Source organism: Pavona decussata, unplaced genomic scaffold (assembly GCF_977016875.1).
Source record: "Pavona decussata unplaced genomic scaffold, jaPavDecu1.1 SCAFFOLD_58, whole genome shotgun sequence".
NCBI lineage: Eukaryota > Metazoa > Cnidaria > Anthozoa > Scleractinia > Agariciidae > Pavona > Pavona decussata.
In genome coordinates this window covers 5,642,584-5,714,672 of record NW_028145480.1, presented here as the reverse complement: position 1 = coordinate 5,714,672, position 72,089 = coordinate 5,642,584, and the positions used below count along the sequence as shown (strand labels likewise).

At 39.1% G+C, this 72,089-nt stretch overlaps 3 protein-coding genes, 1 long non-coding RNA gene and 1 pseudogene across 11 annotated transcripts in view; 1 reads left to right on the top strand and 4 right to left on the bottom strand.

Moving 5' to 3' along the window:
* LOC146479886 (uncharacterized) overlaps nt 1-37,032 on the bottom strand; it is a 134,881-nt gene extending 97,849 nt beyond the window's left edge. For 2 of the 7 annotated variants that reach the window (XM_085110758.1, XM_085110761.1), the window contains exons 1-18: nt 36,870-37,032; nt 36,366-36,549; nt 34,277-34,328; nt 33,473-33,538; nt 31,331-31,450; nt 30,966-31,048; nt 30,301-30,357; nt 27,858-27,957; nt 26,767-26,832; nt 26,407-26,526; nt 25,755-25,837; nt 24,463-24,519; nt 20,786-20,885; nt 19,825-19,863; nt 16,865-16,987; nt 16,194-16,276; nt 13,571-13,627; nt 12,823-12,922 (exon numbers count right to left, since the gene is read on the bottom strand). In XM_085110758.1, the coding sequence (XP_084966884.1) occupies nt 12,823-12,922; nt 13,571-13,627; nt 16,194-16,276; nt 16,865-16,987; nt 19,825-19,863; nt 20,786-20,885; nt 24,463-24,519; nt 25,755-25,837; nt 26,407-26,526; nt 26,767-26,832; nt 27,858-27,957; nt 30,301-30,357; nt 30,966-31,048; nt 31,331-31,450; nt 33,473-33,538; nt 34,277-34,328; nt 36,366-36,503 (1,444 nt within the window). In that variant the 5' untranslated portion in view covers nt 36,504-36,549; nt 36,870-37,032. The remainder of the gene's footprint in view (nt 1-12,822; nt 12,923-13,570; nt 13,628-16,193; nt 16,277-16,864; nt 16,988-19,824; nt 19,864-20,785; nt 20,886-24,462; nt 24,520-25,754; nt 25,838-26,406; nt 26,527-26,766; nt 26,833-27,857; nt 27,958-30,300; nt 30,358-30,965; nt 31,049-31,330; nt 31,451-33,472; nt 33,539-34,276; nt 34,329-36,365; nt 36,550-36,869) is intronic. The other 5 variants (XM_085110756.1, XM_085110755.1, XM_085110759.1 and 2 more) reach the window with 4 other exon arrangements.
* On the top strand, nt 19,872-27,904 carry LOC146479887 (uncharacterized). Its single transcript, XR_014864920.1, has 2 exons — nt 19,872-20,371; nt 27,359-27,904. It is a non-coding gene; the product is annotated as an uncharacterized LOC146479887 (long non-coding RNA).
* Nucleotides 37,033-39,361: 2,329 nt separating the features above from the next.
* Nucleotides 39,362-42,184, bottom strand: LOC146479885 (uncharacterized; annotated as a pseudogene).
* Nucleotides 42,185-44,328: 2,144 nt separating this feature from the next.
* On the bottom strand, nt 44,329-61,474 carry LOC146479884 (uncharacterized). Of its 2 annotated transcripts, none has more exons than XM_085110751.1 (13): nt 61,166-61,474; nt 56,553-56,604; nt 56,014-56,109; nt 54,829-54,945; nt 53,309-53,391; nt 51,686-51,763; nt 50,938-50,980; nt 49,895-49,939; nt 48,965-49,081; nt 48,363-48,419; nt 47,376-47,441; nt 45,808-46,067; nt 44,329-45,288 (listed from the first exon to the last, which is right to left on the bottom strand). In XM_085110751.1, the coding sequence occupies exons 1-13, from the start codon at nt 61,343-61,345 to the stop codon at nt 45,073-45,075; spliced, it is 1,410 nt and encodes a 469-aa protein (XP_084966877.1). In that variant the 5' UTR covers nt 61,346-61,474; the 3' UTR covers nt 44,329-45,072. The 2 variants fall into 2 exon arrangements, with proteins under 2 accessions (XP_084966877.1, XP_084966878.1); XM_085110752.1 differs by having other exon boundaries at nt 44,928-45,288; nt 56,014-56,106.
* Nucleotides 61,475-67,622: 6,148 nt separating this feature from the next.
* On the bottom strand, nt 67,623-69,689 carry LOC146479883 (uncharacterized). Its single transcript, XM_085110256.1, has one exon. It carries the CDS (start codon nt 69,679-69,681, stop codon nt 68,071-68,073), a length of 1,611 nt encoding a protein of 536 aa, XP_084966382.1. The 5' UTR covers nt 69,682-69,689; the 3' UTR covers nt 67,623-68,070.
* Nucleotides 69,690-72,089: the final 2,400 nt, after the last annotated feature.

Here is a 72,089-nt window from a genome sequence, read left to right as displayed (position 1 = left end):
ACACTTCGAGGTTTTTGAAACGCAGACTATCACGTTACTTGAGATACCCATGTACGTGGGCAATTTCATAACAAAGTAAAATAAGCATTTCGTCCATTTGTAGCGGGTGTATTGTTCATTACAGTACGCTAACACACTACCAACCGACTCAGTTGGATTAACAATAGTAACTCGATCGTTGGTTTCTTTAATTGTATCAAAGGAGAGAAAAGTTTATCAAGGTCGTGGTCCGCGGTGTCTACTCCATGCTTGGTTTTGTAACTTATTACTCGGGCCGTAAGGCGGACCGAGTTAAGGTTTCGGTAGCATTATCAAATTCTTTTTTCTCTTTGGGGTCGCGATGGGCCGAGAGATAAGACTTCGGGCCACGAGTTATTGTTCTCGGTCTCGTTTTTTGTACTCGGCTGGTACGAGATACGTTTTCTGTCGTGTTATCAAATTCTTTAAATTCTCGATCGCGTTCTTTGTTTTCGAGCCGTGAGGAATGTTTACAATATGCGAGCCAGACGTGCGAGGCATGCGAGGCATGAACAACCCCAACATAAACTGCTAAACGTTAAGCTAACCGGGGAGCTATTAAAGCTAACCTAAGTGCTATTTAGGCTAACTGGAACTGAAAGAGGATCCACCCCCAAGAGAACTTGCTCGCAGGCTATCTATTTGGGGAAATTGGCGATGCTGAGGTTATCACTGTTAAAAGATTGTAGGCTTTACGCACCACACAGTCAAATATGGCCCGAGTATAAGCTGGAAACAGCTTCTTGTACTATAGTAGCTTTCGAACCTTGCTTAACTTGCTTGTCTTTTTAGGTCAAATAGCCCAGTTTTCCTTACTTACAGTGTTATGCGCGCATCATACGCAAGATCGAAGGGCAACATATAAAGCGGTTCAAAAGAAAAGGATTAATGCTAAAGTATTATACTGACACTTGATCTCTTGTACGACTCAAGTTCAAAGTTTGATGTTTTGCGCTTTTTTGGTTTGGTTCTGTTCAGCCGGTATCGCAGGAGAAATGTTACAAATCCCTATCTCAAACTGAACTGGCTTAAGTTAAAGCCTGAACAAACCGCTTCAGTTCAAAACCTACGACTTTTCTTTGCCGTTCACACTGCGTTCGTAACCGGCAAAACCATTTCACATTTCATCCGTCGCTGATCATTTTCGATTAATTTTCCCAAAAATGGGTCAAATTCGTGGAAATTCATACAGAATTGCCACGATAGTGTCATTGTGAGTGCCCTCGGGAGTACATTTAGTTTATCAGCCGGACAAAATAATTAATGCTATTTAGTATGATGAGCGCTACAATTGGGAAAAGCATGGAAAAGCGACGCAAGCATCGAAAGAACAATTTCAGAATTTGGCCATCGGAGTCAGCGCTGCAATCGGGATAAGCCCCAGTGAAGCAACGATCGAGCTAAAGATCCTTTTGTATTGCTTTCTGTGTCGTACTCATTCTTTAGTATCGTGACAAGAATACAAAGGTTGGAGAAACCGAGTTGCATCAACACATAATTGTTCAAATATTTGGCTTTGACCCACTCAAGTGGTCAGAGTAAAATGCAGACTGCAGACTGCAGACTGCAGACTGGGGGTAAAATGGAGACTCGGGGTAAAATGCAGACTGAACACTGCAGACCAGGGGTAAAATGCAGACTAAATTAAATTAAATTTTGTTCTGTTGGGCAAGTTGTGTTCCGAAAAGTAATCATTCATTTTAAACATTTTAAGTCAATTCACCTGCAGATTCCACAGATTCACTGGACAAGGAAGAGCCGGCCACATCGGTGGAACAAATAAAAGAAGCCTCTGAGAAAAGACAGGGTCCAGAAGAGTTCAATTCGAGTTCAATTCGATCGTAGACCCGCTGAGTTTAAATTGCGTTAAAATTGCGTTACACAAAATATAAATTACTGTGGGCCCGGAAGTTGCGCCCGGGAGCTGGTGATTGCGGTTTGTGAAGTAAAAAAAAATCACGGCGAACGAATGTGGGGGCCGATCGAAAGGATATTTATGACAGTTTTATGGCAAAAAGGAAAGCAAAAAACGGTAAAATTAGATTCAGGAGTTCATTGTACAAAGCCATGATTGAATTGAACATGAGTACATGAGTCGTCGAGTGTTTTAACTTTAAAAAGATAGTCTTTATAATTTTATAGTCTGCATTTTACCCCTGCTCTGCAGTGTTCCGTCTGCATTTTACCCCGAGTCTGCATTTTACCCCCAGTCTGCAGTCTGCAGTCTGCATTTTACACTGACCGCCCACTCAAGACCCAAAGGAGGAAAAAAAGTCTCAAATGTCATTACTTCTCAATTTGCAAAATTGTCAGCGTAAGAAGCGTTCAGAAACCGCCACTATTTGTAGTTTCCTTCGTATCATGGACTGAAAACTAAACTACATCACTAGATTGAAGGACTCAGCGTAGTATTTACTTGTAAACATAAATATTTATGGCTGTACATGCAGCTCTCACCTTATCATTCGTGAACTGGATTCGAAGCGCACGATCGCCGCACAGACACAAACGATTCCTTGTTGTTAAGGGTTTCGATCGATGTGCATCTGGTATCAGCTGCATTAACAAAAACAGAAAAGGAACTCGAAAGGCCATTTCACGGAGGTGTTACACCATACTGTGTAGAACTAGAGAAGGAGATCTGAAAATCAAAACAAAGATGCCGTTTATATGATGTCATCTTCCGACGGATCACATCCTCACGCTGCAAAGCAATACAGTACTGACGTCTGTTAGCACTGAGCTGTTTCCCGCACTGTAGTAAATCGAAATGGTCAGAAAATCGTTCTAAAAAACAAACAAACAAACAAAACTGTGGATCAAACCGTCTGCACAGGTTTCGATTACTGTCATCTTAATTTCCTCAGGTGTTGTCCGAAATTGAAAGTACACAGTATTGTAACCCCGACAAAACAGACAAAGGGCGATCCAATGCCAGCATCTCTCTCACCTGATTGCCACTTAATTAAACCCTTTCTCTGGCACCTTCCGTTCCACGAAAGACATCTCCTTTTTAATCGAATTTCTTCTTCGTTAGCCGATAGCGTTCACTGCATGCAATAAACCAAAGCTATCTCTGAGCGTTACGAACGAGTGGCTTTGCCAGTGGTTATCACGTTACATCCTTTGCTATGCGGAAGTCGTATGAGGATCAGGCCTGATCTGATTGATTGATTGATTGATTGATTGACTGTAGTTTTTCATTTTGATGGTGTCTTTGCATCGTTAGGTTGTTGGATTTAGTCCATTTCCCTTGTTATGTGACCCTTCATGTTACTATATTTTTTAAATAGCTAGGACAGGTGATGTTTCACGTTTCCCTCCAAGACGTTTATCGGGTCTGAAATAAAAGCTTCTGTACTAGTATTTTCACCCTAGAATTGTTTCTTTGTGATACTGGTTACTAAATTAATAAAAGGATAAATAAATAAAGAAATAAATAAATAAATAAATAAATCTGAGTAATAATAATTAAAATAATTATAACAGTAGTCGGTAGAATAATGTATAATACTGAATAATAATAATAATAATAATAATAATAATAATAATAATAATAATAATAATAATAATAACAATAACACTCTTCTTAAATTGCACTTATCTACAATTGCTCCAAGCCCTTTAATACTTAACATGAAATAGACAGCAAGGACTATTCATACTAAATAAATCAGCCATATTTTCACTGTAATGATCTATATGCAGCTTTCCAATTGTTGTTCGGCATAAAACAACAGTCCATTCAGTTTGTCTTGCAGTTTTGTTTTATTTGTTTCCTATTCTGTTCACCCGTGGGAGGAGGGGTACGACCCCCCACTCTTTCACGTAGAAACTCATTATGCAAACCTATCACAAACATAAACCAAAAAAATTGCAATGTAAATTCAGTTTGTTTTGCTAGGCATTTTTGCTCAGTTTCCTCTACCCTTTCTGATGGCTCAAATAAAAGCTGTCGACTCAGGATAACATCAATAGCACAACTCGCCTTAGGCCTAGTTTTGAAGTGTGGGCACTTTTAAATTTCTAGCAGCGAGTTCCGAAATGAATTCCCACACTATATTTCCACCTCGCTCCCTCGAGAGAGTACCCTTGGCGGCCTTGATTTGCGGCTTGCACACGACAAACTCGCGACTTACACACTCGCTATATTATTTTGTTCGCAATAGCCGAAGAGAGATTTTCAGGCAGGTACGAAAGCAAGAGAAATGAGAAAGATTTGGCGCGGTTTCATGCGGGCTGCAAAAATCGTGTATTAAGTAGATCTAGTGAATTTCAAACGGTCACAGAAGCAGAGGTTGATAATTAATTCTACAACTTGAATCAGAGTACGGATTTGTCCGAAGTTTCCAAAACTTCTACCAGAGAACGAGAAGTCACTTATTGAGCTCACGCCGCGGTAATAAGTACATCTTTTGCTCTATAAAATGAAGTTTAGTTCGTACATTATTCTTTCATGAGATCAGTAACTGCATTACAATTCATCACTTACAGGAAAATACAAATACATTCGTCTTGTCAACAATATGCTGTTTATTTAATTTGCGAAGCACAATAATGAATATTTATTTCGTCACCGATTTCCTGTAAGAAAAGACAGTGCTTTCGCTCACAATCAGCGCTCTGAGCTCAATTCTTTTTCATTTTTTACACCACTACTTATAAACTTAAAGTCACGCACGTTGGGAATAAATGATACAAAAAATACCTTTGAATAGATTGGCCTAGATTCACATGCGGCTTGTTTTAGTCCGTTGGCATTTCTAAACAATTAAGTCCTTACAATTTTATAGTCTACTTACATTTACTGCTGCTAAAAAATTCTTGGTGTTCCATTCGGTAATACTAAAATTGATCTTCTTTCCCATTTCCGTGCATTTAGAGCTCCGTTAAAAGGCGTCAAGCTAGCGATACTAACCGTCGTGCATCAGTGCATGTTTAGGTCTTGACGGAAGCCGTCTGCCAACGTCCGTCGATCGGCTTCCCTCCCCAATGACAGTTTTTAAAATAATTCTTATAAATAAACAACAATCTACCTGAGTTGAAGAAATGTCAACCTCCTCCAGGTCCCAAGTGCGTGTGTGTTGTGGAAATGCTGGTTATAAACCGCTTGTTGTCACAAACTTCGCTGATGCCTTCCCGGGACATCACGTACTGACTCCTTTCTCGAGGAAGGAAAAGAGAGGACCCTGGGAACGAGGTTGACCAAACTCGTTCCCAGAGCCCTCTTTACAAAAGAAAACTTTTGAATGCAGAGGTCCACACAACGCAGGAATTAAACTTGCTGGTAATTTTGCCGGATCTCTCTTGTGAGAGACCTCGTGTCAGGCGTCACTTGAACGTGAAAATGATGATGACCACGTGATGGCCACTAATGAATCTGCCCTTTGCCGTAGTGCCAGCCTTGCATTCAGTTTTGTATTTTCGCCCTCTTTACCCCTGTACTGATTTCGTTTACTCAAGGAAATGTTAAATTAAAAAAATTATAATTTGAAAGCAGCAAGTCAGCTAACTTATACAAGATTGAGAAACACATTGAGCTAGTTTGTATCGAACACAACGGAAATCTGTGAAAAAAGATAAAAAAAAATAATATACTCTCCGGGCACGAAACCTGGTATGGGGGGGGGCTACTCCGCTATATGGGCTATACGGGGAAGCGCCGCTGGATAGGGTGTGATTTTTGGCCCCTCTGCCCTGAACAGGGTATATAATTTTAAGCGAGTCTGTCCTGGACCCATCCTAGACAGCAGTATGGTTGCAAGTCATCGAGCATTTGGAAATCCGAAATCAGAGATGTTTGTCTGTATTTATTTTAATAAACAATCTTTCAAACCCCTAGCGGTATACCCCTATACCTCAAAACGGGTCAAGTAGCCCCCGCCCCCCGGCACGAAAGCTCATGTGACGGGAGGTTTTGCGGGATTGGCACGTCTGTCTCCTCATAAGCTCTTAATTTGACACATAATTATTTTTTGGTTGCTTACTCAATTGAACGCTTCTTACTGTCCAACAACATCCGTTGGGTTGTCTTGGTTCAGCAATATTGTTGGGATGCTTAGCTTAGCACCCCGGGCCGTGTTGAGGTTTGACCAACATTTTTTGTTATAGATCGGATGTTAAATGACGTTTAACCACATATCTAACAGTCTTATACAACAGACTGGACTTGTTGTACAACAATATATGTCGGAACGTTTGGCCGAGGAAATTCATTTATTTACATATCAAAAAGTACAAGTTAACATCATATAAATGCAATAATATTGGTAAAAAACAGAAATGTCTTTTTTGTAAGATTCAGCACATGAAGTCAGGTTTGTCTAAACGAAACAGTTAACATGGTATGAAAACATGGATTGCTGCAATAGCAATAACAAAAATCAGACCAATTATCACCAAACAATGTTTTTTACCCTGCAAATACCGTATCCAAATTATTTTTGTTTTGTTTTCATTTTCGTGCTGTGGATAATCGCGATCGATGCCATTGTCAGTAGTGCTGTTGGTTCTGGACACTTCTGGAAAATTGAACAACTTAAGAAGTCTTTGTTTCCAAAAAGGCCTTAACTGAATATCATAATAATCAACAAAGGTTCTTTTCTGCAACTCTGAAGGAAGCAGTCCAGAGTCCACTTTGTCGATTCTGATAACGATAAGACTCTGATCCCGTTTCTGTACAAACCGACCTATGGCGAGGTCCAGTTCGTAGCGAAAGTAATTACTGTTCACAGAATTGGTTGACAATAGTGCTATGACTTTGTAGCTGTTGTTCACACTGGCGGCAATAGTGAGTGGGATATGCTTCTCGAGGACAAAATCTCGGTAATCTACACATGTTAAATGGTGCTTTTCTTCAAGGAAAGGAAGAAGCTTGTCTTTCAACCACGGTATGTTTTTACAGTTGTATATTATGAACGCGTGGTATTTAAAATCTGCAAAACGAAAGCGAAATATTACTGAAACTCAATATCTGATCAAACGTAACTCAGGACAAATTCAAGAAATGTGATTTTATGTTTAAAGCTTGGTGAATGAATGATAGAGGTAATTAAAAGTGTGGCTGAAAAGCCCTAGAAAGGGAGCTTCAATAAATGTATGTAAATGTATGTAGGTATTTTGTTTATCAGTGACACGGGAATTCTCGGGAAAAAGTCAGCTTCCACGAAACTCCCATTAAACTCAGTGGTACAGCATCCGAACTAGTAACTAGAAGGTTCTACTTCTGTTGGAACTTTATATTCGCTTTTCTTCTTGTTCTTGTTTTCCCCTCTTACTATATATGCGTATATATGTGTATGTATAATTATGTACAGTATAGTGCATGTGTATTTTATCAATTGTTTCATTGCTAAACTATATCGGGAGACACTTCCGGTAGCTCCGACTGTGAGATTTATGGCGTCCGCTGTAATGATGTGGCCAATATGTTACAGCGACACATTTTTTCAATTTCCGCCCGTGAGAGATACAGCAGCTTGTGTGCAGGATGTTGTCGCCTACGGGAGTTTAAAAACAATTGAAAATTTTAAACAATCATCCCTAAAAGTGGTGGCTTACGAGAAGTGGTCGTTTACAAGAGTTGGTCGCCTACGAGAGGTTCCATCTATTGTGATTCGACTTGAAAACGTTTCGGTATTTTGGAAAAGTAGTCGCTGATGAAAGGTGGTCGCTTACTTGCCTAGTTCCTAGGCCTCTCTCTGTTTTCATCTCGGTCAATCCGCTTCCGTCCTTAGACTAAAATTTGGATCGTCTCTCATTAAAGGAAGAAGGTCCTTTGATTTTCCCTCGACAGCATTGATAGCATAGTCTAAATAAGTAAATTCAAATCAGAGGAAGAATTGTCACAAACACCAGCTTAAATACGAACTCGATCGTACAAAATTAATCAGAAAATAAACACACTCGCATAAACAAGCAATAACACAATCTTGTACATCCAACAAAAAAAAACAAACAAACAAACAACAACAACACTGCACGGAGACAATATGACTATGAAACCTCTTGAGTGGCATTTTCCTGCTGTGCTGTTTATCATGCTACGCTGGTGGCCCTAACTGTGGCCTATGAAGCAGTACTTTCCTGTGGGTACAGTTGTTATACTGTACAAGGTGGTTCTTCTTTTGAGTTTGTGGGTGAAAACCTAAATTGTGACTACTCAAATGAAAGCTACTAAACAGTGAATGAAAACCAAAACTACAGCCAGTCAACTGCAAATGTTTAGATACTGCAGTGAAGTTCTTTTCTGTGATGTTGTGTGTCTAACTGGTCAACGTGCCTAAAAAGCTTCACATGTCATGAAAATGTAAAAGATGGTTTAAGGTTCCTTTCTTTAGGGAATTAAAATACTGATCTTAAGTGTAAGTAATACAAACCTGAAGGTAAAGGAATGTTTTTAGGATTCCACGGTCCGCAAAAGTACACCAGGAAGCTAAAAACCAGAGCAAGCCCAGCCAGGATTCCAAGCGAAATGGACAAATAAGCAGTTGTGTTCCTGGATTCTGGGGAGAGAGAAATGATTAATTTGATTACAAATCAGTATTCATTTGAACATAACATGGTTAAAAATCCCAACTGGTAGGAGGTAGACCAGCTGGTTCCTTACAAGCGCGGCAAAGGATAGGAACTCGGGGCTACCGAGAAAAAACTCCGGCTAGCAGCCGGAGCGGGACTTGAACCTGGGACCTCCGGATTACAAGGCCGCACCCTAGCCGCTCTAACCCCTTGGTACAGCAGAACAACGGAAAAAGTCGAAGACTCTGTGGGCATATAATAACAAGATCATAAAGTGCTGTTGGAGCATTTCATTGCATTTCACTTATGATTTATTATTAACACAGCCTCTTTTCCAGGCCTAGTCTTGTGCTTATCAAGTGAGCCGTGCTGCCTGTCTGAGGCTTGGCACCGAACTCGAGGCGTCAATGGGTGACTTCACACTCGACCGCGCGACCAGGATGTTTAGGGACGAGGCTGATTATAACAGTGTTTTGTACGTCTGAGTCAATTTCAAGTTTATAAAACCGTTCTTATTTGCAAGCCTCGTAATCAATCAACCAAACAAATACAGAGCAACAAAATTCAACATGGTCTTCATATTTTTGAGCGTTTTCATTTCATTTTTTATCAGTTCAAAAAGCCCCAAATTTCAGTTGATTGATTATATTAAGGCAAGAGAAGATCCTGTCTTGATTAAGGCTAATCCAACGGAGTCATTTACTGCGTGCACCACATGCTACAGGCATACAGGATGGTAAGCCTGAGGATTGGGAAAAGGGTGCTATTGAAACAGACTCCAAACAGGTTTGCGATATTTTAATTTTAACATCAGAAAAGAAAACAGAAAACTTTAAGATTTCACTGTTTCAAAATGTCTCCATATAATCAGGAGATGCCTTCTTATTTTAGGGGAATGTCTTCATAACTCAACGTCGGTGGAAGTTCAGATTCGGAAAGACGCAGACAAAAATTTATAGGTCGCAGATTTTGATAGATAGATATTTTCGTGTCGAAGACTGAATTTACTTGAGCATACTGTAGTTAATTTAGGGACTGGTTATGAAACCTTGCCATGAAAATAATGGTGCTGTAATTTACGTTGGAAGCGCCGCGACCCGTGCACAATCCTTTGTTTTAATGTTCACATTTCAAACTCTATTGTGGTTTGTGCACAGTCAAGGCCAAAACCGTAAGAAAAACACATAACGAGCAAGTTTGTCAGGCTTCATAACCATTGCCTTTTATTACCTTTGACGAGCTATACCCTCATTTCGTCTGTTGGACCAATCACCTTATAAAATATTAGGTGCAGTACTTGTTGTTTTTGTGGTTTCTGCAATGATGTACTTGGTTTTTGGACATTTTTTAGGGGTTTAATAATTAAATTCGACGTACAGTTACAGGAGGATCCTCGTTTTAACCATTTAAGCCTCAATGGTGACCAGCTAACTTTTAGAAAATTGACTTTTGTTATTAAATTAAGCAGAAAAACTAACGCGGAGAGATTTCGACGTTTCGATGACATCCTGTCATCATTATCAACAAAATGAAGAAAATTTACATAGGTAAGTAGACAAAACTAAACTGAAAACAATAGTCTATTGCCGTTCTAAGCGAGTGAATCATCAAGTGACCTCACACAAAGGAAAACCAAAGTCAAGTGAATAATGTGGCACGCATTGAGTCTGATTGGATGTTAAGACTTGGTCTGTACTTCTTAATCAGGAGCATCTCGTATACCAGACAGTCCATCTTTCCTTGGCATTTCCTCAGAACTGCGAAATTCTTGGCTAAGTCAAGAGATCTAGGGCTGGTATCATGATCTTGTTGAAGATGTCTGCAAATGGATGAAGAACTGCGACAGTGTTCTTCAATTCTCTGAAAAAGGTGTCGAGTTGTGAGGCCTATGTATTCGGCATCGCACAGAGGACAGGAAAATTTGTAGACCCACTGTGTTGATTGATCAGAGAGGGCTTTTGTTCTTTTACGACAAGTGCATCACCCAGTTTACGGCTAGTGTAGATGGGCTGTAGAGGTGTTCCGATTCTGTTGCTAAGGTTGTTGAGTTGTTTTCTTAAGACGTCAGCAGACTTTTGGCCTTTGAATGGCAGCAGTATCCGCACAGGTTGTTCAACTGGCACCACAGGGTCCTCTTTTACCGGTCGGTCCGGTCCGACTGAAAATTGTCGTTCCATTTCCAGAAATTCCAATCCCGCTCCTTGTCACTACGCAATAGCCAAACTGGCGCTGGCAGGATGGTACTGAAGTCAATTTGTACAAGTCCAGTGTTTGTAAGCTTCTGACGCAAGACCTGAACATTCTCCATATGCACAGTAACGCACACAAGGCTCAGGGACACCACTGATTTGTTATGTTCTGCCTTTTATCAGTTTTTAAACACAGATTTTATATTCTCCGAATGTTGACGATGTTTTCCCTCGTTTTACTCTTTGCAATATGGGAACCTTACTGCTTTGACAGTCGATGCGAGATATGTCCAGAAAGGCAGACTAATGAGATGCATGAACTGTTTGATAGACATCATTTTGAAAGATTCTCTCAACTCGGGAAGGGCTTTAGAAATTCAAAAAGAAAAAAGGGGGTAACCACAAATCTTTTAGAGATAGTGAGAGTTCAATTTGGCAAAACGCGCTCTATATTGTTTTGTTCTTTAACGTTTTTTTGCAAATATTGTTGCTTAACTATCTCTGAGCGCGTGGTTACGCCAAAGTTTTTTTTTTTTTGGATTCCAACGGCCCTAACTGAGATGCTTTTCCCGCATCGGCAAAAGTCACAAGCGACGAAAAAATATTGCTGTATTAGGAGGCACTATCCTTAACAGAAAAAAACGACTGCTTTGTGGTCTGCAGCAGAACCGAATACTCACCCGCTTCCGTAGGGAACTTCAAGGTAGACGGAGTAACATCTGAAAGATTGAAGTAGAAAATGACTGCGATAAGTTAAGTTACAAAAATAAAAGGGAAAATGGTGTCCTTTTTTACATAACTTTTCTGAGGAGCTGTTACATGAGGCAAATTTTTCCTGCAACTTGCAACACAACGCCGCTACCAAATAAATCGCGGACGAAATTGCGCGTCTAACACGCCCTCATCGCAACTTGTCACACCACGAAAAATGAGTTGCGAGCTGCAGCCTAAAAAGTAGACAGGTATTCTACTTGCGTTGTAGCGTGAAATATTAGTTTCTCAATGCATCTTGCAACGTAATGCTCACGGCAGCAAGGAAAATTGCCGAATTTACATAACAATAAACAAGCAATAAACCGAATTTCTTTGTTGAATCGATTAGTCATCGGATGCTAGTGTAAAAAGTTGGCGGCTGTAAATTTTATCACAATACTTTGCAAACCTAACACAGCCATTAGGCATATGGAAAGCCAATTTTTTTGCTAATTTTTCCAGTGTATTAACAACATTGCGTATGCTACGTTTGAACTTTTCTGTCCGTTTTTATGTCATGTTTAAAACACGAGCAGCAGTGATTTATCGGGATTTAAGACCACGAGGCGCAGCCAAGTGGTTTTACACCCGATAAAACACGTGCTGTGAGTTTTTTGAACATCCTTAAAAAACATTCCTGGAAAAGCGTGTGTCAATACAGTTCATAACAATGACGCTTTTGTGAACGTTGTTAATTAGCGTACGAGAAGAACACTAACACTGCATAGTAACAAGGAGGAGGGTTATCGGGTTATAAAACCACTGCACGTGATGTTTTATCGACCTTTTTATAGGTCAATAGGCTTATGAATTATAAATGCATTTTTGAAGATTCGTACGTTAAGAATTATGGGTAAATGTACCAGTCTCCATCTTGTACAGTGGATTACATGGTTCGCTCTCGGTTTCCATCAACTTCGATGTAGTTAGCGGATAGAAAACTCAAAATTGCTGTGTAATTATGAAATGACGAGTTCAAAATGTTTCTTTTCAGTCCAAAACACGAGCTCTTAGCAGAAATCAAATGATGTCATCATTTTCAAACGGTAACTAGCGAGGCTCCGCTATCTTCTACTTTCTGATTATTCAGAAATATCAGGAAACAACTAAGTAATTAACCAAAACCGACTAAACAGAGCAATAAAATGATCAAAAAGTGTATGAGTGTGGAAAGTTGGAGAATTCACCTTTGGGAAAAAACTGAAAACATTAAAATTTTGACATTTTCTAATATCATATTTTGACAGCGATCGGCTAAGAAAAGACGCTGACAGGTTAAAGAGGTTTTATACCGTTCAAACAGGTACTTCTCTACTATGATTGGATACCAAGAATGGGTACTTACCTCGACCGAGTGTAGGATCAGGGCGTCTCCTCGAAAACATATTTAAGTCGATGTCTATTTCATTTTGGCTATAATTTGCAAACATTGGAAGAACAAACACCTACAGAAGAAAGGCGACAACATAAAGAAGTGTTCCTCGCATCGCCACATATTACGGTGAACATTGCAAAAGCGTGCAAGTACGGAAAAGTGCTAAAATTAATACCAAACAAAACGAAAACAGGTAAAACAGGTAAAATCACATCTAAAGATCTTGGTCATGTAATGTTGGATAATCCATGGTAATGGGGGTGGGATAATGATATGATATGATATGATATGATATGATATGATATGATATGATATGATATGATATGATATGATATGATATGATATGATATGATATGATATGATATGATATGATATGATATGATATGATATGATATGATATGATATGATGTGATGTGATGTGATGTGATACGATATGATTATGATTATGATATGATATGGTATGATATGGTATATGATGTATGATATGATATGACATGACCTGACGTGACCTGATGTGATATATGATATATGATATGATATGATATGATATGATATGATATGATATGATATGATATGATATGATATGATATGATATGATATGATATGATATGATATGATATGATATGAGTGGTTTTCACTATTAAGTGCTACCCTCTTTAAATAAAGGATTTACTCAGTGGAAATGCTAACGGTCTGTATCGCATTTTTTTCAACTTACCGCGAGGTTGACCTTTCTCTCCTCCCACCAAGCGGAGATTTTTACACTCGTTAGGTTCTTAAATGGAACAAAAACAGGTTTACTTTAATACAGATGAAGTTGAAAAAGGAGACGACAGACGCGTGTAATGAGGAATACAGCCATTCAGGGAGTACGATTATTTTGAAGCTGTTTTCAATTTTTAATTCTTATTCTATACATATAAATACGACAAATACTACAGCTGAATCTCTCTAGAATCTCAGAAAGTCGGGCCGTTTGTTTAGAAACCCATTCACTTCGGAAGTAAAATTAGGAGTTTTACAATAACTGTCAAAATGTTCGCCTCTGATTGGCTCGTAGATATTGTGTATAAGAGTACAGACAATAAAAATGTAAATAAAGTCAATAGCGCTTGAACTTTTTCCATTTTAATGTAAAAAGCAAATTGACGGCAGTTTTCTGTAGTTTATATTGTTTTATTAAATTCTCAGCCTCGGATATTGCATTTCTAGCGTTCTGATTGGTTCACTAAATCTCGGTTATCAGCTCATATACCGTACTTTGACCTTATATGGAAAACGAATGCCTTAGGTGTCGCTAAGCTAAATTTTTTTTTCCGGTGGGAAGCGAAAGTTTCATCGGAAAAATGTAGAAAAAAAAAGAAAGAAATACCAAACAATGCCATCTCAATATAACAAAAATAAAAGCCACAAAGTTCGGTATGGCACTATTTAATGGTACGTATCTCTGAAGTTTCCTTTAAAATCTTCAAAGTTGCAAGATTTTACGATTTTTAGATCACATAAAAACAACAATAACAACCGGTTACCTTACCGCCAAGATGGCTTGCAAATCCTGGCGGTAAGAGGTTAAAGCCAATCGAAGAAATTTCTTAGGAAGAGTTTTATGCCCGCCTTTATGTTTTTACGCATTTACGAGGACTTCAGGAAAAGTTCATCTATGAAATCCGTACGAGCAGCGGCCATAATGTTCGTTCCCGTCGCTCGGCACCACTCAGCAAAACATTTGCACAAATGTGCACAGCTCTTACGCTTCTCAAATAAGCTTGAAGTTTAAAAAACGTGCACTGAATGCTTGTCTAAGTGAGGTTGTACCTCGTACACTTGAACTTGCCTGAAGTGTTTTAAATCGTCCGCGAGGAATTCAGCTCAGCATGAAAAAAGTCGTCCTTGCCCTGATCTCTTCCTTCGCTCGGCACCACACAGCAGAACAGTTGCTCAAATGTGCCAACTATTACGCTTCTCGATGAGCTGGAACTTCAAAAGCACTTGAATGCTAGTCTCAGAAAGGTTATAATTCGTACATTTAAACGTTTCTTGAATTTTAGATGTCCGACTGTGTCCAAATTTCTTCGCTTTCGATTTTTCATTCAATTCCGTTTGCAAAGAGCTGCGCGTGTCATGTGATCATTACGTTTCGCGCGCTTTGGTCGGCGGTTGCCTCAACATCCGGTCGTTTTAATTTAAAGGAAATTTTTTCTTAAAATATAAAAATTCAGTAAACTTCAACAGCAATATCCAAACGCGGAAAATTTAATAAAACAATCATTCCATTCGCGCTTGTTGGATATGAGATTAGCTATAGCCAACTCGGCGCTTTGCGCCTCGTTGGCTATTTACCATCTCATATCCAACGCGCGCTCATGGAATAATTGTTAAATAGACCATAACAACATTTGGCAGTAAGACCACTCGCCGTTCCACTTGAGTTTTGAACACTTTATGGCCTAATTTTATGGCCTAAAAGGGCATTGATGGTTTGCATGTGACGTCATGGCGGCCATGGTGGTGGACAGGAAAAATGAGATTTTTCTCCTCTGGGAGTACCCTGCCATTTTTATGCAAACTTAGTGAACAAATGTTCTTTTGTTTGTCCACCAACATGGCGGCGATGCAAACCAGCTATAGACCATAGAAACCTGCTTTTGATTTGTTAATTATGCCATGATTTGAGCCCGTCGAATATATCCTTAAGTGCGACCATTCAAATTAAAGCTTTTGAGCAATACTTTCCTGTGGTGCTGTTTTTTATGCTGTACAAGGTGGTCTACTTTTGAATCAGCCTATGAAATCCTAAAGTGCGACCACTCAAATGAAAGCTACTTAGCAGCACTTTCTTGTGGTGCTGTTTATTATGCTGTACAAGGTGGTTCAACTTTTGAGTCTGTGGATAAAATTCTAAAATGTGACCATTCAAATGAAAGCTAAGGGGCAGTACTTTCCTGTGGTGCTGTTTATTATGTTGTACAAGGTGGTCTACTTTTGAGTCAGCAATACTTTCCTGTGATACTGCTTATTACGTTGTACAAGGTTGTTCTTACTTTTGAACTTATAGACAAAATCCTGGATTATGACCATTTAAATGAGCTACAGAGGAATACTTTCCTGTGATGCTGTTTATTATACTGTACCAGGTAGTTCTAACTATTGAATCTGTTGATAAAATCCTTAAGTGTGACCATTCAAATTATCGCTACGGAGCAGTTCTTCCCTTTCAATTAGGCCGCGCTATTCATTATGCTGTACAAGATGATATTATTACTTTCCGAGTCTTAGGATCAAATCCTAAAGTAACGAAGCTATTATTAAGCGCTTATCAAACGTAGTACCGTAGGTATTACCTTTAAAACGTAAGACGAGGCAACAACAGGTGATCCTGGAGGGCCATACGAAAGGCAATATCCTTTCCAACGTTGCGAGGAATCTGTAGAACAAAGAAATACATTCATCTCAAAAAGGTGTCATACGCCATTCAATTTGTTTTTGTACTGTTACAAAAGTAAGCAGTACTTCATCGCGGACAGTTCTGAAATATTCCCCAACACCCCTCACCAAGAACTGAAAAATGTCAGACCCAAGAAGTATTCGTATAAGAAACCTTCCAACCTCCTCCCCCAACCCCCCCCCCCCCCCCCCACCAACTTTCCCAACATTTCTACGGATTGTTGGGTTTGCTATTTTAAGCTGTTAGCTCAGTCCTTCAAGCTGAAATTTGAATTTTGAAAACCAAAATTTCCTTCAATTATAACAATCTTAGCTAAAATTACTATCCCCCCGGAAATGAGATCCTAAAATGCCCTATGAATGAACACAAGCCCTGAACTCGTAATTTAATATTCAGAATTTTACGGAACCTGAAACAAACCTCGCCCTGTAACATTTTGCCATACGAGATAACGAAGTAACTTAAAATCAAATGCTGTTTCACGAAATCTAAAAGGCCGCCTGCATGTGATTGGCCACATTGAAGTCTGCGGGAGCCTACGTTACAAGTCACGGTTTTCTGAATTACCTGTAAAAGGATTCCACGACACCCTGAGATACCAACTAGAGCTATTTTCTCTGTCATGGAAGGTGACGTTTAAATCGTTGATAATCCAGCGAGGATCGCTTTGCGCTTTTCTTTGACAAGCCACTGGAAAAAAAAAAAACAAGTAAGTCCACGCTCTGTTTAATAATTACTGAGACAAGTATTAAAGAAATTAAGTCAATTCTTTACTTAAGGAGGGTAGCACTAAATTGTGAACAACTAATAAACTTATGGCCCTCTGTCTAAGACTGAATAAAACTGGAAAATTACAAAGGAAAAAATAACAATAACAAAAAAGAGAATAGAAAACATTAGAAAATTAGAAAACAGAAATTTAACAAAATAGAAAAATACAATAACAACAACATTCTGGATAAAATTTTTAAAAGGGTTATCCAGTGAGCAGCACTTCTGCGAACTACTTGTGTAGTAAACTTTTTTGTTTAATCCTACGCGTTTCGTGTGACTAGCGCACACTTCCTCAGGGAGTTTTACAATACTAACAAGTATGCCTATATTTATACCTAGCACAAATAAGGGAATTTTGCAAATGATAAAAACACACCTGCGGATATGCGTGGCAAAGCTACGCCTGTATTTGCGTCCAGGAAATAGGCGGCAAGAATTTAAATGCGTGACATATTTTGAGCGTTACATAACTAGTTGGGGTCCAGAGTTTTAGCTAAAACTCTGGACCCCAACTAGTTATAAAATAGGCACTCGAAGGAGTGCATGTGGTTTCAGTTACCATAATGAAAAGTTATTGCCTGTGTTCGAGTGACCCTGAAAAAGGTCATTGTTAGAAAATGAAAGGGAATCTCTTCAAAGATCAATAAATTATATGTGACTGTTACATTTACTGTAGGGTTAATTTTGTCTGCTTTATTGACTACTTTTTTTGTGTATCAATGAAAAAGTTGCCAAGGTGGGGTGTAACTTCGGTAGGTGTATTTTATATGTTAGCAGGGTTCCAAATTTGTAGGGAGGTTCTTTTCCAAGTGGTAAAGGGGGATTTTTAGACTGCTATTACAGGTATCTCTCCAGCGATCACACAAGTTCTTATGTGTTATAGACCAAGCATGAACGAAGCTCAAGTCCTCCAGGTAGGTTTCAAACTATGATCTACCGGGAAACAACTCCGGCTAGCAGCCGGAGCGGGACTTGAATCTGGGACCTCCGGATTACAAGGCCGCACCCTAGCCGCTCTATCCCCTTGGTACAGCAGAACACCGGAAAAAGTAAAAGACTCTGACGATTGGGAAAAGGGTGCTATTAAAACAGACTCCAAACAGGTTTGCGATATTTTAATTTTAACATCAGAAAAGAAAACAGAAAACTTTATGATTTCACTGTTTCAAAATGTCTCCATATAATCAGGAGATGCCTTCTTTTTTTAGGGGAATGTCTTCATAACTCAACGTCGGTGGAAGTTCAGATTCGGAAAGACGCAGACAAAAATTTATAGGTCGCAAATTTTGATAGATAGATATTTTAGCGTCGAAGACTGAATTTACTTGAGCATACTGTAGTTAATTCAGGGACTGGTTATGAAACCTTGCCATGAAAACAGTGGTGCTGCAATTTACGTCGGAAGGGCCGCGACCGTGCACAATCCTTTGTTTTAATGTTCACACAACAGTTGAATATCTTAACGGGAACGTTTCTATTGGCCAGTTGCTCCAACACATTTCAAACTCTATTGTGGTTTGTGCACAGTCAAGGCCAAAACCGTAACAAAAACACATAACGAACAAGTTTGTCAGGCTTCATAACCATTGCCTTTTATTACCTTTGACGAGCTATACCCTCATTTCGTCTCTTGGACCAATCACCTCATAAAATATCAGGTGCAGTACTTGTTGTTTTCGTGGTTTCTGGACTGATGTACTGGGTTTTTGGACATTTTTAAGGGTTTAATAATTAAATTCGACGTACAGTTACAGGAGGATCCTAATTTTTTACCATTTAAGCCTCAATGGTGACCAGCAACTAAATGTTTCCTTAGAAAATCACAACTTGATCAGACAGGGAGGTCACGAGATCAAACGAGATGAACACATGCGTTGCCTTCCATTATGCCAAAATTTCCGGCAGTTTCGGTCCAGAAACAAATGGAACGCTTCGGTCCGGGTGGAAATTTTCCGCTCAGGGTGGTCCACTTCAAAAGGTGGTCCTCTTTGACCGGTCGGTCCGGTCCGACCGAAAATTGTCGTTCCATTTTCAGAAATTCTTGTTTCCAATCCCGCTCCTCATCACTGCCCAATAGCCAAACTGGTGCTGGCAGGATTGTACTGAAGTCAATTTGTACAAGTCCAGAGTTTGTAAGCTTCTGACGCAAGACCTGAACATTCTCCATATGCACAGTAACGCACACAAGGCTCAGGGACACCACTGATTTGTTATGTTCTGCCTTTTATCAGTTTTTTAACACAGATTTTATATTCTACAAAAGTTGACGATGTTTCCCGCGTTCTACACTTTGCAGTATGTGACCCTTATTGCTTCAGTTGAGAGTCGATGTAAACTAAATAATAAATATGGTTGGACCTTTCGTTCGACGTCGTTTCATTTTCCCTTAGTCAGTCCCACTGGTCTCTGGTCGGTCAGTCTGGTATAATGGAAAGCACTCATGATTGATATTTTAAAAGAATCTCTCAACTCGGCCAGAGGATTAGGAATTCAAAAAGAAAATTGGGGGTAACCACAAATGTTTTAGAGATAATTAACGTTCAATTTGGAAAAACGCGCTCTATATTGTTTTTATACTTTAACGGTTTTTTGGAAACATTGTTGCTAAACTATCTCTGAGTGCGTGGTTACGCCCAATTTTCTTTTTGGATTCCAACGGCCCTAACTGAGATATGCTTTTCCCTCAAAGTCACACTATCCTTAACAGAAAAAAAACCACTGCTTTGAGGTCTACAGCAGAACCGAATACTCACTCTTTTCTGTAGGGAACTTCAAGGTAAACGGAGTAATATCTGAAAGATTGAAGTACAAAATGACTGTGATGAGTTAATTTAAAAAAATAATAAGAGGGAAAATGGCGTCCTTCTTTACATAACTTTTCTGAGGCGCTCTTACATGAGGCAAATTTTTCCTGCAACTTGCAACACAATGCCGCTACGAAATAAGTCGCGGACGAAACTGCGCGTCTAGCACGCCCTCACCGCAACTTGTCGCACCACGAAAAAGTAGACAGGTATTCTACTTGCGTTGTAGCGCGAAATATTAGTTTTTCAATGCATTGATTTTGCAACGTAATGCTCACGGCAGCAAGGAAAATTGCCGAATTTACATAGCAATTAACAAGCGATAAACCGAATTTCTTTGTTGAACGATTAGTCATCGGATTATCCTAGTGCAAAAAGGTGACGGCTGTACATTTTACCACAATACTTTGCAAACCTAACACTGCCAATAGTCATATGGAAAGCCAAAATGTTTTGCCTAATTTGTCCAGTGCATTAACAACATTGCGTATGCTAGGTTTGAACGTTTCTGTGTGTTTTAATTATGAATTATGGGTAAATGTACCAATCTCCATCTTGTACGGTAGATTAGATGGTTCACTCTCGGTTTCCATCAACTTCGATGTACTTAGCGGATAAAAAACTCAAACTTGCTGTCTTATTTTGAAAATCAAATGATGTCACATTTTCGAGGGTCCACTATCTTCTACTTCTTCATTATTCAGAAATGTCAGGAAACAACTAAATAAGTAACCAAAACCGACTAAACGGAACAATAAAATGATCAAAAAGTGTACGAGTGTGGAAAGTTGGAGAATTCACCCAATGGAAAAAAACTGTTCGTGGCTTTTGCTGACAGGTTGAAAAAAGTTTTAAACCGTTTAAACAAGTACTTCTTTATTATGATTGGATACCAAGAATGAGGACTTACCTGGACCGAGTCTAGGATCAGGGCGTCTCCTCCGGTACGGATTTAAGTAGATCTCTTTTTCATTTTGGCTATAATTTGCAAACATTGGAAGAACAAATACCTGCAGAAGAAAGGCGACAACATAAAGAAGCGTTCCTCTCATCGCCACACATTACGGTGTTGCAAAAGCGTACAAGTACGAAATAGTGCTAAAATTAATACCAAACGAAATGAGAACAGGTAAAACAGGTAAAATCACATCTAAAGATCTTGGCATGTAATGTTGGATAATCCATGGTTATGAGGGTGGAGACGATAATGATAATAATCTGTAACAGTAATCTGGTAGTGGTAATGGCGATCAAAACGGGAATGATAACCATAACTTTAACGTTATGGTAATGATAATATATATATATTTAGCCAAGCCTAAAAGCGGAGCTCCACAACTCCTTTTTAATAGCATTTATATACATGCTACTCTGCTTATTGTATGAACGTAATAACGTTACAAATTCTTCATCCTGTCTTGGGTTATAAATAGCTTAAGTGCATATAAAGCAAACTTTTTACGCGTCAGCGGAAAATGTTTTGAACCATAAGCTGTTCTTGTTGATCGTGCGAGATCACATTGCTGAATTCCGATGACGTTCGAGAGCATAAAACACTTGTGAATGAAAAAATTACGCTCTCTCTCAAATATTTCTCCTGTGGAAACTATTAATGCATTTGTGTAAAGTTTGAAATGCGTACAATAAAGAAAATTTGGCTTCCACGTAATGTTTCCACGCGTGCAATTTGGCCGCTCGGATAAAAATAAAATATTTGTTTCAAAATTTATTACTTTTCCTCGTACAGAAATATTTATAGTCTCATAATAAACGTTACAAGAAAAGAAATAAAGGAAAAATAATGTCTGGTTATGGTTCGAAATATTTGAACGTTTGCTTTAAAATTAGGGCGTACTGTTTACAAATATGCACTGCGAATGACGAGCACAAAATGTTCAAAACAATAGGCCTTATCACGGTTTTCGACGCCATTTTGACGGGTAGGCAAACAGGCTTGAAATAAGAGTGTTTGTATGGGAATCCGATGTCAAATAATTTTCATAAAACATCGCTTCTGAAAAATTCATGAATTGGAAACTTTTTGTACTAGGAAAAGGATTTAAAGAACAAAATTGGAGGGATGTAGCTGTGACAGAAAGCGTCCAGTCGTGTTTTGAACTTTCCATACATTTCCCTGTATTTTTTCCCGCGAACTATTTTTAGTAGCAGCTCACGGCTGGTTCGCTATACAGACAAATGTATGGAAAGTTCAAAACACGACTGGACGCTTTCTGTCACAGCTATATCCCTCCAATTTTGTTCTTAAAAATTCTTTTTCTAGTGCCAAAAGTTTTCAATTCACGAATTTTTCAGAAGCGATGCTTTATGAAAATTATTTGACATCGGATTTCCATACAAACACTGTTATTTCAAGCCTGTTTGCCTACCCGTCAAAATGGCGTCGAAAACCGTGATAAGGCCTATTAATGACTCTAGGAACATTTCTCCTAAAGAAATAATTCTAGTCTCTTACTAAAATTTAAGAAAAGAATACAGGAAAAATAATGCTTGGTTGTGGCCCGAAATATTTCAGTGAGCGCTTAAAATTAGAGCGTGTTTACAAAACTTATGCGCTGTGAATTGCGAACGAATTACACAAGTCCAGCATAAAATGTTCAAAACAATTCATAACTCTGTGAGTATTTCTCTTACAGAAACAATTCTATTCTCCAAGTAAACGTTAACAAAAGGAGAATACAGGAAAAATAATGTTTGGGTGTGGCCCGAAATATTTCAGTGAGCGCTTAAAATTAGAGCGTGTTTACAAAACTTATGCGCTGTGAATTGCGAACGAATTACACAAGTCCAGCACAAAATGTTTAAAACAATTCATAACTCTGTGACTATTTCTCTTACAGAAATAATTCTAGTCTCTAAGTAAACGTTAACAAACGGAGAATACAGGAAAAATAATTTTTGGGTGTGGCCCGAAATATTTCAGTGAGCGCTTAAAATTAAAGCGTGTTTACAAAACTTATGCGCTGTGAATTGCGAACGAATTACACAAGTCCAGCACAAAATGTTTAAAACAATTCATAACTCTGTGAATATTTCTCTTACAGAAATAATTCTAGTCTCTCAGTAAACGTTAGCAAACGGAAAATACAGGAAAAATAATGTTTGGGTGTGGCCCGAAATATTTCAGTGAGCGCTTTAATTTAAAATTAGAGCGTGTTTACAAAACTTATGCGCTGCGAATTGCGAATGAATTTTAGAGAAGTCCAGCACAAAATGGTCAAAACAATTCATAACTCTGTGAATATTTCTCTTACAGAAATAATTCTAGTCTCTAAGTAAACGTTAGCAAACGGAGGATACAGGAAAAATAACGTTTGGTTGTGGTCCGAAATATTTCAGTGAGCGCTTAACAAGTTAGAGCGTGTTTACAAAACTTATGTGCTGAGAATACCGGTAGCGAATGAATTAGTGCAGTGCAACACAAAATGTCCCAAACAATTCATAACTCTGTGAATATTTCTCTTACAGAAATAATTCTAGTCTTGATAAACGTTAACAAACGGAGGATACAGGAAAATAATGTTTAGTTGTGGTCCGAAATATTTCAGTGAGCGCTTAAAATTAGAGCGTGTTTACAAAACTTATGCGCTGCGAATGGCGAATGAATTAGAGAAGTCCAACACAAAATGTTCAAAACAACGCATAACTCTGTGAATATTTCTCCTACAGAAATAATTCAAGTCTATAAGTAAACGTTAACAAAAGGTAAATACAGGAAAAATAATGTTTGGTTGTGGTCCGAAATATTTAAACGTTTACTACGTGTTTACAAATGTGCCCTGCGAATGAATTACACAAGTCCAACACAAAACATAACTCCGTGAATAGCTCTGTGAATGTTCAAAATGAATTTATCCACGAAAATTTGTCTTATGGCAACAATTTAAGTATTTGTGTATAATTTGTAAGAATAAGTATGTTAAATATGGAAAATTACCGACAGTTGCCTGCAAAAATGCATTTAATTTCTATGCGACTTGCGAGTTGCTTACTCACTCAGCTCACTACATGTTTGTTTTCAACTGACATTTCGCCTGTTTGTTCGTCGCTCTCGGAGTTCAAATTTGCTTATTAGTCGCCTGCTTTCTTGACATATGTAGTTTGACAACATATTCAACGAATACAAGAAATCAATATTCTTCAAAATTCTCTTTTGTTTTCTAAAAGAAGTAAGCCATCCCACTTCCCGCCGAAAAAACGCGGGTTGCCGCACAGGTTGAGTGTGGCATTTCACAATAGCTTACATTGCAGGGTGGACGTACGACGGACGGTCGGACAGTGACGTCATATCCAAAATTTTTCGCTTTCATGGGTATACCAAAATCTCTCATCAATGGGGCTCCGCGCGCGCGCCTCCGGAGCGCGGAGCTCCGCTAATGACAATGTGAGGCTGACGTCATTCGTCAGCTTTATATTTGATGATATGATATGATATGATATGATATGATATGATATGATATGATATGATATGATATGAGTGTTTTTCACAATATTTAGTTCTACCCTCTTTAAATAAAGGATTTACTTAGTGGAAATGCTAACGGTCTGTATTGCATTTCTTCTGCTTACCGCGAAGTGGACCATCCTCTCCTCCCACCAAGCGGAGATTTTTACACTGGTTAGGTTCTTAAATGGAACAAAAACAGGTTTACTTTAATACAGATGAAGTTGAAAAAAGGGGAAACGACAGACGCGTGTAATGAGGAATACAGCCATTCAGGGAGTACGATTATTTTGAAGATGTTTTCTATTCTTAATTCTTATTTTTTACATATAAATACGACAAATATTACAGCTGAATCTCTCTTGAATCTCAGAAGTCGAACCGTTTGTTTAGAAACCCATTCACTTCGGAAGTAAAATTAGGAGTTTTACAATAACTGTCAAAATGTTCGCCTCTGATTTGCTAGTAGATATTGTATATAAGAGTACAGACAATAAAAATATAAGTAAAGTCAATAGCGCTTGAACTTTTTCCATTTTAGTGTAAAAAGCAAATTAACGGCAGTTTTCGATAGTTTATACTGTTATGGACCATAAGGTGGTTCTGATAGGAGCACTCGGATTTCTTTTTTCCGAGTATGCCTGTGTCACTTTCTAGAATAATACATCATTCTCATTCATTCACAAGGCTGGAAATATACCATCACATTTATTTCATACACCACACGTTTGACATTCAAATTGTACCAGTATGCAGGATGTTTGTCCCATGAACCTACTTTAATGGCCTTAGCTCCCACAAGTCTCCTGTAGCTCAGTGGTAGAGCATCCGAACAAGTAATCGGACGACTCCTCAGAGGAGCACTCGGATTTCTTTTTTTCCGAGTATGCCTGTGTCACTTTCTAGAATAACACATCGTTCTCATTCATTCACCAGGCTGGAAATATACTATCACATTTATTTCATAAGGTGGTTCTACTTTTGAGTCTGTGGATGAAATTCTAAAATGTGACCATTCAAATGAAAGCTACTAGGCAGTAGTTTCCTGTGGTGCTGTTTATTATGTTGTACAAGTTGGTCTACCTTTGAGTCAACAATACTTTCCTGTGATACTGCTTATTACGTTGTACAAGGTTGTTCTAACTTTTGAACTTATAGATAAAATCCTGGAGTATGACCATTCAAGTGAGCTACAGAGGAATACTTTCCTGTGATGCTGTTTATTATACTATATCATCAAATCCTAAAGTGTGACCATTCAAATGAACTCTACTGAGCGGTATATTTTTTTCAATGAGGTCGCGCTATTTATTATGCTGTACAAGACGATACTATGACTTTCTGAGTCTTTGGATCAAATCCTAAAGTAATGAAGCTATTATTAAGCGCTTATCAAACGTAGTACCGTAGGTATTACCTTTGAAACGTAAGACGAGGCAACAACAGGTGATCTTGGAGGGCCATACGAAAGGCAATATCCTTTCCAACGTTGCGAGGAATCTGTAGAACAAAGAAATGCATTCATCTCAAAAAGGTGTCAGAATACCTCCGCCACTCAATTCTTTTTGTGCTGATACAAAAGTGAGAAGTAGTTTACCGCGGACAATTCTGAAATATTCCCCCACACCCCTCACCAAGAACTGGAAAATCTCAGACCTCAGAAGTATTCTTAAAAGAAACCTTCCACCCCCCTTCCCCCAAACTTTTTCCCCGAATATAAGCCTACGGATTGTTAGGGTTGGCTATTTTCAGCTATTAACTCTGTGCTCCAAGCTGAAATTTGAATTTTGAAACGCGAAATTTACTTCAATTATAACAATCTCCTCTCGCCTCGGAGATGAGATCCTAAAATGTCCTTTGAATGAGCGCAAACCCTGAACTCATAATTTAATATTCGGAATTTTACGGAATCTGAAACAAACCTCGACGTGTGACATTTTGCCATACGAAATAACGAAGTAACTTAAAATCAAATGCCGCTTCACGAAATCTAAAAGGCGGCCGGCATGTGATTGGCCACGTCGAAGTCTGTGGGAATCTACGTTACAAGTCACGGTTTTCTGAATTACCTGTAAAAGGATTCCACGACACCCTGAGATACCAACTAGAGCTATTTTCTCTGTCATGGAAGGTGACGTTTAAGTCGTTGATAATCCAACGAGGATCGCTTCGCATCTTTTCATGACAAGCTAAAGGAAAAAATTAATTTTTTTTACATAAATGAAAGAAATAAAAATCGTTGTGAAAAAGTTAAACGAAGTTAGAATGTTATAGACCGGCTCTAAAGACTGCGCTTTAATTATAGCTTTAAAGGTGCTGTGAGAGGTTGTATCCCTGACGAATTTTTGGTAGGGTTATCCCAGGACAATTTTAGCGCAGTCTGAGATACCATTAATCATTTTCCTCTTAGTTCATACGGGCACTGTTACCTTGCTGTTCTTCGCTCAATTCTCGACGCGTGCGAAGACGAAAAAGGGAGCCACTCCATGATATACCTAGAGAAGCAAAGCAAGAGGTTAGAAGTTTGATTCCACTCTTGTAGGTGTACTTTGCTTTTTAGGGGTAATAAACACAAAATGCGGGAGAGTTGTGGCTCCAAAGCCCTTTTATTCCACCATGATATGTCAGCTGTTTAGTACGAGCCAAAACGTTTCCGGATGTCATGCAGAAACTAAGCGTGGTCTTGTATACCAAGCCTCCGCTGAAAGGATAAAATTTCGGCACAACTTCTACATTAATTATGTATACATTTTGCGATGACTCAAACTCCATTCACACAGCCAACGAACTGATTGAGATATCATAAGTGGTCGTTTGGACGGCACCGAAAACCATGCACTGTAAACTTGGTTGTCAATTCATCGTATAGGATTTACACTAAAGTTTTGTTTTCCTCCTTAGGAAATTTAAATAAACGCCGCCCTCCGTTTTTACGCCTCGTTTTGAATGAACGATCCCACAAAAAGGAAAAAAAAAGTTTGCTTAATTTGTCCAGTGCCTTAACAACATTGCGTATGCTAGGTTTGAACTTTTCTGTGTGCTTTTGTGAGCGCTTTTAGGGTTTTCGTACGCTAAGAAGTATGGGTAAATGTACCAGTCTCCATCTTGTACGGTAGATTAGATGGTTTGCTCTCGGTTTCCATCAACTTCGATGTAGTTAGCGGATAGAAAACTCAAACTTGCTGTCTAATTGTGAAATGACGAGTCCAAACAGTTTCTTTTCAGTCCAAAGCACGAGCTCTTAGCAAAAATCAAATGATGTCAATGTCACATTTTCGATGGTCCGCTATCTTCTACTTCTTGATTATTCAGAAATATCAGGAAACAACTAAACAAGTAACCAAAACCGACTAAACGGAACAATAAAATGATCAAAAAGTGTACGAGTGTGGAAAGTTGGAGAATTAACCACAATGGAAAAAAAAGGTTCGTGGCTTTTGCTGACAGGTTTAAAAAAGGTTTTAAACCGTTTAAACAAGTACTTCCTTATTATGATTGGATACCAAGAATGAGGGCTTACCTGGACCGAGTGTAGGATCAGGGCGTCTCCTCCGATACGGATTTAAGTAGATGTCTTTTTCATTTTGGCTATAATTTGCAAACATTGGAAGAACAAACACCTGCAGAAGAAAAGAGATATGTCCAGGATCGACCTTGTTAGCAAAAATTTGCTAGCAAATTATTATCGCAATTGACGCAACAGAAATAATTGATGAAAAAATTATGTTACAAAGTCATTTACAAATATTGCAAAAATCGCAAGAGTAACAAATGTAACGAGATTCAAGACTTACAAAAAAGAAGAAGCCAAGAAGGGCCCGGAAATGTCCGCTAATATCGCAAAAATCGCAAAAGTAACAAGGATATTTCTTGCTTCATTACAAATATCGCAAAAATCGCAAGAATAACAAATGTAACAAGATTCAAGACTTAGAAAAAAGAAGAAGCCAAGAAGGGCCCCGAAATATCCGCAAATATCGCAAAAATCGCAAAAGTAACAAGGATTTTTCTTGCTACATAAAAACACCCGTGCCAAATATCGCAAAAATCGCAAGAAAAATGTAACAAGATTCAAGACTTACTTCTCGAAGCCCTACTTAACCATTTCCCTTTCTTAGTGCAAAATTTTGTTAAATTTGTCATTCTTGCTATTTTCGCCAATTGTTTAACTCAATCTTTTCACATAGCAACAAAAAGTCTTGTTATTTTTGCGATTTTTGCGAAATTTGTGGACTTCTAGATCTCGAACCCTACTTGGCTATTTCCCTTTCTCAGTGTAGAATTGTGTTAGATTTGTGATTCTCGCCATATTTGTTACTCAATCTTTTCACATAGCAAGAAAAAGTCTTGTTTCTTTCGCGATGTTCGCGAAATTTCCGGACTTCTCCAAGCCCTACTTGACCTTTTTTCTTGCTAAGTGTAGAATTTTGTTAAATTTGTCATTCTTGCTATTTTCGCCATATTTGTTACTCAATCTTTTCACATAGCAAGAAAGTCTTGTTACTTTTGCACTTTTTTGCGAAATTTGTGGACTTCTCTAAGCCTTACTTGAGCTTTTCCCTTGCTAAGTGTAGAATTTTGTTGAATTTGTCATTCTTGCTATTTTCGTCATATTTGTTACTCAATCTTTTCACATAGCAACAAAACGTCTTGTTAATTTTGCGATTTTTTGCGAAATTTTCGGAATTCTCGAAGCCCTACTTGACCTTTCTCTTGCTAAGTGTAGAATTTTGTTAAATTTGTCATTCTTGCTATTTCCGCCATATTTGTTACTCAATCTTTTCACATAGCAAGAAAAAGTCTTGTTACTTTTGCGATTTTTGCGAAATTTGCAGACTTCTAGGCGAAGCCCTATTTGACCTTTTCCCTTGCTAAGTGTAGAATTTTGTTAAATTTGTCATTCTTGCTTTTTCCTCCATATTTGTTACTCAATCTTTTCACATAGCAAGAAAAAGTCTTGTTGCTATTGCGATTATAGCGAATTTTGCGAACTTTTCGATGCCCATCTTGACCTTTTCTCTTTCTTAGTGTAAAATTTTGTTAGATTTATGATTCTCGCTATTTTTTGCCATACTTGTTACTCAATCTTTTCACATAGCAAGAAAGTCTTGTTTCTTTTACGATTTTTGCAAAATTTGCGAACTTCTTGAAGCCCTACTTGACCTTTTCCCTTGCTAAGTGTAGAATTTTGTTAAATTTGTCATTGTTGCTATTTTCGCCATATTTGTTGCTCTCCCTCTCAACATAGCAAGACTGAAGTGTCGTTACTTTTGCGATTTTTGCTATTTCTTCTATACTTTTCTAATAGCAGTTTTCTTTAAATCTTTTTTGCTAAAATTGCGAAAATAATTTGCTAACAAGATCGATCCTGGACAAACGCGACAACATAAAGAAGTGTTCCTTACATCACCGCATATTACGGTGTTGCAAAAGCGTACAAGTACGAAAAAGTGCTACAATTAATTTTTTAAAACAGGTAAAATCACATCTAAAGATCGGGGTCATGTAATACTGGATAACCATGGTTATGAGGGTGGGGTTGTTAATGATAATAATCTGGTAACATTAACCTGGTAGTGGTAATGGCGATCAAAATGAAAATATGGGAATGATAATCATAACTTTAACGTTATGGTAATGGTAATAACAATGTGATATGGTAAAACTATTGAGGCTGACGTTATTCGTCAGTGTTATATTTGATATGATATGATATGATATGATATGATATGATATGATATGATATGATATGATATGATATGATATGATATGATATGATATGATATGATATGATATGATATGATATGATATCATATGATATGATATGATATGACATGACATGATATGATATGATATGATACGATATGATATGATATTTTATGATAATTTAGTGCCACCCTCTTTAAATAAAGGATTTACTTAGTGGACATGCTAGCGGTCTGTATTGCATTTTATCAACTTACCGCAAGGTAGACCGTCCTCTCCTCCCACCAAGCGGAGAGTTTTACACTCGTTAGGTTCTTAAATGGAACAAAAACAGGTTTACTTTAATAGAGGTGAAGTGGGAAAAGGGGAGACGACAGACGCGTGTAATGAGGAATACAGCCATTCAGGGAGTACGATTGTTTTGAAGATGTTTTCTATTCTTAATTCTTATTCTAATAAATATAGAAATGACAAATACTACAGCTGAATCTCTCTTGAATCTCAGAAAGTCGGACCTTTCATTCTATATATAACCCATTCACTTTGGAAGTAAAATTAGGAGTTTTACAATAACTGTCAAAATGTTCGCCTCTGATTGGCTCAAAGATATTGTATATAAGACTTCAGACAATAAAAATGTAAGTAAAGTCAATACCGCTTGACTTTTTTTCTATTTTAATGTAAAAACCTAATGAAGGGCCGTTTTCGATAGTTTATACTGTAATAGTTATGGACCATAACAAAATTTGGCAGTAAGATCACTCGCCGTTCCACTACCGAGCGGTAAATTTTTTTTCAATGAGGTCGCGCTATTTATTATGCTGTACAAGATGATATTATGACTTTCTGAGTCTTTGGAACAACTCCTAAAGTAATGAAGCTATTATTAAGCGCTTATCAAACGTAGTACCGTAGGTATTACCTTTGAAACGTAAGACGAGGCAACAACAGGTGATCCTGGAGGGCCATACGAAAGGCAATATCCTTTCCAACGTTGCGAGGAATCTGTAGAACAAAGAAATACATTCATCCAAAAAAGGTGTCAGAATACCTCCCTCACTTAATTTTTTTTGTGCTATTACAAAAGTGAGTAGTACTTTACCGCGGGCAATTCTGAAATATTCCCCCACACCCGTCACCAAGAACTGAAAAATCTCAGACCCTAGAAGTATTCTTAAAAGAAACCTTTCATCATCTTCCCCCCCTAAAAGGCCACCTGCATGTGATTACACATCGAAGTCTGCGGGAGGCTACGCTACAAATGCAAGTCACAGTTTTCTGAATTACCTGTAAAAGGATTCCACGAAACCCTGACATGCCAACTAGAGCTATTTTCTTTGTTGTGGAAGGTGACATTTAAATCGTTGATAATCCAACGAGGATCGCTTTGCGCCCTTCTATGACAAGCTACCGGGAAAAGAAACAACTAGTAAGTGCACGCTCTGTTTAATAATCATTGAGACAAGTATTAAAGAAATTAAGTCAATTCTTTACTTAAAGAGGGTAAATATTGAACAACTTATAAACTTACGGCCCTCTCTCTAAAACTGAATAAAACTGGAAAATTACAAAGAAAAAAATAACAATAACAAAATAGAAACTAGAAAAAATTAGAAACTTACAAAAGAGAAATTTAACAAAATAGAAAAATACAATAACAACAACATTTTGGATAAAAAAAAATTGAATATTGAGAACTACGAATAAAAATGCGGCAAGGCTAATAGTTCTTTTAAAAATTTATCTCTGAGGGCACGTTTAAAAGAAATAAGAGAAGCTCTTTTCTTAAGGTGAGAAGGTAAACTATTCCAGATTTGCACAACTTGAACTTAGAATGAGTTTCCACCTTCTTTGCCCTGTTATAACGTGGACAAATAAAATTAGATTCGAAAATCTAGTACTCCGTGTGATCCGTGAGCTTTTCAGTTTAACAGAATTTATAAGATAATCAGGAAAGGCAAGCTGTGTCCTCAGTCTTGTAAAGAATAGAGCACTGGGCTATTTTGGTCTCAAAGTAGAAAGGTGGCCATTGCAAATGATTCTCTTGTGAAAGTCTTCTAATGCTATATATAGTAAAACGCGGAGCCAGGAAAGGGTGTCCTCTTTCATTCTTTTTCTTTTGATCTTCTTCTTCTTGTTTTTGTTTGATCAAAACTATACAAATTCTTAACTAAAGTACTTTCGCTCAAACATGAAATTGCTCTTAGGCCCGGTTCAAACGTCGCATTTCACATGTGCCGAATATAATACATAAATTATAGTAAATTATTATTATTCATTTTGTAACCACAATCCGTAAATGCCATGCGCAGAAGAGTATAACCAGCACTTTGAAAAAATGGCGGGAGCGAAGGAATGTGCCGGTTCATGCTTTTTTAAAACAAAATATACTTGTTTGACGTGCAGCAGTTATTATTGTATGAGGCGCCCGGTGTTTGAAAGTGAAAAGGACACTCCTGGGTGGAAAGAGGGAAAATCTGTGGCATATTGTGAGACGTGCTTCAATAAAACGATGAAAAGGCGCGGGTCGAGTGAAGGTCAAGATGAGTCATCTTGGCCTTAACTCGACCGGCGCATTCGTCAACTAGTAGCACGGACACAAAGACATTGGAGGCGGACGGAGTTAAATTCGGCACCATTAAATTCGACGTCTGAATCAAATGCCGCGTTTAATTATTCTAGTCGACTAGAATAGGAGTTGTATTCGGCACATGTGAAATGCGACGTTTGAACCGGGCCTTAAATCGTTAAGAATAAAATATCATGTGATTTGCTTTGAAGCTCCAAAGTGCTTATTACTATATTTATATTGATGATGACTACCAACTGAAATTAAAAGTTATTAAACATTATCTTTGAATAGAAAAGTAAGAGGCCAAATGCTAGTGGCTAGCTTTTAAACGAACTCATACTTCCACATTTCATTTCTCCTACCCTTATTGCCGGAGAGTTGTGGCTCCAAATCTCTTTGGTCGCCGAAAAAAGGCTCCTTCGGAATTCGAATGAAGTTAGAGACAAGGAAGATAGACAGAGATAGAGAAAGACAGACAGACAGACAGACAGACAGACAAACAGACAAAAACCAAACAGAGAGATAGACAGAGAGAACACACAAACATGCACACAGACAGAGAGAACATTTCTGGGACTTTACTACGGAACACTATGCACGTTTTACGTTTGTCTATGCCTCAACTAATATTCTGCTCAAATGAGCTTACAAAAAAAAGAAACATAAATGAAAGAAATAAAAATCGTTATGAAAAAGTTAAACGATGTTAGAATGTTATAAACCGGTTCTATAGCTTTAAAGGTGCTGCGAGAGGTTGTATCCGTGACGAATTTTTGGTAGGGTTTTCCCAGGACAATTTTAGCGCAGTCTGAGATACCATTAATCATTTTCCTCTTAGCTCATACGGGCACTGTTACCTTGTTGTTCCTCGCTCAATTCTCGACGCGTGCGAAGACGGAAACGTGAGCCAGTCAATGATATACCTAGAGAAGCAAAACAAGAGGTTAAAAGTTTGATTCCACTCTTGTAGGTGCACTTTGCTTTTTAGGGGTAATATACACAAAATGCCGGAGAGTTGTGGCTCCAAAGCCTTTTTATTCCACCATGACATGTCAGTTCAGTACGAGCCAAAACGTTTCCGGATCTGAGCCAAACTATGCAAACCTGTTCAGATTTATGTCATGCAGAAACTAAACGTGGTTTTGAAGACCAAGCCTCCGCTGAAAGGACAACAGTTCCGCACAACCTCCACATTAATTATGTATTCATTTTTTGATGACTCAAACTCCATTCACGCTCGCCGTTTTTTAAAGAGGATTACTATCACACTGGTGTATGTATGATTAATGTATGGGGCTGTGCAAAATCTTTCCAGCCAACGAACTGATTTCGATATCATAAGCGGTCGTTTGGACGGCACAGAAAACCATGCACTGTAAACTTGGTTGTCAAATTCTTCGTATAGGGTTTAGACTAAAGTTTTGTTTTCTTTCTTGGGAAATTTAAATAAACACCGCCCTCCTTTTTACGCCTCGTATCGGATGAACGATCCAACAAAAAGGAAAAATTTCAAAAGCGTTTGTTGAGGCATCAGCATCAGCATGAAATATTCAAATTCAGAGAAGTTGGAGCATGCAGTATGTAATGAGTGTCAGTATTGTTTTTTGGTTTTGTTTTACATAGTAGAAAATTATAAGTGATATATATTTAGCGATGATTACCTTTGTTATTTTCATCAGCACATCTTTGGTCACAAGAAATGAAGGATGATTCCTAACAAAATAAAAACAAACAAATTAGGAAATTGAGAAAAACCAAACTTCTCAGGTTGATTTGCATCTTCCGCGAATTAATTTCTTAGTATGGGGTGCCTTGCTAACTTCATGATTAAAATCTGAAACATGTTGAGGCATAGGAACTATTATTTGACGAACAGGATACAGCTGGAGCGCCCTTGTTCGTGGATATGTGACGTGGAGAAAATTCTTGGAAAAAGGGGAACTTCAGTATTCAAGCAAAGCAAGTGTTTGTTTTTACGCAACATTACTTTTTCTCAGAATCCAAACAAATGTTGCGTGACACAGAGCATAAAAGGAAAAAAGAACAATTGCTTTGCGCATGCTCAGCATGAGTCACGCGGACGGTGTTTAGCCTTTCAAAAATTAGTACTCCTCAAATATTTAACAATAGGATTCCATCCACGAGTCATATTATATGATTCGATTTACAGGGAAGGCTGTAACAAGTGCCTTGTTCTACCTGGTATGCGACACTTACTCTGACGATGAATGGTATAGAAATTTCCGTATCTCCAGGAACACGTTCCATTTCCTTGTTGGTGAACTGCGAATGGACATGTAATACGTCAAGATACTGTAATGCGGAAGGCCGTTGAAGTGAGGAAGAAGATTGTCTTGTTTCTATATTTTATAGCCTCAACTGACGGATATCGAGCTCTAGCCAATCTATTTCGGGTTTTTTCTATTTGCATTCGTGAAGTTGCAGATGCTATCTTAAAAAATTTGCCTCACCTGGCGTTTTTGTCTTTTGGCGACCTCGCAACCTCTATTAAAGAAGCTTTGGATGGTTTCCGAACTAAATATGTTCAACAACATCTCAATTTCTTCATCAGAAATTTCTATACCATTCATCGTCAGAGTAAGTGTCGCATACCAGGTAGAACAAAGCACTTGTGCGTTGCTTCTGCCCAATTGTTCTTTCCACAGTGGAGGGCCCGATCACGAATGCTAGAAGAACTAACGTGAACTTAAATTTTCGTTTCCCACGAAATCTTTATTCCAGGCATATTTTGGTTTCACATTGCTTCACTTGAAGAGACGATCGACTTGATTTCCTTCTGGACAGCAAACGCGACAGATAAAGTGACAATCCATCGTCCGTAGCCATATTGCTTCACGAGCATGTGCGCTTTAAACGAAATACACTGATCTACTGATTCATGCGGGCTCAATCATGACCGGTCCCTAAAATGTTGTAAAATGTAAACAGCCCTTACCGTTCCACCAACATTTGGAGACCGGTGCCTCTTTTTATCGGAGCCGTTCCCTGATATTTCTCGTATAAACGGTCAAAAATTGTTGGACCGGTTGTTGTTTCTATCCGAGCAATTCCTCCTTTTCTGTCTTGTAAACGCCCCTCAAAATTGTTTGCCGTTCGTACTGCGTTCGTGACCGGCAAAACCATCTCGCCTGAGATCATTTTCGATTAATTTTCCCAAGAATGGGTCAAATTCGCGGAAATTCATTCAGAATTGCCACGATAGTGTCATTGTGAGTGCCCTTGCGAGTACATTTAGTTTATCAGCCGGACAAAATAATTAATGCTATGTAGTATACTGAGCGCTACAATCGGGAAAAGCATAGAAAAGCGACGCAAGTGATCGAAAGAACAATTTCAGAATTTGGCCATCGGAGAGCGCTGCAATCGGGATAAGCCCGAATGAAGCAACGATCGAACTAAAGATCCTTTTGTATTGCTTGTGTCTAATCATTCTTTGGTATCGTGACAAGAACACGAAGGCTGGATCAAACCGAGTGGTGTCAAAACACATTTGTTCAAATATTTGGCTTTGACCCACTCAAGACCCAAAGGACGAAATTAAAAAATCTCAAATGCCATTATTTTTCAGTTTGCAAAATTGTCCGCGTAAGAAGCGTTCAAAAACTGCCACTATTTGTATTTTCCTTCGTAACAATGACTGAAAACTTAACTACATCACAAGATTGAAGGACTCAGCGTAGTATTTACTTGTTAACATAAATACCTAATGGCTGTACATGCAGCTCTCACCTTATCATTCGTGAGCTGGATTCGAAGCACACGATCGCCGCACAGACACAAACGATGCCTTGTGGTTAAGGGTTTCGATCGATGTGCATCTAGTGTCAGCTGCATTAACAAAATCAGTAAAGGAACTCGAAAGGCCATTTCACGGAGGTGTTACACCATAGTGCGTACAACTAGAGAAGGAGATCTGAAAATTAAAACAAAGTTGCCGTTTAATATGATATCATCTTCCGACTGACCACATCCGCGTTCCGCACGCTGAAAAGCGATACAGTACTGACGTCTGTTAGCACTGAGTTATTTCTCGCACTGTAGTAAATCAAAATGGTCGGAAAATCGTTCTAAAAGACAAACAAACAAAACTGTGCATCAAACCGTCTGCACAGGTTTCGATTACAGTGATCTTAATTTCCTCAGGTGTTGTCCGAAATTGAAAGTACGCTCACTACAGTATTGTAACCCCGACAAAACAGACAAAGGGCGATCCAATGCCAGCATCTCTCTCACCTGATTGCCACTTAATAAAACCCTTTCTCTGGTACCTTCCGTTCTACCAAAAAATCTCCAATTTTAAGCGAATTTCTTCTCCTTTAGCCGATAGCATTCACTGCATACAATAAACCAAAGGTATCTCTGAGCGTTTCGAACGAGTGGCTTTGCTTATGATTATCACGTTACATCCTTTGCTATGCGGAAGTCGTATGATGCCTCATGCCTGATCTGATTTATTAGATGCAGTTTTTCATTTATATTTTGATTGTGCCTTTGCATATTAGGTTGTTGGATTTAGTCCAGTTCCCTTATTATGTGTCCCTTCCTGTATTTTTTTTTAAAAAAAGCTAGGACAGGTGATCGGTTTCACGTTTCCCTCCAAGACGTTTATCAGGTCTGAAATGAAAGCTTCTATACTAGTATATGCACCCTGGAATTGTTTCTTTGTGATACTGGTTACTAAATTAATAAATGGATGATAAATACATAAATAAATAAATAAATAAATCTGAGCTGATTTTCCAGAAGGTGGCTACAGAAATTGACGTTTTTGTTACCTTTTCTTAAAATATTTATTTATTTATTTATTTTTAGCGTTTCTTATTGAATTTCACATCAGTAACTTAATAGATTACAATGGTCGTTAGCAAATATTTATAAAACCAAAATATTTTTCTACTACCCCCCCCCCCCCCCTCCCTCCCTGATTTGCTAACCTAGCCCCACTCTCTCTCAAACGTCTTCTAACCGCGCAACGATTTGGCTTTGAATTCGGCGCGCGCTCTGAGATCAGAACTAAGTCATTAGACATAGCGTTTCGTTTGGCTTCCTGAAGCAAAGTTTTCCTGAGGACATCATTAAGTCTAGTGAGGGGAGAAGTCTTACGAGTGCAGTTTCTGCCTCGTACTAATATGCTTGCTACCAATAGTCCTCTTTTAAGCTAAACGAGTAATTTTCAGTTACTCGGGCTTGGACTATTAAAGGCTTGTATATTGTGGGCTTTGCTTGAGGAGGTGACAGTCTTTGGCTTTAAAAAGTAGGTCTTAGGGATGAGTTCTTTTCGGGCAACGTGAAATTTTCGCGAATTGTTTACCCAGCCAAAGACTTAGTATATTTTTGTGGTGGAAAAGGGCGCTAACCCTTCCCTTTTCAAATGTTGATTTTAACATCCGGGATATAAGCTGATATGGAAAACACTAGCAAGAATGGGCAAGAATTTTCTCTTCAAGAAGCGTGAGTTTGAAAAGCTATTCTATTATTTTTCGCCGTTATAACTGTAGCGTTGTTAGGCTAGTCATCGATTAGTCGAGAAGTGCGATTTTGGTCGGATTTCCGGACTCAATGTCATAAATAATTTCCAGATGTTCGTTCGGCGTGATTCTCATTACATCTTGAACTTATAATTAACACGGAAAATCAATTTAAAACGCTGGTTTGCCCCGATTAAGCCGATTCTTTTGTGGAAGGCTAGTCTTGAGTACTTAAAGACCGGGTTTTGGTTGAGATTTAAGATGCGTTGGCGCTGTTAATAATTACCAAGTGTCACACTTGTTTAGTCGGATCACAGGTCATGTCTCATTTCACTCGGGTGTCAATGTCACGTCTAATTCCAAAGAAAAGCCCCTCTTTTCTCTTTCATAGTATTTCCTGACCTTACTTTCTTGTGATGAACCGTAACTGGAGTATTGTTAATGACTAGCATATTCCTTCAGCTTAGAAAGTCTCAAAATGTGCTCAATTTCTGTAGCCACCTTTTTGAAAATCAGCTCAGAAATAATCTGAGTAATAATAATTAAAATACTTATATAATAGTAGTCGGTAGAGTAATGTATAGCTATGAATAGTAATGATATGATAATAATAATAATAATAATAATAATAATAATAATAATAATAATGTGCTAGGCGGCCGGTCGAAAGAGACATGACAGAGATTAGTGTGCGATCACTGGTTGGGCGGAAGACTACTCAAGTCCTAGAGAAAATGCGGAAGGCCGTTTTATCGGCGACGCTGAACATTGCAAGAACTTTCAAAATAGTAACATGATGTTTTATTCTACCAAGATTGATAGACCAGCCATGAATAGACCAGCTGTGATTTTTATACATTTTTATATAAACTGTGACTTTTAGATAGTTTTATATATTTTATATTTTTAGACTATGACATTTATATATTTTTATATATTTTATATTTTTTATATATGTATCTATATTTTATTGATTTACTCACGTGCTATATTAAGTTTCGCTTGGCTCAGAGGTTACGCTACGCGCCCTGTGCTGCTTCTTATACTGTGCATACAGATAGTTTTACTGCGCATAATAATAACAATAATAATAATAATAATAATAATAATAATAATAGTAGTAATTTGACAATAAAAATCTGCCATAAAATATTGCAAAACATAGCACGACGTTTCGACGTTTCCAGAACGTCATTATCAAGTGAAAGTAAAATAATAAATCCGGTGTATATAGTAAAAAGATGAATAAATTGAAAGCTAAACAAAGAGTTTTGCTCTAATGGACTCGCTCTGGGAGTTTAAATTGGGTCTAATTGTTCTTATGTACAACATTTCATAAACAAAGACAATCCCATTTCGTGCTACGCTTCTTGAGCATTCTAAATTGGCTCTCATTGAGTAAGCTAATCTTCCCATGGGCATCTCTCAGGTGGCGACCAATGGCAGAGTATCGATGATCAGCAACGCGTTGAAACAAATGGTGCGTCGTATATCCGACGTAATTTGAATCACACAAATCACATTAGACAAATCACAGTAAACAAGGCTATGCTGATTTACGATGCATGGTTTGATCTCTTTAAGCTGTAGGTCTTGCTCAAGTTTCTTGCTGCTGTAGATTGGTTGTACACCAATGCCGATTTTTGAACTGCGATCACGCATTCGCCTCTTGACCATGTTCGCTGAGACTTGATCTTTGAACAGAATACTGACTCTTAAAGTTTTATCAGATTTTGTCTCAGCCTCTGGTGAAGAGGAATTATCACATTTGTCGATGATACCATTCACCAAAGAACTGGGGTAACCAAGGTGATGAAACATAGATTTTAGATGCATACATTCATCGACGAATGCTTGATGCGTAAAGGACAATTCCTTTGCACGATGAACCATTGTATCGATAAGACACTTCTTGTAGCGCAAATCGGTGTGACTTTGAAAATGAAGTAAAAGGCCCGCATTCGTGGGTTTACGATAGACCTGCGTCTCCAGCTTATTGCCGTTCTTTCTTCGTTAAGTACACTCACTTGGGAGGTTGATTGGACGCATCTCGACATGCCTTAATGTGACAGCGTGATGCTGTTAGTGAGTTCATATGTGCTAGATGCCTTAATGTGACAACGCAATGCTGTTAGTGAGTTCATATGAGTCAGTATGTGACTGTGCATCCGCGCGATGCGGTTCCAGTCGATACCGACATTGCACCCTTGCTCACTATAGAGTCTCCAGTAGCTCAGTGGTCAGAGCATCCGACTAGATCAAGGAGGGTCATGGGTTCAAATCCCACCTGGGACTCGGATTTTTTCCGAGTCCTCGTTTCTCCCTAATTCACATCTAATATCCTAATAATAATAATAATAATAATAATAATAATAATAATAATAATCTCAAAAAGCACTTATCTACAATTGTTCCGAGCTCTTTACCACGTAACATGAAATAGACAGCAACGAATATTCATACTAAATGAATCAGCCATATTTTCACTTAGGATCACTGTAATGATCTATATGCAGGTTTCTAATTGTTGTTCAGCGTAAAAAGCAGCCTATTCAGTTTGTCTTGCATTCAGTTTTTTTAATTTGTTTCCTATTCTGTACACCCGCGAAGGGAGGGGTACTCCCCCCGCCGACTCTTTCACACGCAAATCCCTTATGCGCATTTGTCACGAAATATAAACCCAAAACTTGCGATATAATTTCAACGGTTATTGGTTTTCACTATGAATGTCTGAGGGGGCTAGTTGGAGGGTCAGCGTTTTGTCGAAACCCTAAAGCAGTCCACCTTACTTTACGGAATGGCTGTTCTAAGTGGGATGTGCTACATGGTGTAGCGTCAACTGTTAGATCAAACCTGAATTTCCAGGTGGGGATGGCCTCCCCTAAAAACGACTGCGTGGGAGGCTATAAGGTTGGGAAAGCAGGAATTTGTTTGCATTATTTAATTAGCTATTGTAATAGGTGGGATATTAGATAGAAGAGATTAATATACGTACATTTGAAGGGGTGCGTTGAATAAGGCCCTATGTGACTTGATATAAGGTCAAATTCTCCTTTTATTTCACAAGCGAAAACAAGAAAATTTGGAAGGAGATTCTAGCAGTTTATCAGAAGTTACTGAGTGCTTTTTCCAGGCACCCCTTCATTTGTTTTGTTCGTGTGGCTCTCTATTAACCATGGATAAACAAAGTATGACTGACTAAGTAAGGTTGCTGAAGTGTGAAATGACTATGTTAGAGAGCCCCATTAACCCTTTAACCCCTAATATCAAAGAACAAATTCTCCTATCTTGTCCGCATACTTTTCTTGTAAAAGGTATTGGGAAGAACATTGTATAAAATATCAAGAAAATTCACCTTGGGTGATCATATCCTTAATTATCATGTTGTATATTAAGGCGGGGCTCTACCTGAATTTGAGTGAAATTTGAAGAGGTTTTAAGACTGGATGGAAGAAAGAAAATGATTTTTGGAACACTAACAGACAGTTGATACCCACGCAAGAGCACCCCAGGTTTCTAGTGGACTAACTTGGTATCCGTCTATTAATTATTAACTACAAATTCTAATTTTAAAACTTCACTCAATCTTCAACATTTCTTATTTCTTTTAGTTTTACCAATCCTTCAAGAAAAATTATTTCCTTCCAAATATACCTAAAAATCACCCAAACATTCATAAAACACCCCAAATCATTGATTTGTGCAATGAATGGAGGGTTTTTGTATTGCTTGAAATGCGAACAAGATATTTCCATTTGACCGATTTTAAGCGGCGTGAAAACGACTTTCAGGTGAACCCCCACCTTAAAGAACTTGATAGATGTATACCGTCAGTCAGTGACACATGCATACTCCGTAAAGAAAACCGAGCTCTCTCAACAGGAGTCTCCTGTAGCTCAGTGGTAGAGCATTCGAACTAGTAATCCGAAGGTCTTAGGTTCGACTCCTGCTGAGAGAACTCGGATTTTCTTTTTCTGACTGTTAAACTCATCGCCAATAGTGAATCTGGCCCCAGGTTGTCAAGTGCGACTAAAGCCACGGTCAAACTGACGCAACATTTGACGTAACAACACGCGACATCTCTACTTCCGTATGTTGCAACTTGTCACGTTTGGGGTGGGGTGGGGTGGGGTGGGGTACAGACGCCGTTTGCTGCCGGCAAGGCTGGTGGGAAACAAAAGAAAGAAACGCGTTCGATTATTTTGCAACGTTGGTCGATTAAGGCCCGAGTACAATCCTCTTCCAGTTTGCGGCCGTTGTTTCTCATTTTTTCGATGCTGTTTCCGTTACTTTGAGGTGGATTGGGTTACTGCCCAGTAACCTGAAATGTATGTGCGGCCATAAAGGTATGGTTTTTGAGCCGTATTGCTCTGGATAGGGTGTAGATTTTAACTTCTTTGCTCTGAAAATGGATTCTAGAAACCGCAGGTCTGAAAATGTGTATAAATTTTAAAGGCCAGGTCTGTAAAAGGGTACCGGAAAATTACTTTGGTATGAAAAAGGGTCAGAGTTTCGCGAGTCCCCAATCCAACTAGACTGACTTCTTACTGTGCCTTTCAATGACATGCGGAATCAGAAGTTTAAGATTCAACCAACCACTGCCGTCAATCACTGCAGCGGACCTCTTAGAAAACAACGCTTGGATCAACGGGATCAAAATGTCATGTTCGTGCGCTGTGATTGGCGGATTTCGATCCACTTTGTCGGTTTCTGTATTTTTGCGGTCAGCCGGTTGCCGCCGTAATTATGATTGACAGCAGTAAAAAACACAGAAAGTAGAAAGTAGAGTACAAGAAGATACGCCAGACCGCAAAAAGGCTTTTTAAGGTATGCTGTGTTGTCTTGAAAAGAGAAGAATGCGTTTCAATTTTTTTTTTCGTGGCTTTATTGAGATGTTTACTTACGGTTAATACTTGAACCGAACTTAATGTCCTTATTTCAGTTCGAATCCAAAAAAATTGGTACGGAATGGCATAACATGTGGATAGTGCTGTGCACGCGCTGCGGACCTGTTTGTTTACGGACACTCACTCACTCGCTCGCTCGCTCACTCACTCACTCACTCTTACATGACTGAAGACCCACAAAAACTATGAACATTTTTATAAAACTTGTATGGAGAAAATAGAAAATATCAGATGAATTTTTTCCAAAAAGAAATAAAGAAACAGCTAAGTGGCTAAGTCAATTTCCTTCGGGTTTAGTTTTAAGGGAAAGCTAAGAAAATTGACTTCAAGCAAGATATCATGTTTCCCTGGCATAAAATTATCGAAGGAAATGAAGTGTCCTCAATTTTTCTATTCGTACTGTGTTGGAGTGGCCTATTTACATGAAATGGTTTTAAGTATCATTCTAGCGGTACCTATCCCCCTCAAGATGGAAGGGGGGGGGGGGGGATTAGTGTGCCCTTTTTTCCACATTTTCCGTCCCGGGGATCGAGCGTTAGTCTGCCCGGGGCATTTAATGGCTTCGTAATTTTCAACTCCGCACAGCATTGTTGCTTCATTTCGATTATAAGTCCATCAGCAAAGGCAATACGCATACGGAGGACATAAATGCGAACGAACGTTCACTGGAACAATACTGAGAAATACGACTTATCGGAGACTGTCCCAAAAGCGAGCAAATCAACTTCTTTTTCAACTGTACTGAGAGGCATTTAAACAGCTCGTTTACCCCCCACCCCCTGCGGGGCATTTCTCATTTTGGTTTCTAAAAATGTAAATGCTCGGGGATTCGCCCGAAAGGAGGGGGATGGGCACTTCTAGAAATGACTGATGCATTGTATAGAAAACTTGACCGAACATCTACTTCGGCTTAAATAAAGTGTCCGTGTTAACTGTAATGACCGTAAGGCGCGATTCTACTAAACACTAGCGCAACAACTGAGAGAGATTTAGAAATTACGCAAACGGCAGAAATGACTAGGTGACCATATTTATCCTACATCTGCCGCTCGCTGTTTTCAGTTTCTCAGCAAAATTAAATGGAGTAGTTTTGCCTTAGCATCAAAGGACATATAATTATTATGCGCTATTCTCATCTTTGAACAAACTTTTTCAAGAAACAATAAACGCCAATCTCACGTTTGTAGTTTGCCATAAACGCGATTCTAAATCTATCGTTCAAATTAGAGGGAGTTTTACACAAGAAATTTACCAAGTATTTCTTAAGGCAAAAAATACGCTGGCCGTGATTATCCCGGCAAAATAATGAAGTAAAAATACATTAAAACTTTTACGTTCTTTGAATGTAGCCATGGAAATTCACCAGGATTTCTTGAAAAGTAATCCGAAATATTCCCAAACGGGATTTCTGATGGCAAAAAAATTGGAAGATTACAATATCACACAATAAAGTATAATACATGATTGGCGTATAAAACTAATAAAAATATCACCTTATATAAAGGTTGGATGAAATGTCTGTTGCTTAAATGGTTTAAATACATGATAACGTGATAACGGTTCTAAACTAAAACTTTTCCTCGGGTCATCTGTCTTTCTTCCAGCTTTAGGGTTTTTGCCAATTCTGACGTGTTAGCCTGCTTACAAGGTTCGGTTTTAGGCTCGACGGGTGAATGGTAGCAATGGATGCCAAATGTCTTGGAGGGAATAGCCCATTTTACAGTTGTGTGCTAAGTGACTTGGCTTTGGATTGTAAGCGAGGCTGGGGGTGACCTTGTTTTGATGCAGACCTCACTGCTTTTGATATGTAGATCATGCTGTTCTTATGCTAACTAGTTTGCATTTACATATGAAAAGGTCACCCCCAGCCTCGCTTACAATCCAAGGCCAGGTCACTAAGCACACAGCTGTAAAATGGGCTGACTATTATTGGGAGTTCTTACATTCATTTACATAACATGTGTACCAGCCGTTGTTACACGACCAAAATTTTACACCAAAACGCAAAAGTGCTGACACCTTTGAAATCAAAGAAGTATAAGTAACAGTTATAAAAGATTTCTACAACGGTAGGATAAAAGGTCTGTCGTTTAAACGATTTAAAATTTTCCTCTTGTCCTCGGGCCATCTGTATTTCAGTTCCGCCCACAGCGGTAGATCATGCGGGTCAATGGCCACCTTTTGGGGGAGAACAATGCACACCATCCTGGCGGCTGAGTGAGTCTGTGAGTAAATTGTTCGAAGTAAGCTGAGTTCATACCAGACCCGCTCATTTTCCTGTGGAGAAAAAAGGTTATGAAGAGGTCAAGCTGGAGTTAATTTAATTAGGGTCCCAAAGGACGAGGAGGTCATTTTTGCCATGGCGCCTGGGGCCAGGAACTCATTACCCTGGGCCCAAAGCCTTGTTCTACTTGAAACCCGAACAACAATGCTGAATTGTGGCCCTAAAGAAACAATGGAGCCCTGACGTCCTGTAGCCCTAAATCCCTCTTTAATCAGTCAAAACGCAACAAATTTTAAACCTAGCACCTAAGCTCAAATTACACTTTTGGTACCAAAACAAACCGACCTAGGTGTTTACACTGCACTGGTTCCATTTGGAACAGGAACGCTTCCAAAACTGAACCTGCTTTTTAGCAGCTTACCAAACTCGGACCGGTTCGTCAAGGGGATGGGTGGTCCTGTGTGAACAAGAGGCTTATTTGGTCCCTCTTTTAGACCGGATTCATTTACAACTAGTTCCGTGTGAACACAGCCTAAGTTTTAATGTCAATACGAAAAGCGACCCCACTATACCTGATTAGAACATTGTGAGTCTTCATCAACAGTTCCACCCAAACGCAACAGTCCCGGTGACAGAAACACGAGTATTTTGCACGCTTTTTTGATTTGCTGTTCCGCCCAACGAGTCGGGCCAAGATTCACGAGCTCGTTACAGTTCATCACATCCATCACAACTCTGTAGCCATTCTGTCTAAAGTAGTTCACGACAGATGCCACCTGAAACTGGAATTTCTCGTTTTCTGGGTAGTAGCACGCGTAGAAGAATTCACTCCCTAGTAATAGAGGTTGAAGCGTTAGAAAACGTTAAGTTGACGTGGGCTCTGAATTAAGTGGCCAGGTCCCGGTTGTTGACAAAGCGGATAACTCTATCCAGTGGTCAGATCGCTATACATCGGATGAAATGTATTCCAACCAATACATTTTATCCGCTTATTAAAGTTATACGCTCTTTGAACAAAAGGGTCCTGGTCGGTATCGTGGTACGTTTTAAGATGTTCAGTCCTAAAATGTTCAGTTGTCATTACGTTTATGCGACTGCCTCTTGCCTGTTTGAGGGATGTTATATTGTCATAAGGTTGACCATCTATCAAAGGCTTTCAACATTAATTTTTCGCTTCAGGTCGAGCAGGTAAGTCTTTCTTCTTACAAAAATTAATGACAAAATCGCAGCAGTGAAACAGAGCTGCATGGAGCCGTGTTAAAACAACTGAATCAACTTTGCGTTCGCAGTTTTGCCTGTCGAAAATTTTCCCGTCCGCCCCTCCCACTTAGGTCAAGTTAGGCCATGACTGAGCCATCTTTCTTTTTATAATTTTAACCCATTTCCATCACCAGGATTAAATTATTTATACAGTGGAACCTCGATTTAACAAATTGTCAAGGGACTAGGTAAATTTCGTTATATTGAGGGTTCGTTACGTCGAGGCTCCAACCAAAATTCAGTAAAATAGCACACGGACACTGAGTGTGTACTTGTTAGTTTCAAATAGATAGGATAAACAAGACGTGGCACTATTAGACTGCAAAATAGTCCGGTTTTTTTTTTTTTGGCCTTGGTCTGTCTTATGAAAGCGAGCGAGAATCCACGTTTCGCGCCTCGCAAGTTCGCGCGCGTCGAGGCTCGATTCCCGCCGCTCCCTCGGGTCCGGCTTTCTTCCCCGAGCGTGGGCTCATTACCCGAACAGCGGCTGGTAATCGAGACTACGCACGTCTCTCTCTGTGATTTTCATGAGAAAAAACGACTGTTTCGCAGTCTGTTATGGTTGTGCTATCGAAGGGGCTTGGCCTCGCTAACCTCGATCCATTTTCAACCGCAGCTCAAACAACACGTGTCTTTGTTAAAGCAATCAGGTTAGATCTTAGATTCTTGAGATTTTTGAACCATAATTTTGTTATGAACTCTTGAAATTATATAACATGATGGAAACAAAAACGAAAAAAAAGAAAGGCGCCATCCCTGAATATTTCCCTTTATTCTCATAGCCTGTGCGTTTGATCAGGCGGTAAGTATTACAGGAGAAATTATACACTGATCTCACGTTAGGTTTTAAAGACTATAGAGCCGTTTCGTTGTCTCTTACCTGGTAACCTTAGGTCATTGTTTATCATTGGATACCTGTGTACATTGTCGTTTTCTTCGCGTTCCTCTGTGTGAAGTAAAAAACGGATTTCTAATCATGATGTAACCAGCCACAGGCCAACTAAATAAATTCACAGTCGGAGCACAGGTGACCCACTCGGTCGTACCACTGTAGCACAAAGCAACCAGGGTTATAACTCCCCTAACCCCTCCTGAATGGGATGTCCGATGGAATGGAAGGCCCTCCCCATCCCCCACCCCCCAAATAGAATTTCTGCTGGTACCCTTAAAATACGTGGTTGGAGAGAGAGACAGAACGGAGAAGTTTCATGCCTAGAGAGACGATGTCCAGGGTCATTAATGCAGAACCTAACCCAATTTATTTATCTATTTATTTATTTATTTATTTATTTATTTATTTATTTATTTATTTATTTATTTATCCTTTATTTCGGTAATTCAAAATTTTGATGTAGGCGAGCTAACGAAAAAACCATTGAGACCGCTGGAAAGAGCACCTTAAAATTAGTGAAAAAAAAAGGCCAAGTTTGCGACGCTCATCTTTAAAATAACAAAGATATCGTTTTAAGTCTGAAATTTTATGAACGTTTGTACGGAGACAAGCAAGTTATGCCAACCACATCACCGCTTACTGTTCTCTTCCAAAGGAAACGACTGACATGGGTGGGGTATGTCGTCTGAATGGCACCGGCGCGGCTACCTCGAAGACGCCTCTTCTGGGAACCACTCGGGGGAAGCAGACCAGAAAGACAACGTATGCGCTGAAGGGGCACTCGCCAGAGACTTGCCGATCATGTCAGTCTCGCTCGATGAAGCAGGGAGGGCAGGAATTCATGACAGACAGGAAAGGTGGAGGGTTGTTGAGGCGCTATGTGGTTCATTCGCTACTTCACAGGAGTGAGTGACATAGTATAATACTTCTACATTACCGACTTCATAAGAATAGAGATATCAATGTCTATCTTACCTGTGCAACATGAATTGTTGATTCTGGAAATCTCAGAAACATCTCTCTCGTTGCTGACTGTTGATCATAATGAACAGAAATGAAACAAAATCATGTCAACGACCGAGCCAAAGTGAACCCATGTATTTTCTGCTGAGCGTTAGGCTAGCTAGTAAGGAAATGGGAAATCGCACATTAAGGTTTTCTCCACAGACTTTGGCACTGGAACCACCTTGGTATTGCATAGTATTGCATAACAAACCGTACCACAGGAAAGATTGCTCCATGGCTTTCATTTCATTTCTTTACAGAATTGCACGTTAGTGACACCTTGTACAGAATAATTAAGAGCACCCGACATGAAAGTACTGTTCAGTAGTTGGTCATTTCAATGGACAAACTTTGGGATTCCATCCATAGACCTGAAAACCTTGAACAACATAACAAACAGCACCTCAGGAAAGTATTACTCAACCGCCTTTCGTCCGAATGCCCTTGCACAGGAGCCCATGGAATGCCGTCAAGCGCTAAGGCTTTCATGATCCACTTACTCAAATGTTATTAGAACCCCCTTGAATGTGTCAAGTAAGTAAAGACGTACAAACAATCACTGGTTCACTAACCTGGCGAACAATTCGGGCACAAGCTGATCCGCTTTCGATAAACCAGAATTAAAACGAGGAGCAACACAAGACCAGCAGCTACACCTATAATGGCGACTATGACTTTGTCGGTGGGACCTGTCAGAAAAAAATACGTTACTTTAACAGCTATGTATCACTTAACGATAATGATGACACATTCAGTCACTGCTCATGGTTTTTTTTATCAACTGAGATCATTCCAAGTTATCAGTTCTATAAAACGTTTAAACGCCGACTATTCTTCCTTCAACTAAAGTTACCAATAAACAGGCCCATCTATTTGCGAACATGACTATTGCGGTTAACTCCCTGTACCTGTTCATTTGTCTAGCTACCTGTGCCGATCCTTCCAGGTACCCCAATCAGTATAATTTTCTTGGGCGCGAAAAAATTATATTCTTCGGCAGACCAGCATCGTTGTATGTTTGGCTGTCCCTCCTCTTATGTTCATTCTCGGGTCGTCTCCGTTGATCTGTTAAAGGTTTTGCAGTGTAGGTTTGCGTAATCATCTTTTCATTACGGGGATAGCTTATTAGCCCATCACCCAACATCCAACCTGTAGGACCAGGAGACACACTTGGTCTGGCCTCTACACGGCCAAGCTTTCTGCTCATTGAGAAACGAAGACCTCTTCAAAGCCAAACGTAGAGACTCTTCGGGGAGACAAACCTTAGCGAATTAGGAAATTGCAACTCAAGTAGACTGGAGAACAAAACGTTCAATCAGAGCAATGATTTCTTGCAAGCATGCACTTGAAACTTACTTCTGTTCATATAATGCATTAACGAAATGATATTATAAAGAAAATACACTACTGAAAGAGTAAACTCGTGCTCATTCGGAAAATAGTTTTGTGAAACCACTTATAGCACCCTCTCCTGAGCTAAAAACCGGATTTTAACAGCTTACCTTCTTTTTCTGGGGGTGGGGATGGCGGATCACCCGGAGGAGGACCTAAAAATACACCAATAATAAATCACCAGCTCATTTACTAATGTATTTCGGCACGGTAGGATCGAAAAGTTCTTGAGAGAAGTTTTTCTTCCCAGCCTCTCTATTTGACACAGAGGGATATAGAAAGTTCGATTGTTTAGTGTGGTCACAATGCACAGTGGGAGTCCCAGTCATTAGCCGTTTTTATACTAGAGGATGCATCATCCGTCTGGACGAACTTGGGCAAACATTTGTTGTTCGTCTGGTTATTCGTCTCTAGCATAAAGACGGCATAAGACGCATTATGCGTCTGGGCGAACTATCTTCCGTCTTTCAAGACAAACAACGGAAGATAGTTCGTCCAGACGCATAATGTGTCTCTAGTATAAAAACGGCCATTTCTGCACGTCGACCAGTGTGTTAGTTCACGATGCCGAAAATTCCAAGCGGGCGAGATTAAAAGGCACGACACTATCGTGTTTCTGTTGCCGCGCTGTCAATATTAATAGGGACTGGGAACTGAGGAGTCTGAGTAAATAGAGCGACCACAAACACCCTTCCACGCGGGGTTTACGCACCAAAACAATTTGGAAAAATATACAGCACTAGAGAAATTTCCCTGTGACTTTCATTAAGCAATCACGAAATCAAAACAGGCGGTAAAGCTTGAAGTGTAGTGAAAATGTAAGCATTGAACTCAAGTTTATATTGCCACATTTTGTACTTCTCCCATTCATTTATTCGCTCTTTTGGGAATTGTTGATCTTTGTGAATCCTTCTAAATTGCAAAACTCTGATCTTCATGACTCGACAATCCGTAAACTGAAATCATGCGAACAATTCATTTACTGGTTATCATTTATCCTAGAAATCGAAAAAGAAACTACTTTCTTGCACTCCCAGTTCTGGGGAACGCTTGTACCCAAACTTCAGTTGTCAATTAAAATTTCTCAATATTTAAATTTAAGGGCATCAACGGCCCACATTACGAGTTGAATTAATAAATTATGTTTAATTACCATACTGTTTCATCGTGAGCTCATTGTATGGATACGTGGCCACCTGAAACAAGGAAACGACAGAAAACAACGTCAGTATCACGTCAAGTATCTTAATCGGCTGTCGATATAAAGCTTATTCCAAAATGGCTACTATTCCAATATTATTTTGTTCGTATTCAAATTAGCCCTTCAAAAAGTTCAAAAATCAATAGAATATTTTACCTTGAAAGAGACAAGAAGGGCTAATTTGAATGTAAACAAAAGAATATTAAAATGTCAGCCATTTTGGCATAAGGTTTTTGATGATGCGTCGGCGAAGTCATACCCTTTTTTTTGGGGGGGGGGGGGGGGCAACATAGCTATTTAAGGACGGTGCCTGCTAATACAGAAGTATTTTGCGTACTTTATGACTATGCGAGAAAAGCAGATCTTAGCAAGGGCTATTGGAATCCTAAAGGAAAATTGGGGGTAACCACGCATTTTTTCAGAGATAATTAGCGACAATAATTCTAACAAGCGTTAAAATACAAAACAATTATGGATTTTTTTTTACATTTCTGCAATTCGGACGTAGTTATAAACCGCTAAAAAATGCTTTGTTTTTGCAGGCACCGCCATTACGAAACTTGATGAGTTTCACGGACCATCCCGCCGAGGTGCGCAGAACATATGGGCAGTAGTAAAGGAGGCACCGTCATTGTGCAGAGATCAGTTTCTTGCCATGATGTCACCACTGTTTCGGCTTTACAAACATTTCGGTACATACCCCAAGGAAGACGGAATCAGGATAGTTCCAGCCAACTCCATTTCTAATAATCCACTCCTGCCACTCCTTTTTTGGATCCTTAACAAAAGAGATAAACATTTAACCGGAGCTCATATCAGAGACCGAATAATCGGTTCTCTAGGATAAACTATTCTCGCTTTACATCACCTGATCCAAAATACAACTGTGTTGGATGAAGGAGAACGTACCCATAAAAAAGGTCCAATAACAGCAAGTTAACAGTATTTTAAAGAAAACATACGATGCTTTTGAGGCTCGAAGAAATGTTTCGACAGACACTTCTGCCGAAAGAAGTGACAGTTCTGTCACTTCTCCACTGTCATCTTCAGCATCGTGTTTTTTTTTTTTTTTTTTTCTCAAATCTGGTTTTGTTGTTGTTGTGCATCACCAGGCAGAAATTTTTGAGATTTTTAATATGGGTCTGCAAATTAGGACCCCTCTAGCTTTTATTAGGGGCATGTCTGGGTCTGGAAACTGATATGTTTAACGACTTGTTTACCCACCACAAGGTCTCTCGATTTCTTTTTGGGCAAAGGAGAGCAGAATATTCCTTTGTGCTTAAAGCACCCATTAAACTGAAATTTTCGCTTCGCACTAAGCAAAATAATGTCTCCGTGCCGGCGTTATACGTTTTGGTACATTTATATGTCATCATTTGCATACAACAACGTGACAATGAACACATTCAAGGTCTTATAAAGAACATCGTATGACTATTGCTTTACTGAAAAACTACAGAAGAAAAATTAAAACTAATGTTGCCTTGACAATGATGGAAGTAACACCGAAACGTCGCACAACATTAGCTTCAATTTTTCTTATAAAGAACGTGAACAAAACAGCGGTAAATTTTCCAGACATTTGCTTCACTTGAGAATCGTCCCTCTAGTTTACATTCAACGCGTCACAATGACCAGGCCGCCACATACAAAACTGATTGGTGACTCAGATGACAATAAGAAGCTTAAGCAGCCGCGACGACAACGGCAACTAAAACGTCGTCCAAAAATATAACTTTATTTCATTTGTGCTACTTCGCGATTATTTCAACTCGCTCAACTTCTACAGAAACGGCTAACTATCCAGGAACCAAATTGGTAGGAGTGGCGTTCAAGATAAGAAAGAAAATGAAAAATTCACCGTCGTGTGCTCACGTTCTCCAAAAAACCTAGAATTTGGTCATTTCACGTTGTTGTTTTGCAGAGGACGGCAAAGAAATGTACCAAAATTCAAAACGCACGTGCAGAGCGATTGTTTTTGCTCATTAAACCTATTGTTTCGCGGCGTTGTCGATGTCGTCGCCGTCGCCGTCGTCGTTGCTTAAGCTCCCTAATATTGTCGGCGTTGCCGTTAGTTTTGCTTAAAGGGGCACTGTGACGGAGACTTTGCTGTACGGTTTGTCAAAACTGCTCAAATATTTGACAAGGTACGTTTTCTCTAACAAGAAATTGCTCTTATAACTCTTAGAGCACCAGGAGGAAAATATAAAACGATTTCTCCAAGAAGGAACATGAAATTAAATAAGCGCCCAGGGCGGTTAATCGAATAAATACGGTATCTAGTTGAAGGTGCTGCACAGTTTATACATTGTTATCAACTTACCTTTGGTACCAGTACACAAGTTTCGATTTTGGGACGAATAGTCTGGTAAATCAATGCATACGACGTCCAGTTGAGGTACGTTTCTAAACAAGATCATGAAATGATAAAAAAATGGAGACGTCAGGTTATGTATGGGTCAATTTCAAATGTCATCATAACCCCCCTCCCCTCTTCACACCCTTTCGCCTCGACGAAAACGAAGCAAAATATTTTCATCCACACCAGCGTTTTCGTATCGTTTTCATCTATTGACACTAAAATGCTCAAAAACGATGAAAACGACTGGGACCTGGAATTGCGCATGTGTTAACATCACAAGACCATCCTGCATCTTGGATAAATGCTGCGATTTGGACTGGACACTTTGGCATGCGACGCTTTTTACGTCACCGTTTTCACCTGTCTACACTAGAAACGAAGCGTTTTCAAAACGATGAAACCGTTTTTGAAAGTCTCCGTTTTCATCGGCGTTTTCGGGTGTTTTAGTGTGGACGATAGACGAAAACGTATCAAAACGCATGCATTTTCAAACGAAACCGCATTAGTGTGGATGAAGCTTTATATATTGTTTAATTCGGCTCCATGATATGGGGAACTTTCTTGGAAACGTTATAGGTGGTAAGGGAGTGTTCATAACTGATTTCACAGAGAACAGGATCCTTGCATCTGCGTTGATCACATATTTTTGCTGCTAAAAAAATAGTACAGTCCACTCCCGATAACTCGAACCTTCAAGGGAAATTGAAAAAGGTTCGAGTCATCGGGAGTTCGAGTTACCGAGGGTAAAATTATATAGAAAATGACCTGAAAGGAAAGGAAGATTGGTTCGAGTTAGCGCGAGGTTCGAGTTAGCGAGGGTTCGAGTTATCGGGGGTTCGAGTTATCGGGAGTCGACTGTAGACTGCGAGTAGTCCCTGATAGTATATGGAACGCGCAGTGGGAGCGTCATGTCTCCTCACGGAAGGCAATTATGGCGTGTACCTTGCGTGTTCCGCTCGCGTTACTATCCCTAATTCCGATTAAATTAATATAAAGTTTACGACCTATCGATCGACCAAGACCCTCCCCCCCCGCCCCTTGCTATAACTTGTTTATTGCGCATGCGCAATTCACGAGTTCAAAAGGGACTATTTGCAGAACAGATTCCATCGGGGTATGTGAGATTCACACAAGGGTAGCATGTAAAACAGTTACTCTGTTCTTACCGTATTTGAGCAGTTTTCAACTGAGTGTCGAAAGTTCTTAGGCGTTTTCTTTGGCTTTGCTTTACTACGCTGTCATTGGCTGCCAAAAATTCCACTCTCTTGACAAATTGAAAACAAAGCCAAGCCCAATCGTGACTTGCTCGCACGCGTTTTCTCGCGTTTGGCGCCGGTTGCATGTATTTTCTTCGAGTTCTGATTGGTTCATTGCGCCATTTACGTTTGTTATGAGTGGTCAGAGTAATAACCGGTTTTAGTTTTACGACACTTATTGAAAACCGCTCTACAAATATAGCCAAGATCAGTTGGTGAGCTTACCGTGAAATGTCTTGATCCACTTCACAGATAAGTTAGGTTTTCTTTCCACAAAATCCACAACAATTTTCGAGGGTGTCCTTGCTCCGTAACCGTCTTTACGGTTAGGATTGAAACACGCTGTGTAAGATCAAAATATGTTTGAACTTAACTCCGAGAACAATATATTAAACGCCCGCAGCGTTTTCTGAGGGAAGGAAATTATTTGATTTTGTTTTATTCGCTTTCGCTGAAATAGAAAAGCGTAGAAACTATTTCCTGGTTATTCCAGTTAGTAAACCCTAACTATTTTCTGGTTGCAGTCGTTTAGCCGTGAATAGACCCTTCTCCAAAATAGCGGCAACAGATTTGAATGAGTTAAAATTGAACTGAATGAAAAACTGATACAAGCACTGGAAAGAGCATCTTTACGGTAGTAACCTTGCAAAGTTTCAGCATATTAGGTGTTATATCAGCTTAGGAAATGTAAGATGAAATTTGACAAATTTACAGATGTTTGTATGACTGGGGGTGTACGTCATACCCTCAGTCATACAAACGTCTGTAAATTTTTCATTTTTCAAATTACATTTTCTCAGCTGATATTACACCTGATATGATGAAACTTTGCAGGGTTACTAAAGTAAAGGTGCTCTTTCTAGTGCTGGTAATGGTATACGTTTTTAATTTTAACTTATTTGAATTTTTGGCCGCTATTTTGGAAAAGGGTCTATTGTCTTGTTTATATCATAATTATAGTTAGAGTTGAAGTCTAATTGCAACCTGTACTAGCCTTTCTGTAAGCTGTTAATTGCCTGTTTAAATTTCAGTTCAAGTAATTAATTTTGCAAAACTTGGATTACGTTTCAAAGCTTAGAAACAGGGGTTTCACTATGGACCAACCGCGGTTGCCGCTATAGTTAATAAGCAGAAGTTCTTTTGTGTGAAACAACAGAGCAACCGTATTACGTCATGAAATCCGAGATGGCGGCGCCCGGGAAATTTAAAAGCGAAAATAGGCGACAATCATATCTAATTTTAAGCACACTTGAATGTTATTTCTACTTCTAAAACTGAAATTTAGAATGTAGACACTATTCCCAACAATAAACCGTCCATTTGTTTTTGGAGTAGAGGTCCCTTTAAATAATCTCAAATTAAATCGTAAACATATACAACTTTAAAATTGCCAGCATAAGTTTGGTGGACCTTTCTCGTCCGCACTGTTAGTGTCCCGCCTTGATCTTGGTCTTGGTCTTGGTTGTTTCGATTTTGTTATTAATTCAAGGAAAGGTAAGCTTTCTGCTGAAAGAAAGAGAAACGCTGTTATTCCGGGCAACCGCAAAGAACTTTCTGTGATTGGTCAATACTATGTATTATTGCGAGAAATGTAACAAAAAAGATAGGTCAACATGTCCGCGAAGGAGCTGCGATCCACTTAATTTACCCCATAATCGCTTGTAACTAACATTCGCCTTTCAAAAATGAGTTTATTTGATCAGTTATTGCCATGTTCGGTGGTAACAGAAGTTACATAGATAAAGCAGAAATTAAAAAAAAAAACATACATAGAATGTATGAAGCATAATCGGCAATGAAAGATGAATTTCTTGGCAGGGAAGTAAAAATGCGCAATGCAATTCAATGGAATTACCCTAAACAAAAGCACATTCCCTGCTCGCTTTTTGGCGATTTTTTTTTTAAAGAGGGGGATTTTACTGGGTGAAGGTACAGGATGTCGTTTCTACCTGCTCTTTTGCGACGGGCACATTCCCTGGAGCATAAATTAGATGATGTTTCCTGGAATAAAGAAAAGCAGTGTCATGAATCAAGTGCCGTTTATGAGATGCCTGTCAATTTTCTATCTGACAGGTTAGTATCCTAAGAAATTATACGGCGCGCACTTTGAGTTCGTTGAAGACATAACTGTTACATTTACATGACTGTGTGCTATTTTGCAAGTCGAATAGAAATAAAGTTGGTATATATGATGTATCTATTAACAGGAGAATAATTAGGAAAATAAACACAAGTACGTTTTTCTATTCTGAAATTGAAAGTGTGCACTTTCTAAAAAAAACGTAATGATGGTATGCGGCGTTGACCAGATCCCTTGACCAGAGAACCAATCAGATTGCCGAAAACTGTTGCGGTTAGTGTAAGTGAGAGACCAGTTTTTTGACCACTTTTTGAGAGAGGGGTGGGTAAATACTAACATAATTCCTACAAAGTTTTTGCAGGAGAAAACAGATCGTGTACAGAGAAATGAAGTAAAGAATATCTTGCTAACTAGTAAAAGAAAATTCATGCAATGTACGCATCCCCATCCCTCCCCCCTCTTAGAAAAAAATTGTCCTGAAAAAATTACCTAACCCTCCACCCCCCAAAACGATGATATTTTCCCAACATCCCCTCATAGTAACAGCTGCAGGATATAAAGAAAGCCGTGGTCTGATTGGTCTCTCACAGGCCAAGTCTCCCAAGGAGCTCGGGTGGCGCAGAAAAATATAACTACAAAGGAACAACCCAGCAGGGAAGAATAACATGCACTGCATATGCGTACCCTGGGAGCAGAGCCCGGTCTTGGGGCCTATTTAGAAAACTCCTCATCCTAATTTATTTTAGAAGGATGGAAGGGGGCTCTGCCCGTAAGGTTAAAGATACACAACTCACGACTCTAATACATCTATTAGGCGGGCACGTGGTTTTCACATGATCGCCAACCACCGCGATCGCGCCATCGCTAGTAAATGTGCACCTGTACTTTTTATAGTATCACAAGATTTCTGACCCCGGATGATGCTGAAAACTGCCGTCTAAAACCGATTTTACGCACGCTAGGAAATTGCTCCTTTGCAAATAAGAAACTGAATAATTTCAGCGTTTTCCGTGTGCGAATTAAATTGTGATGCATTGAATATGAACGATGGTTAACTTTTTAATCAACGATTCCATGCCATCTATTTTGAAAATCGTTTTGAAAAGCCAAAAACCACACTTGCGTCAGTGAAAACCTAATCATACCAGCATTAATGAATCTGACAATACGAATGGCCAAGATAGAAATGAATTGAATGTCAATAATAGTTAGACGGATTTTCCAACTTCTACGAAGAGAAAAACATGTTAGTAAAATTGGCTAGTCTGATTGATCGCGGTTCGTGTTTCGTATGCAAATTCAAATCGTGCCCTTAGGTGTTTTAGAAGCAATTCGTGAATGCGCGATCGACTTCGATATAAATTTAGCACATTTCGGACCAAAAAAGGCAAAGACTGACGCGTAATAATGCTCTAGTCTGGGCGGTTAGCTTAAACTTTCGAAAACCGGGCTGGTTATTACACTTCATAAGGGGGTTAGTTTCTAAACAAACTGCTGCGGGTGGGGAGGGGAGTAGACAATAATGTTTGGTTCATCAAAAGAGTTGATGACTAAGGAATAATTGGCCGCCATGAAGAGGTTTGAGTGCTGACGTTCCGGGCCCAGTTGCTCGAAGCATGGTTAGCGCTAACCCGGGTTAAATGCCATGACAACCTATAGGTTTTAATACCTCTTAACCAATGGTTAGCGCTAACCACGCTTCGAGCAACTGGGCCCCGAGCGTTAGCCCTCCGTCAGCGATTCGCTCTGAGGAGGGGCTAACGCTCGACGTCAGCTGTCGAATCCCTTCACGGTGGCCAATTTACGTTTAGTTATCAACTCTGTTGATAAAACAAACATTAGTTATTACACGACTCTTCTATTTAGAACAAAAACATTAGCTTAATACAAATACACCCAACTCTCGTACCACGGATGCACTTTCGAATCAGATCAACACTTCCTCTGCGTTCAGTTCTATTTTTTGTTTGTCACATTTTGATTTTGAGGAAGTTCTCCGAGCTCCTTCATTAAACATTTATTAAAACGACAGTGTGGGTGTTACAGTGTAAGTGTTTCAGATGTTTAATAAAACCATCCACAAAACAGCTTTAATTAGCAAACCGCAGGCAAAATGAAATATGTAAATTAACGGGGTGAATTTTACAAACATACAGATAAAATGAATTATTGCTCTATATTCTTTGGGTAAGTAGATAACAAATGTTTGTTTTGTGATCGATGTAAAACGTTTGTAATTGGTCACTTCACTCCGATCCAACCGATTTATCTTCGCAGCTAACAGAGCGTGGTTTCTTTATTAAAACTGGCGAGCGACCAATTTCTCAAATCAAATACCATTTCCTATATATAAGTGAAACTATATGAAATACAAATTCACCTAAAAACAAAAGAATCGAGATAAGTCAGAGTTCCTTTCTACTTCCCGAGTCTCTAACTAACTACTGGCGCCTTTTGGTGTACGGAACTTCTATTTGACCAAATTAATGCTGTCAAAAATTCAATAACCTCTCTCAAAGAATCAATAGGCCCCTGGTGGTCCCTGATATGACACTGAATTTGCGCGGACCAAAGTTTCATGACTTCTCCCTGTCTAGAGGGGATCAGTCTGATTAAAAATTTCAAACAAACAAACAATATTTAAAAACTCGCTGGAGCACGTTCGAACGATTTTGGGCAATTCAGTTTAATTCTTATGAAATGAGAAATATTGTTAGAAAACAAAACCCTTTTTCTACACTAAAGGGCATATTTGGGGTTGATATTTTTGGTTTCCAGTCTCAAATGCTAATTAGATTTTCAACCGAATCATCTTCAAACCTATAGTTTTTTCATTAATTTTTCTCTAAAGTGCATTACCTTCCCCCTTAATTTCGTCTTCTTATGAAACATTCTAAAACTAGTTATCAATATGTCAGAAATATTTCTTGGGCCTAGCACAACAAACAGTTTCAAATTTCTAAAAATATCAGTGCTATAACCACTGAAACGCAACAAATACAAAGCAACCTATGATTAAAAAAAAACAATGTTTCTCGAATTTTCTTTTCAATCACCCGTATCGAATCCCCACAAAAACAAAACAAGTTTCTTTGTTTTTGTCGCAACAAACATTTTTAAATTGCTAAAAATATAAGGGCTTAAAAGCTACTGAAATGCAACAAATACAAAACATCCAATCGATCAAAAAATGTTTCCCGATGTTTCTTTGCAATCAGCCATATCGCATTCCCACAAGAACAAAACAAGCTTCTTTGCAAATAATCCTTTTAGTGGCCGGTATCTACGTGCGCTAACAGAGTTATTGTCTTCTCAATAGGGCTAAACTGCTACAAAACCCAACACAAAAATGGCTAGACATAATAAAAATATACTGTTGGAGCTGACTTAAGCCAAATCATGCAGGTGGACGCGGTGCTCATGCAGTGAAGGTACGCTGCAGTGCCAAACTTAAAAACCTAAACATTCACGATACTATATGGAAAGCGCTCGATATAGAAATGACCTTCTCACCAAAATAAAACCAAAAGCCATAGAAAATCTTGTTAATTGACACATCGCGTGACACCCACACGTAGAGTAAACAAAGACAATGAATAAATTAAAAAAGCGTTATCACGAACGTACATTGTGTTCAATGTACATTAAGCTCTGCTTCACTCAAGCTTTGCAAAAAACGGTGCAACTTGCTGTGTATCAAATTTTTGGGCCCTTGTGCGACTGTTCCGCTCTTGCTCATACGGCATTTTGCGATCTGTACTGTTAGCAACGTTTTAGTATTCTGCGAACTGCCTTGTTTCTAACAAGGGCCGCGGCGAAACCGCACTTTCAAACTTTACAAAGTACACGAGTTTGGTCTCTCTCCACGAAGATTTACTTGGTGGTTTTGCCGCTATATTGAAACAAAAAAACATGCTTCAGGCTTCTTTTTTTTGTGCTTGGCATGCATTCCGAATGATAAGGGTTGAAATATCCCGGGTAGACAGGATATATGTCAGCTTGCCAGTTTCATGCTGTGATAGCCTCGACGATCGCGAAGGTTGCGTTTCAAGACGTTTTGCTTAGATACACTGAACAATTCCATTTGGTGTGATGTATAACTTCGAGCAACAAACTTGAAGTAAATGCTGCTGAACAATCTAGTGTTGCGAAGATAAGTAAACATCACACGCGGTAATCAACAGTAATTGCTCTTCTCGAAAGTTTCAGCTTTATACATGTATTCAACTTCCCGTAATATTGATTATTGAACAAACAAAAGAAAAATGCGGGGGAAACGCGCTCTTCCCGAAATATTATCACAGAGATGAAATTAAAATTTCATTTGACTTAAACGTCCTCATATCAAAATGTACATTTTGAAACATGACTGAAGCTGTGAGCCTGTTTTGAGGGATGATATGAATGCACTCAGTACAGAACAGATCGTGAAAAATAGACAAAACAACCATGCTGTAGTTAGAAATTACGCTCCTTACGTACCTTTTCAAAGTGCTTATTCCTCCTGTATGAACAAAGAAACTGGCAAATCGCGTGTCGTTGGCGAAACGTTCTATCGGTCGCTTGATCTTCGCCACTCACGGACACCGGAACAGGTTGGCTTTCAATCGAATCTCGCACGAAGCCCAGCAAAAGGAGAGAAACAATAAGATTCTCTATCATCTTACACTGATTGGGAACAAAATTTGACTAACTTCGATTCGATTCGTGGACTTGTAATAGGTGAAGATTACTTCACTCCTCCGATCGCCAGCAACAACACATCCTTCGCTCGTGATGACGTCGACTGATGTTATAATGTATGCTAATTACATTAAGTCTTGCGAAATGTCGTGCGCTTGCACTTGGGGAGTGGGGCGGGGGAGAGGAAGGCTCAAAGCAAACCAAAAAGACAAAACCGAAACAAATAATAATAATAATAATAATAATAATAATAATAATAATAATAATAATAATAATAACAATAATAACAATAAGTGACCATTAGGATTTAGGGGTTTGATTAGAAGTTAGTGATGTCGCCGCGGCGTTGCAACGTTTTGGGGGTAAATACAATAATTAGAGTTCGCTATAAGTTCCCTGCCCAGCACGAACTTTTTTCATATCATGTATGTATATCTTTACGAGGTAGCATCTAAATTATAAGTCAAGTGAAGTGAACTGACCTGTCCCTAAAAATAGCCCCTAAACTATTTAGGCCAAAACACACTAACCGGATGTTTTTAATTTAGCACTATTAAAATTTAAATTGCTGTATTCTTGTTCTTAAGAAACTTTTACGGAGCAAACGATGTCATTGATAAGCATTTAGCGACAATTTCAGCAAGTTTCTTTAGTTTTGTAACTCTTTTTCGGCTAACAGTTTTCCTCACTACTCAGCCAAGGAAGACGTGAGTGTGCTACGCTTCATTTGCTTGTGGACGAGACAGATACACTTGCTTCCGATGGGCTCCCACCCATGACAAGATCAATGCACTTTTCGCCTTTGTTTGAAAGAATTTACCGTTCACGTGCATGGATTGGTCGGCCAAGGACAAGTGATGGCAGTAAGGCTTCGTGGTAAAGGGCATTACAGGATTGAAATGTTGGCGGACGAAAAACATTGAGCGCTGAAGTACAAACAATCGACACTGATATAATTGCCTCAAGAAAAATAAAGGTGAGGGCAACACAGAAATCAAGGCCCATTGTTTAATTCAAAGTCGGACACTTAAGATAGTTGACATTGCCCCTAAAGGAAACTCAGTGTTCGTTCAGACTTACAGGGCAAAAATCACGCAGGATTATAGTTTATTCACTGAGGGAGGAATTGCTTGATATTTTCCCATTGGTGCACTAACAACATTGTTTGTAAACAGAAAGGCACTAAGTGAAGTATAGTACAGTTTATTTGACCAAAGGAGTAAGATCCTCGTGGTATTGCCTCTCTGACTGCAGTACCCGAGTAACATGCTTTGTTGATAGTCTTGATAGCAATGTGTGCGTCCTGTCGAAATTTGAGGACCCATCTTGCCCCGGGCATCTCAGCGGCCCGGCACCAAGTGTGAAAGTTGCCCTACACTCTTTCTTTTTTTCACATAAGAATGTTGTTTTTTTCCGGCCCAGGCTGGATATTTTTATTTTTCTGCCGATTTAAGGCTGAAAAAAAATTCTTGTATTATTCTTAAATTATAGCGTACGACATTTCCGTTTTAGAATGTGTATTAATATCAAAGATATAATTTATCATGATACTTATTGCAGTTTAGCTCATTACTTCTGTGCTGTACACTGTACATATTTATGTATTACATGTACCGTTCATCGAACTGTCATTAGCATTGAACATTTGGCTACAGCTAGTGCAGGTTTTTTCGTTTTGTTGGCTAGTTTGTCGTTTAGAGAAAGAAAGAAATTTTATACGGTTAAGTTTAAAACCAACCTCGTTCCCAGGACTTTTCCCTTCTCGTGGGGGAACGAGGTTGGTTAAAAACATACTAATCGTATTGTATTTACAGATTTTCAACACACCAATATATCCTTTTCAAAATCTCAGCCTCGGTTTTATTCTTCAAATATTCTTAAAATTTCGCAAATTTCAGCCTCGATATTGTTATAAAATATATTCTTAAAATATATGCTTTTTGGACAACGAGGGAGTGTATGGGACGGTAGGGGGGGGGGGTGGGAGGGGTAAGATTTCCCCACACCTTTTGTCGGCTGTAAAATAAATAATGCATAAAATAACCCATAAAATAGTTTTGCTTGTTTGCGATTGGTCAAAATTCGTCACGTGACGTAAACTTGATATTTCTCAAGGGTTATACCTCCATATATATATATTTTTTAAATCTTGGAAAGTTAAAATGGAATGAATGACATTACTTCGAGACTTAAGGATGAACGAAAGTTTTGTGGCAGACGGGAGGCAAATTTCTCAAGCGGTATGGCCAAAAACCACTAAAACGTCAAATTTGCACGCTCGGAGTGAAATAAATATTCGTTGGTCGGTAAATAATAACCTGTATTTGGTCTTAAGACTGTACACGGATATTTGTCATTATTTCTTCCGAGAAACAAAGGGATCTCTGGTAGAAAACTGTGAGCTTCGCGCCAAATAAAAGTTCTTAATTGTTTTTGTGCATACTCTTTATGTCACATGCCGTTATTTACCAAAACCAAGATCAATTATAGCAAGACGCAGGCGAAATGATAAATAGATCTTCGTATTCGTAAAGAAATTGCCCGAGGCTTCAATTGACTTAACAATATAACTTTTTCTATAATTCAATTGACTATATTTCCTATATATATCTGTCGAATAGCCGGTTTATCTTGTTGTTCGGGATATGTTTTAGGCGTAGGCTAAACTCGACCTGATCGTTACAGAGGAGTATCAGTTTCTGTTAAAAATTCATTAGAAAGTAGCCAGTACAGGTGGTATGGAATAGTCATAATGGCATGATAAAAGCGTATGCAAATCATTGTGGATAAAAGCAATTCAAAATTAATAGGAAGGCTAAAGGGTCACAATTTTATGGCACAAGGGCTTTTTTCCTAATTTGTGGTAATTGTTCCACAAGGCAAAAATATCGCAAATATTAAAATAGGCCTTATCACGGTTTTCGACGCCATTTTGACGAGTACGCAAACACGTCTTGAAATATTAAACAGTGTTTGTATGGAAATCCGATGTCAAATAATTTTCATTAAACAGCCTTTCTGAAAAATTCATGAATTGGAAACTTTAGGGACTATGCAAAGGATTTTACAGGAAATAACTGAGAAATGTAGCTGTGCTAGAAAGCATCTACAGTCGAACCTCCCGTAAGCGACCACCCATAATGTCAAGGAAATGTGGTCGCTTACGGGAGGTGGTCGCTTACCAGAGGTCAGACCGCAGGGAGTCTAAATTTCGGGTAATTTGCATATGGTAATCGCAGGGACCTAACCCTTTGGCCAGTGCTTATCGAAACCTAACTTTTCTTTAGACTGTCTGATTTAGGAGCAAACAGTAAACAGCATTTTGGAATGTTACGTTTCAAGCGTAAAACATCTGCAACTTTCGCGTTTGTTTGTTTGTTACATAATCCAGTTGCCATTCTTTATCGCCACAATTTTTCTGTTGAGTAATACAAGGTTGAGAGAGTCATCACCGGTCGTGCATGTATAAGCACGCTATTTACAAGATAAGAGAGTTTCTTTCCTATAAGGGATTCAACCTGATTAAAGTGCACACTATGGTGCATGTGTATGTTATCAATTGTTTTAATGGTAAGCTATTTCGGGAGACCGTTAACGTAGCTCCGGCTGTGAGATTTTAATACGGCGTCCGCTGTAATGATGTGGGCCAATCCACATGTTGCAATTTCCGCCCATGAGAGATACAGCAGATTATGTGTCAAGTGGTCGCCTACGGGAGGTTAAAAACAATTGAAAATTCTAAACAATCATCTCTAAAAGTGGTCGCTTACGAGAGGTGGTCGCCTACGAGAGGTTCAATCTATAGTGATTTGACTCGAAAACTTTTGGTATTTTGGAAAAGTGGTCGCTAATGAGAGGTGGCCGCTTACGAGAGGTGGTCGCAAAGGGAGGTTCGACTGTAGTTGCGTTTTGACATTTCCATGCGTACATTTGTCTGTATAGCGAACCAGCCGTGAACTGCTACTAAAAATAGTTTGCGGGAAATAAATACGGGGAAATGTATGGAAAGTTCAAAACACGACTGGACGCTTTCTGGCACAGCTAATTGTCTCTTCTTAAAATCCTTTTCCTAGTGCCCAAAGTTTCCAATTCATGAATTTTTCAGAAGCGATGTTTTATGAAAATTATTTGACATCGGATTTCCATACAAACACTGTTATTTCAAGCCTGTTTGCCTACTCGACAAAATGGCGTCGAAAACCGTGATAAGGCCTATCGAAGTTTGCAGTAGCATTTTCCTCGTACAGTGTTTCGAACCGGCCGACCGGACTACCTTGCGGGTGGTCGCGGGGTTTAAACCGCGGGCCAGACCAACACTCAAGATCTTTAAATAACTGAGGAGAAAGTGCTGCCTTTTGACATCTGCAAACAGTTAGACTTTCCAGCCTTTTCGGAAAAGGTAGGTCCTGTCTCACAACACTTTTTCCTAATAGGGCAGGTGATAAGGCACTGCTCGAATGAGTAGGGGACGTAGTCCCCGGTGTGGTGGTCTATTTCGGTCTCTGATTTCATCTGTCTTTCATGAGTATGTTAGGTGGGTGGTTGAGATCAAAATATGGACCGATAGCGGCTGCCAGTGGCGCCTTTACATGCTGACGTCCGATCTCACCCAACAGAAGAATTGTAAACCACCATGGGACTATGTGGTTTGTGCCGCATACAAACACATTACCAGAGCTAAATGTTAGTTCCTTACGAACAGGAAAACTGAGGGAATGTAGAGAAACGTCACAACAAACTAAACTCAGACATAGCCAGCGAGGGGTTAGTAGACATCAGTCATCCAAAATTATTTCGAATACTCGAATCTGATTGGTTCAGATAGCAAAGACAGCGATCGCATGCTTGGAAAAGGAAGTTTAGTTAATATTTTAGTTAAGATTAATTTGCCACTGGTCGACAATTAATATTAGTTCAGAAATCTGGGCCGGAACAGATTAGATCCCGCAATAAGGGAAGCAGAGTCACCGGACTGCTTTTAAACGTGGACTGTCAAAAGTCATTTTATGATCCTTTTATAATTCTACTTTTAACTCTTGTATATATATTTTTTCATTTCTTGTTTCTTGTTTCTATAATTTAGGTTTTTATTTGTTCTTGTAATTTTTTAGAGAACCCTTCTGTAAACCACTTTCGTGATGTTGGTTTCCTCATTAAACATTACCCTCAAGTACTTCATTAATTACGCGGGATGCCAAGAGGCAGCCCGTGTCTAAAATTCGGTGACGTTTCGTTTTCATCGTAGTCGCAAATGTGCATCTTTCAATTATTAACTCGTTCTACATGTATCAAATTCAGTTTTCTCCTAGAGGGGATGTTTTTGTCGCATATTGTCCTTATTGTCTTTAAGAAAAACGGTCAAATAAGAATGCAATATCTTAGTGTATGTTAGGAGGGAGCGGACGGGAGTTTTTTGCTACTGTGACGTCACGTCCTCGTGATTTCTCGGTGGAACTAAAAATGCTTCTTGAGTGGCCATTTTGTTTTAATGTTTTAGATTCAAATGTGCTGTTTACAGAAAGACAATTGAGCCTTTTGAAGCAGCGGATCGAAAGGATAAGTTTTAAGAAGTACTCGACAGTTTAAATGATGGAAAATGGACAGCAAGCGGCGAAGAAATTTGGTATTGACTGGCCAGATTGTGTTTTGCGATGCGGAGAGGAAAGGTCAAGCTTCAGCTTAAAACATTACCTGCGCTGCAGACTTTGTCGAACTGATGCCCAAAAATTAATAGAAATCCACGTCATAAAAAAAAGAAAGGTATGATTGACAATTTCTATTTAAAGTTTCGTGTTGTGAATGAGATGCTTGAAAATAGTGCGCAAATTATTTTGAGGACGTTGTATCGTCTGTTTTGTTCTGCTTCTTGGCAACGACAAAATGGTTAGACTGTAGGCGATAGAGTAGAGCAATAGAGCTAGAAGAGCGACGTGAGCTAGAAGAGCACGGCTCGTTCGCTTCAATTAGCCCGCTCCACCATTAAAAAGGAACTGCTATCAGCGTACAAAATGGGTGGTTGCTTGGTTAAATTCTTACAGCTTTTAAACAAAATGAACCGCGAATATGAAGATTAGCATTTCTATTAACAAAATTATCAGATGATAAAAGAGGAATGGGTTTGAGTTAAATGGAGTTTATTGGTTATGTGACAATTTAGATGTACAATCGGAAATCATAGGATAACCCTTGGAAGTGGAATAAACGAAACACATATATGAAATGAGAATAAAAGAATAAATAACCATCTCTGTTATGTTAGGCTCGATTTCTAGCCGCTGTTCGGGAAACGAGTCCGTCTCTTCTCGGGGGGGAACAAAGACTGGACTCGAGAGAGCAGTGGAAATCGAGCCTATGTTATGTACGCAGGTTAAGTAGTTACGAAGAGAAAGCCTGCAAAAATTCAGGATTGAATATATTTGGATTGCATTGCCGCCATGTTGGTGGACAAAACAAAAGAACATTTCCTCGCATAGTTTTCATATAAAAATGGAAGAAAAATCTTATCGTTCCTATCCACCAACATGGCCACCATACAATACACCATGACGTCACATGCAATTCTCCAATTGTTTTTCATGCTTTCCCTTGGCAACAATTTAAGCTGTGCAAATAACTGCGATGGTCATTCACTTATTAAAGATTACTCCTTTTATCTGCTTAGAATGTCTTAGAACTAAATTAGCATAAATTTAGTATCTCAGTTTTCAGGTAAAGGGCATTTCGCAGGTCTGCTTTAAGGACTCATGAAAGCGTTCACCGACAACTTCAAACAGGGTATTACTAGTCCAGATAGCTAATGGAACTGCATTTACAACTGCAACTAATATGTGTCTTTTCCATTGTCTTCGCCAAACAGCCATGACAGCCATATTCTGAAAGTGAGTCTCAATGGCTAGAGACAGGCTTGTGAAAAACCACTCAATGACTAGCTGAACTGAAACATGGACGGCAAAAGACTGTATCAACGTTTGAAGGGAACTGTGTTGTAGGTAAATAAGTTGATACAAGTATAAGTAACCGTTAACAGCTACAATTGCAGTTGATTCAGACAACATGCTCATGATGGCGATATCAGCCATTAGTCTCTCACGGCGAGGGGTGCGAAAACTTCCCCAAGGAGCTGATCGTCTTTCCCGCAGAGTGTGACAGGCGTGATCAATGAAAACCATTGTGCTCCGTTCTACGACTTCCGCAGCGCCATGAATTATTCCAAGAATAGCGATAGATGGTAAGCTGTCAAGTTCCGCTTGTAAAACCCTAAAAATAACCGCTGAACCGATATACAGTGGAGCCAACAAAACGTAAGAATATGCTGGATGAGTAATGTTATATAACCTCTGAACACAAATTCGGGAGATTACTTTCAAAATGACGACAATGAGAGGAGAAAATATGGCGATTAGTAGTTTGCCTTCTTCATTTTCTTTGCTGTAAACAGGATAAAGATATCTGGCTATTAAGCTACCAACAATGAGAGGTAAGCAGCCTGGTACGATCATTTGGAAGAGCAGCATCAACTTCTGTTTTGTTGACCGAGGGCAGAAGTGATTCGTTATAAGGTAGACTTGCAAACACACACTTATTAGAAAAAGGGCATTGAGTGGATCCTTATTAGAAATCTTGGAGTGAGATATTCCAAGGAGTTGTAAAGCAACACGATAAAGTGTGTCCAAACAGTATGTCAGGAAACACAGCAAGAAAAGTCGTCCTCTCACCCCAGTTAACTGGAATGAGCGAAAAAGAAATAAAATATTTGCAAAGTACCAAATGTAAAGAAAGGCACAGGAAATGACACTTGAAATTGTTCTCATCCATTGCACTTGTAATGGAATCAACTCTTTTGGTTGAAATTCATAGTTATGTTCAATTTTGTAACAGAGAAAAGAAGTCACAATGTATACTGTACCAATAAAGCAGGCGGTTAGAAGTGAAATCAGAGCTCCCATGTACAACGATTTACACACTGTTCGGACTGCGGACGGTCTAAATCGCTTCCAAGCCATGGCTCTATTTTCATTTTGCTGATATTCCGGAGTTTCTTCGTTTTTCTCCGGTGTGCACGCATCGATAACCCTTACATGAAGATGCCTGGAGGTTAGATAGTCCAAACATGTGGCCTCTCTGTCGCTGTATTCTTGAAAGATAAGCTCATCAACAGGATGATAATACCATTCTCGCCCTGTGCTCTCTAGAGGACTGTAGCCTAAAGACTCCGCGGTGAATTCAGGTTCTTCTGGGTTGTAGTGCTCTGTCACTCCTCGTGTAAAACTGAACACGATGTGACCAAACACCTCTATCAGTGTACTGCTGCTCATGTTAGTGAGTGGATATCAGATGAAATTTCAAAAGTACCCGTTAGCTGATGTTGAAACGTCCAAAACGAACTGAAATGTTTTTATGACTCTGATCAACATATAACTCAGCTGAAATGATCGGTATCTAATGATGTTGCAAAATTTGATAGGGGAGTAGAGAACTGTGTGCTATCTTACTCCGAATACATGGTGTCCTTAAAAATTGATCTGACTAATGTCGCGCAACATACACTCTGCTAAGTTACTTGTATCCGACAGTGATTTCACCGGGGGTTCGAAGCAAAGCTATATTCAGCTTAGTTTCGAAGAAGGATGCCACCCTGTGGATTCCGGTTTCAAATCTGGCCTTGTTATTAATCTTCCGCGGAAGAATAATTGCTTTAGTACAATTACCCAGGTGATTATCAGAGAAAAACAAGAACGGTACGAAAAATGTCAATTTTGTTTGTTTCTTTCAAATTGTCACCTATCAGTGAACAGAGACGCGCAGTCTGCCGATCACATGCTCAATCGATAAACTGCTCATTCCTCAAGCAGTACGTCCGTTATTCTTAACTTCTCTGCTGTTTCAATGAGAAAAAGTATTCATTTGACTTCCTCAGTGAATCAATGTTGGGTTTCTCCGATCCGTTTACCAAAATAGATGGAGATGAGCCAGGATGTTTGGTGTACTGACAGGCTCGAGGATGACGCGTGTTAGCAGGCGCAAATGATGTCGATGATTTCGAAAGTCGATGAACATCGATCGTTTTCGATCGAATTCGATACTAATCAATTGACAAATATCGGAACTCGATAAAAATTAATCGCAAGATTTCTAGAGATTATCGACTCCGATCGATTTGCAAAATCAAAATTCGATTTGATCGATTTTATTCGACAAGTATCTGAATATGAAAAAGATGTATGGCGGGAGATAAGACTGCAGTCGAACGCGGACTAAGGAAGGGAGAGCCAATCAGTCATAGCAAGACTTCATTAAAACCGGATTCAGCCCTACACGGATTCAAACAAAAATGAGCCCAAAGGAGGAGCAGCAAAGTAACTCTATTCACATCCTGAATCTCAAAAAAAAAAACTCTCGAACGTTCGTTTTTTTTAGAAAAACGTGGCTCAGGGAACATCAGTTCCGGTTATACAGGGAACGAAATCGGGCACGATCGAACGGTTTAGCACGGCTGAACGAAATAATGTTAACCCTTTCTCAAGGTAAACAGCCTATTCTTTTCCCTCTATTGGTTGCTCAGTTTTTATTAAACTTTATTGCCTTACAGATTATTGCCCTACTTTATTTGCCCTACAGAACTTTTTTCATCTCGTTTACTTCCATTCTTTCAAATTCTGTCTTAAATTTGTTTTGTTAGTGAAACCGTTCTGTTAAATAAAGAAAACTTTGTGTGAATTTAATTTGTTGAGTTCATGTTATGCTGGTATTGACATCGACAACATTTCAAGATTTTTTATTACAATTAGAAAAACTTTCATATCTTGCTTTCGAAAAGTGTCACCCCGGACTAAGCTGCATCTTAAGTGCCTTTCGAAATTACTTTTTCTTTCATCGTATTTACTTCTTCCTCAGAAACATCAACAAATCACTGAGCGGCCATTTTGAGAATCGGTGCTCCGCTATAATCACCTCGCGCGAGGTGATTATTTAACAAATAAAGAAGCCTCGACTGCGCTCTGTTCTGTTGTAAAGCACACAGGAAGCGGCTAGTACGCGAAAGAAGTTTAGGGGGAACACGAGACGTAGTCGAGTGTTTCTGCCTACTTCTTGAGTGTTCTAGCCGCTTCCTAAGTGCTTTACAACAGAGCAGAGCACAGTCGATGCTTCTTTATTTGTTTTATGATAAAGAATCCCTTTATTTCCCCACGCATTCACCCTCATTTTCAAAACAAATTTCCATTTCCAAACGAACAGAAGTGGCGTTAGCGTGCATCTGTACTTTCATAAAGCACGCTAATATAAGCCAATCACAATCCTTGTTAGAATGGTTCAAATGATTTGATTGGTCGAACAAGACGAAAGCTGTCTAACATGTGAAAGCAAAACATCAAAGTTCACAAGTTTGCATGGTTCGAAAGTATCGCCAGTGCCTCTTCATAGTTTTTCCGTTTAAAAATCAGGACGGAAAAGTAAAATGCTCAATGATTCGGTGGATTTGTGGTTCGTGGAAACCTCGACTTTATTAACATGGCAATTCGAAAACAAACTGCTCAAAAAACTTGCAGCTAGTATTAAACCAACTGCTGCGCTGTGTTTTGTGAATGGACAACAGTCGAATTCACGGGAGCAAGAGGGTTGCTGAAACTGTTGACACCGTTAGGAAAACTGGGCTGCTGTGACTGCTGTGGCCCCCCACTCAATGCTCCGGAGAGGATATCTGAAGGAGCTGTCAGTTGTTCAC

Bases quoted from the DNA above. Each gene is read 5' to 3' on its own strand.
- LOC146479884 (XM_085110751.1), bottom strand. From the start codon at position 61,345: ATGATAGAGAATCTTATTGTTTCTCTCCTTTTGCTGGGCTTCGTGCGA. The intron at 56,605-61,165 runs GTACGTAAGGAG...TCTTTATTCCAG, and splicing joins GGAATAAGCACTTTGAAAAG to GAAACATCATCTAATTTATG. The intron at 49,940-50,937 runs GTAATTAAACAT...GTGTATTTTTAG, and splicing joins GCTCACGATGAAACAGTATG to GTCCTCCTCCGGGTGATCCG.
- LOC146479883 (XM_085110256.1), bottom strand. From the start codon at position 69,681: ATGAGCAGCAGTACACTGATAGAGGTGTTTGGTCACATCGTGTTCAGT.